The sequence below is a fragment of the Lepisosteus oculatus genome, chromosome 22, assembly GCF_040954835.1.
Source record: "Lepisosteus oculatus isolate fLepOcu1 chromosome 22, fLepOcu1.hap2, whole genome shotgun sequence".
Lineage (NCBI taxonomy): Eukaryota > Metazoa > Chordata > Actinopteri > Semionotiformes > Lepisosteidae > Lepisosteus > Lepisosteus oculatus.
Window position 1 is genome coordinate 2,319,671 of NC_090717.1, and position 60,948 is coordinate 2,380,618.

The 60,948-nt window shown below is 42.5% G+C and overlaps 3 protein-coding genes across 3 annotated transcripts; 1 reads left to right on the forward strand and 2 right to left on the reverse strand.

Moving 5' to 3' along the window:
* Window positions 1–3,753: 3,753 nt before the first annotated feature.
* Window positions 3,754–4,623, reverse strand: LOC138224521 (G-protein coupled receptor 183-like). The gene has a single exon (XM_069182340.1). It carries the CDS (start codon window positions 4,621–4,623, stop codon window positions 3,754–3,756), a length of 870 nt encoding a protein of 289 aa, XP_069038441.1.
* A 4,762-nt stretch (window positions 4,624–9,385) lies between these two features.
* Window positions 9,386–12,290, reverse strand: LOC107079721 (G-protein coupled receptor 183-like). The gene is made up of 2 exons (XM_069182218.1): window positions 10,980–12,290; window positions 9,386–9,617 (listed from the first exon to the last, which is right to left on the reverse strand). The coding sequence occupies exons 1-2, from the start codon at window positions 11,843–11,845 to the stop codon at window positions 9,548–9,550; spliced, it is 936 nt and encodes a 311-aa protein (XP_069038319.1). The 5' UTR covers window positions 11,846–12,290; the 3' UTR covers window positions 9,386–9,547.
* Window positions 12,291–20,804: 8,514 nt separating this feature from the next.
* hic2 (hypermethylated in cancer 2) lies at window positions 20,805–52,831 on the forward strand. The gene is made up of 3 exons (XM_069182083.1): window positions 20,805–21,234; window positions 22,145–22,344; window positions 44,664–52,831. Exons 2-3 carry the CDS (start codon window positions 22,309–22,311, stop codon window positions 46,383–46,385), a joined length of 1,758 nt encoding a protein of 585 aa, XP_069038184.1. The 5' UTR covers window positions 20,805–21,234; window positions 22,145–22,308; the 3' UTR covers window positions 46,386–52,831.
* Window positions 52,832–60,948: the final 8,117 nt, after the last annotated feature.

Here is a 60,948-nt window from a genome sequence, read left to right on the forward strand (position 1 = left end):
GGCCGTTTCATTAATATTGCTGATATAACTTTCTCGTTTCCAATTTCAGAAGTTCCAAGGTCTTAGCCCCGATGCTCAGCGGATCCCTGTCCAGTTCCTCCTTATTCAGATCTTGGATTCCTTTTGAATCGCACTTTCCATCACTACCTCCTGCTGGCTCAAAGTACCGTTCTATTCAGATGCACCTCATGCACTTCAGTTCCTACCGGACTGTTTTGAAAAGTTGTAATCCTTCCAAATCTCCTCTAAATTAATTTACCTTTGGATCTCTTCATTCTTCCTCTGTTGGAAGGACAAAATTGGTCATAACCAGATATTAAGATTAAGGTTGCCTTCATCAGCCCTTAAGAACTGTTACTCTATTATCTTCAGGTTTGTATCTTTCACTGATTGTCTTTTTGCTGATGAAAAGTCCTGTACTATCTTTTGACTAGTTTCTCTATAATCTGCAAGAAGATCTCACAAAGTCTCGATTTACTGCTCTGCAATCCTGGCCATTCCTTCTGGATTGAGGCTGCCTCCTCAGCATCTCATCAAGGCACATCTATCTCAATAAGAAATTAGACCACTGGTCATCCGAAGCCAACCTATAAAGATACCCTTAAACGAGCACTCCTCCAGCTTTTGATCCAACTGCCACAATGACCCACAGTTCAAGCTATACATTACAAATACTTCTTCTCTCCTTCTCTATGCTTTCCATAAATCTGCATTAGTGGCTCAGGGTGCTGCTTGGTTCTTTTTTGGGGTCCTAGCCTTGTCCAATGGCCTGGAGATTAGCCCTCAGCCAGCTTTGAGTGGAGTGTCCAGAAAAGCTCTATATAAGTGTAAGCAATTATTATTATAATTATAAGCCAAATTTTGACAAAACCGCCCCATAATCCTTTCACCCAGTACACTTAATGGATGTTATTATTGCTATTTAATAAGAATCAGTGACATACCTTTAAATCTATTATTATAATTAATAATAATTCCTTATGCTTAAATAACGTTTTTCTGGACACTCCCCTCCACCAGCACCAGTGTGCAGCCCCACCTGGATGATGCGCCAGTCCTCTCCCCACACTCCAGCTCTCAGTGGGGAGGAGAGCAGAGTAGTGAAGTCAATTCGTACAGTAGATGCGGATTGTTAAGAAGCCATTATAGGTAAGGGCCAATGGGAAATGTGGCCAGGACGCCAGGGTTACACCCCTACTTTTTTCGAGAAAAGCCCTGGGATTTTCAATGACCACAGAGAGTCAGGACCTCGGTTTTATGTCTCATCCATAGGATGGCACCTTTTTATAGTATGGTGTCCCCGTCACAATATTGGAGCATTAGGACCTACACAGACCACAGGGTGAGCACCCCCTAAAGGTCCCACTAACACCTCTTCCAGCAGCAACCTTAGTTTTTCCCAGGTGGTCTCCCAACCAGGTACTGACCAGGCTCACACCTCCTTACTTCAGTGGGGCTGCCAGTTGTGAGTTGCAGGGTGATGTGGCTTCTGGCTATTACTGGTGTCCAGCTTTGTATGAACACAATGTTTAGATGTATTTCTTACATCAAAGGCTACTATGTTCTTTTTCTTTCAGTTTTTTTAACTAGATAATTTGAAAAATATCAAAGTAAAAGCACTTGATTACATATGTCAGGCTGTAGAAATCATTTTGCAACCCAGTTCTCATTTCTCCTTCTTTTCATTTGAGCTGTATGTACATTGCTGCTATGACTGCCTCAGAGAACAGGAAAAGTCTGGCATTCTGATATCATTTATTCAAGGACAGAACAAGATATTAGACAGAGAATATTCATTAGATTGCAAATTACAACAGTTGCAACACAGTTTTGTTAACACTGGCATATCTTTTTCATAATAACTGTATCACATTTTCCAAGCTTACACCATCTTTGTGAAAAGAAAAATAAAAAGAGGCTACATTTTTAAATTTGTTTCATTACCAAAATGAAGTATTTTTTTTTTAGACAAAATGAATAAAATAATTGAAAGTTGGCCTCTGTAACTTTTGACGGAGGGGTGAGTATCTTCTCTTGGGGTGTGTTAGACTATGACACTGGTGATGATCGTTCCCCCTTCTTTTTTCCATGTGTTTCTTTGAAATGTCTACAGCTCCTTCTGGAGTTTGGGCAGATCCTGTGAAACACACAGAAATAAGTGAACAGATTCATTATTAAACAAATCAGCCTTCACCCTATTCCCTGATTATTAGGTGTTGCAAATGAGCATTAAAACAGCAGCAATAAGCAACCTGGAATGACCTGCTTACTCTTCTGTGAGTATTTGGGTTGAGAATGACTGTCTTCTTTCTTTGTGCTCGGACACCAACTTTTGACACAAGCAATTTACTCTTCAGGACAAGGGAACAAGCCCTGCTTATCTACTGTACAGATGATATTTAAGTGGTTTGTAGGTTCCAGATCAGAGACTAGGCAGAGTTTGAATGTCAGCTCTAAACGAAAAGAGTTGGAAAAAATTAACATGAGGCCCTTTTTGAATTAGCTCATTCCTCTGCAGCTCATGTTTAAATTTTGCATTTGTCTTGTAAGGTGATACACCACCCTGATTCCTGGACCCTCTTGTCTGAGATCAACTGTTTAGAAAACACGTTTCCCACAGTGCCGGGCTTGTCCTTTGCTAACAGGTGGAGAGATCAGAAGACTGTGTTGCTCTCCTCTTTGAGAAGACAGACTAGAGAAACCGGAGGAAACTAAAGGAAATTAATTTCTGAAATGAACATTAGTCCTCTTCTAGATTGACGCTGTTTCGTTTGCTTTACCTAAACGAAATCAATACGAACAAGTAATAGGTTTATTCCATGCTGAAAAGTGAAGAAAGAAAACTCAACATTTCTGCCGTGGAGCCTTCTTTAGGCTATAAGGATAAACCACTGCAAGGAATCGGTCCACCTGTGCAGACATGATGGTCAGAATATTAACAGTAGCGAAGGCACTATATAATAGGTGCCGTTTCTGAACAGATAGCCTTCCTGCACATCAAACAATCTGATGTGGTAACCACCTACCCCAGACAGAGTCTCACTTACGCTGGTGTTCAGCATGAAAATAAATCTGTTTTGTGCTCGCAGTGACTTTTTACAAATAATACCCAACACAATATTTTTTATTTCGAATTTCATAAAAGGGAATGACGATAATGTGAGACGTATGGTCCGTCCTTTCTCTAGGTGTGCTGTACTAAAGACTCAGTGCTAATTAATATCATATCATATTAATATCATATATCATATGCTAATCATTATACACACACATTGTCAGTATGTAGTATTATATTCGTAATGTAATGAAATAAAAGTACATGTTTTCAACAAAATTAACATTCCTTTAACATATTTTGTCATTATTACCTGCAGGCTGTATCTGTTAAGGAATGAAAGTGTTTATTGTCTCCTATTTCTGTCAAAATCCGTCCAGATACAACAGCGACTTCAAACATCAAGTCTGCTCCACGTTAGAACAGGTTGAAAAATACCAGCACAATTCTGGTGTGGCTAATATTTCTTTTTAACACCGCAAAACCCCACAAAAACAAAATAACATTATTGGTTTAATTAATAGGTCAATTAATCAATAACCCCAAGGCTGTCTCGGGTACCCTCGGGAAAGCGCAATTATGTTTAATCCAACTGTGATATCGGTTCTTTTACTTTGTTGCAAGACTGACTGGAAAAGAGAAAAATACAAGTTCAAGATTGTAGAAGATCGGTAAATCATTTCTTCTTGATACAGTTCTTACCTTTTTCTCAGTGGGGGACAGACTCTTTTCCACACGGTCTTCAGCACAGCCTCCCTGAGAGCGGGGCTCCCCCAGATGTACAGCCCGGGGGTACAGGTTGCAGATAATCTTATCATCATGGCCAGAGGGTCACAGGCGCTGTTTTTGAAGATATATGTGGACTTGGTCAATTCAATAATCACAATGTAGTAAAAATAAGGAGTCCAGAGTGTGAGAAAACACATTACCACCACGATGATGAGTCTCAGGGACTCTTTTTTGCTGTCTCTCTCTGGACCCGGCGGGTCCCGAGCAATCTGGTATTTAGCGATGAGGTACAGTTTCACGTTCAGCATCACTTTCACGATTATTATTGCCTGGAGCATCAAAGTGCTATATGCACTTATTTTTGAAGCCACGTCGATAGAAACAATGTTCAGAATCATTAATATGAAGTAAGTGTAAAACCAAATGAAAACGCAAAGTTCAGAAACTACAGTCCTAGTTATATGACGGCTGTAAGCATAAGGATGTGCTACTGCAAAGAATCGATCCACCTGAGCAAACATAATGGTCAGAATATTGACACCCAGTAGCGACGGCACTATGTAATAGGTGCCATTTCTGGACGGATAGCCCTCCTGCACATCAAACAGTCCGATGTAGTAACCGCCTATTCCGGACAGGGTGTCACTTATGCTGGTGTTCAGCATGAAAATAAACCTGTTTTGTGCTCGCAGTGACTTTTTACAAATAATACCCAACACAACCGAGCCAGCTACGAGAACGGAGCTGGTAGCGAGTAGTAGATTGGTTATAAAAATGAAATAATCTGCAGCGTCATTAAAGTCCACCGCTAACGGCACAGTGAGGTTCAGAGAAATCATCGCTTGGTAAAATTAGTATCTCGAGCTGCCGACCTTGAATTTTAATGGGTGAACATAACACAGGGGATGTTACGTATTAATTCGGTAGCAGCACTTCTGGGGCTTCTGGCCTCCTGTGTATAATTACTTTGCGAATGCAGCATCCGTTTTCACAGAGTTTGCGTTTTGTCTGGATGAGACGAAGATAGCTTTCAGAAAGGACTTTTTATTTGATGAGTGAAAATGAGTTTTACAGTTACCTCACCCGATCTGAAGAAAGCACAATTACAAACCTGATTAATTAATTAATTGTATTTTCCCACAAAATGAAAATGAGACCTGTAGCTGGGCAGATCAAATACATGAAGTGAATATACAGTGTATACAGCCTCATCTTTACCTAGCGATTATTTTAAAGAATTATGATATTTTTAATCAGAATTTTACTAGAGGTTAACAGATTCACGTTTCAACTGTACACACGCCGTGTGGGTCGTCCGGCTAAAAATCGATCCCGGTGCCGAAGAGAATTCGGTATTCCGTGGAAATCTGAGGCACGATTTGTCTACCTGCTCCTTCACAGTGCCCCACTTGTCTGAGATAATACTCTGCTTCTCCGATTTACATACGTATTACAAAAATGTGCATATCCCGAACAAGACTTCCTATTGCGACCTTCCTGTTGAGCGATCAGTAAAGTAAAGTCATTACGTTGCATAAATTAGACAATATATTTGCTACTTCAAATTTGGGTTCGGAGAGCGCTTTTCGACCCCTGCAACAAACATTTAGAACAAATGGCTATTCTAAGCCAATCTATAAATTGGCTTCATTACTCTGCTCTCCTCCCCACTAATAGCTGATGTGTGGTGAGCGTTCTGGCGCACTATGGCTGCTGTCGCATCATTTTATTATTATTATTATTATTATTATTATTATTATTATTATTATTATTATTATTATTATTATTATTATTATTCATGCATACATACTGTACCTGGTGCCTGATCATGGGTTGCAGGTCGGCCTACTCTGCCGAGAGCACAACAGTTAACATGCGAATAAATCAATATAGTCATACGTCTGTGCATTCTAAATGACCACTTTTCTTTTGTATGTTTTCTCGTGTTAATGGGAAAATCGTAAGTGTATTTTAAGGAATGTGGAATATAATAATCAAAAATAGAAACACGACTGTGAAAAATGCGTAATCGTGAATTTAGCCGTTCTGTCTCAGAAACCGCCAACTGTTCCTGTGCAAGTCACTGTACGTATATCATTATAGCTTCAACGATGTGTTAATACGTCTTTAAAAACATCTTCTTATCGTGAAACCATTTAAAAAATGTTTTGAGAAACGGCTTCTTCTGAAATTATCTTTACTGATTACAATTTAAACAAGTGTATATACTATATAATACAGAAATACAATGCTTATAGACTATACAGTAGGCAACTTCAGTGTATGAAATAAAACATCGCAAATGCACATAGCAAAATAATAGTTTTAAGACCAACATAGCGTTCTTTGAACGGCTTGTGTAGAGAAATGTTCCCTTACGTAACCTAATTAAATTACTGAAGCACACTGTGTAATACCATTACCCAAAGGAATATTTTAAAAGCATCACTGAACTATTTAAGAATAAAAATAAAATTTAAATGCGCATAGTAGAAAGTCATTTCAGTAATGAAAATATCCAGTAGTCAAATGAAACATGAGTCATAAATATCATTATATTTGCTTAGAGACATACAGCAAATTCTAATTTGTGTCCATCTTTATTTAAAAAAATGAAATCTTTAGATTCTGTAGTCAGAACTTAACTTTTAAATGTACTATAAAAAATAAGATGTATTATTAATCTGTCTGTGGGGCCCTGGATTCAATTCCTGGGTTACTGTCTATGTGGAGTTTGTATGTTTGCATGGGTTTCTCCTGGGAGCTCCTGTTTCTTCCCACAGTCCACAGATATGTTGGTATGTTAATTGGCTTCTGGGAGAATTGTGACTGTGTGTCTGTGTGTGTGCCCTGTGATGGGCTGGCATCTGGCCTGGGTACCCTGGTTACCCTGCCTTGTGCCGTGACCGTGCAGTGGATAAAACGGTTTGAAAATGAATGGATGGGTTGATTATTCTGTCCACACTTGTGGGAATAGCTTAGAATGAGATAGTGATCTCAAAGTAATCCCTCTTGTTTCCTATGGTGGAGCAGTGGCTTTGTGGCTAAGGATCTGCGCCTGTGGCTGGGAAGTTGCTGGTTCAAATCCCGTGGCTGGCAGAGGAGTCCTACTCTGTTGGGCCCCTGAGCAAGGCCCTTAACTCCAACTGCTCCAGGGGCACCGTATAAATGGCTGACCCTGTGCTCTGACCCCAAGCTTCTCTCCCCGTCTGTGTGTCTCATGGAGAGCAAGTTGGGGTTTGCAAAAAGACAAATTCCTAATGCAAGAAATTGTATAGGGCTAATAAAGTGATCTTATCTTATCCAGGACTGTAAAGCAGTAGCCCACCAGGCCTGTACCTCTAATGTTCCGTGCTGTGTGGAAGCAAGCTGATGAAATGGACTGACAGTGATGGGTCCTTCTGGTGCATCACGAAAGGCAGCAGTAGACCTTGCTAATGTTTTAGTAGAGACAGCAATGTCGTTCTTCTGTTCTGGAATGTCACTTCAGATGCGATGGGTAAGATAAGTGCCACTGGTTGTGTGAACCTGCATTACCATGGATATATTAGACCGTCTTGTGCCAAAGTGCAGCAGTCTGGTGCTTGTGGTCCATAATCTCACTATGTGCAGGCTGTCTCTTGTTTATCTGTGTATAAACAAACCTGTGCATGTGAGTCTCTCTCTTGGTAACCAAATCACTTTAGAGTTACTTTTAAAGTCCCTTTTTAACTTGTAAATGCTTTACACAGCTTTGCAGTTCTGTGTGTTTGGTAGTTCCTTATTCTCCCAGGAATGACTACTCATACACTGTAGGCAGCACAGGCAGTCCTGGTATCTTTTCATGGCTGGGAAAAGAAATCCCTGGAAAAAGACATCTTGAGATTCCAAAGCTGGTAAAGATTTTACTTGAGAGTGAAATTCATTATGCTGCTATTGGTGACAAAAGATCATCAAGAATTAAACCTATTCTTTAGGGACACACACTCTACCTTTCTCTTTTCTCTTTTAATCAGGTTGGTTTTCCAAATTCTGAATTTCATTTTAACACTGATTTCCAAACCCTGAGGACAGCCTAATAAGTCCACTTATTCTAAATTCTGAGTTCGTTCGACTTTAAATGTAAGAGTTTGTTTATGATTAGGACTGATGTAAGTCTTGTGCTTCATCTATTACATTATCCAGTAAGGTACATAACTTGTATTGTTTATAATTATATATTGTTTTTAATATAATATATTATTAATTCATATGTTGTTTTTAATTAAATATGTTTTAATACTTAAATAAATGTTTTTTCTTGGATATTTTTATTTGTAAGGGAACATGTAGAAAATGATTCAGCACTCAAAAGTAGAAAGAGGGGAAAAAAGCGTTATGTCAGCTGTGGAGCTTCTTAAGGTGTCACAGTCAAAATCTGTTTGTTTTTTTCTGAACTTACCTGAACTCAGAGCCCCAGCGTTAGATAGCAATCCTAACCACTGTGCAACCATGCTCTCCTCAACAACTATTCAAGAACAGCAATTATCATTTGGATTTTCAACACTAAAGCTGACAACATTGTCTAAGATGATACAAAATTTTCTAAAAATAATGAATATTAACAATTTAAACACACAGTGAAACAGGCAAAGCAGTGATTGTTCTTTAGAGATGCATACACTTTGTGACAGTAAATTACTGGTGATGTATATTTAGGCAGCCCAGACAGGTCTCTCTGGGGTCTGTCGTGTTTTGAGTTTTGTGGTCAGGCTCATGCAGAGTGCTGATCCCTTAGGTAACCTAATTAAATTACTGAAGTAAACTGAGAACAACCATTATCCCAAAATTATCCATTTTATAAGCATCAGCAATCTATTTAAGAATAGAAATAATAGATAAATGTGTACAGTAAAAAGCCATTTCAGTAATGAAAATATATAGTATTCAAATTAACTATAAGTCACAAATCTCATTATAGTCGCTTAGAGGCATACAGCAAATTCTAATTTGTTACCTTAAGCAATCGATAACACCGGCCGCTTTTTAAAATCTGTTTTGAGATTCTAAAGACAGATATTCGGTTACATAAATAAGACTTTTAAGTATTTATTTTCCCTCTAGAAAACTGTCCAGTTTGAGCTCTGCTGCTCTGAGTTTCGGAGAACGCGAGAGCTCTTTCAACCGCAACAAACGCGTTTAAAACAGATCGATATTACAATTTTATAATATACACTTAAAAACCGTTTTATGATTCATGGTTTGGAAACATGGTTTAACTCTAGCTGAGGGTAAAATGTTAGGCAATGACTAGTGTTGTAACCAAGAAATTGTTTAACACCGACCCATCCTGACACCGGGTGTAGTTTGTTCTGCAACACTAAGAAAAGAATTGGACTTCAGTGGAGAACGTGAGACTGGACAAAAGTAACTGAAAATGCAAGCGGAATGTCTGAATCAATTAATGTAGCGCATTCATTAGTACCACTAAGAACCGTTAGCTCCTGGTATGGGAATTTCTTCATTGAGATTCTGCTGTTCAGTAGACACTGCAAAAATAAAAAGAAATTAAAACTTTCTTCCAAAACCTATCTGGAAACATAAAATTCCTTATTTTCAAAACCAACAGAAAAGAGAATAAAAGAGGTTTATATCCTTTTAATATTCTGAACCAAAATGAAGTATTAAATGTATGTACTGTACATCTTGCGGAGAGAAAGTGAATAAAATAAAGGAAAGTATCTAAGTTACACCGGGGGCGTGCCTTCTACGGGGTGGTGTTCAATCACGATGCTGTTGAATTCTTCATTTCCCTTTGGTTACACTCGGTATTTCTTCAACATTTTTGCAGTTTCGTTTGAGGTCGGGAGTGATCCTGCAAGGAAAGAAAAGGGATTTGGACCTTCCGTATTATGCTTTGACCTTTATCTTATGTCCTGATTATTAGGTGACTGATATGAAAATGAGCCATTCATTTATGGGTGTTACGCCGGTGTCCTGGCCAAATTTCCCATTGGCATGTACGAATCATGGCCTCCTAATAACCCCCATCTCTGAACTGGCTCCATCACTCTGCTCTCCTCCCCCCTGAGAGCTGGTGTGTGGGGAGCAGACTGGCGCATCTTCCAGGTGGGGCTGCATACTGGTGGTGGCGGGATTCCCATTACCTGTAAACCGCTTTGAGTGGAGTGTCCAGAAAAGCGCTATACTGTATCAGTGTAAGCATGTATTAATTAATTAAATTAAACACAAGACTAAACCTGATTTAGTAGAGTATGTCGTTGAATAATATGCGTTTTACTCTCTTTATCGTGCGGTGCAAACTTCAGAAGCCCGCTATTTCGTCTTAACAGTTTAATTTAATTTGCGGACTATATTCGTTCTTTGTCTAATTTCGGAAAATGGAACGCCAAAAAAGATATACTTTCTAATGACAGGACAGGCTTTTGATGTCGGGTCCATGCCTGTGTGCAATGAGCATTAGTTCATTGATTAATCTGCTCGTTCCTTTCCAGTCCTCGGTTTTAATGTAGCGTTGTTTGTAATTAATCAAACAGCTTTGCTGAACACCCAACTGAAGCGCCACTCGGCTGTTCGCTATGAGTGGTCTCGGTCAGGTAAGGAGCGTATATTACTCCTGTCCGCGAGTATAAGGGTGATACTGAAAATTATATTTAAAAAAAATAATATATATATATTAAAAAAATGATTAATTCAGATACGCATTCTGAATTTCAAAAACTATTTTGATGTTGACAGGCTAAAATGAATAAGTGATTTTTAGTTTAAGTGCGATTCTACTAATAGACCTGTAGTTGCGGTGTCCCTTGATTCTGTAGCCATGGGCATTTATTTTCCCTTATGAAACCAAATAAAAAATCCAGAACGAAATATATCATTTATGAGAAGCCCCGATAAAGCATCAAATTCAGCGGCTGAGAACACAGTTTGAAAACTAACAGGGTGAGATCGGAAAGAGCGGAGTGGATCTGGAGAGGAGCCCTATGCTGTTCGGATGGGGAGCTGTAACCCTGCGCTGGCAGCACAGGAGTAAGTGAAGGTTGATTCCAAGCTGAAAACTAGAAAAGAGGAAAAAGGTTTCGACACCCGAACCGTCTTCAGGCGTGAAGCGTTTCCTGAAGGATCTTCTTTCTGTTTTTAGCGTGTTATTAACTATTACTCGTTTCTCATATTTACATATTTAAGACAACGAAGATTCTCATGATACAGTTCTTACCTTTTTCTCAGTACCGGACAGACTCTCCCCCACACCGTCTTCAGCACAACCTCCCTGAGAGCGGGGCTCCCCCAGATGTACAGTCCGGGGGTACTTGTCGCAGTGAAACGTATCATCATGCTCAGAGGGTCGCTGGCGTTGTTCTTGAATATGTATCGTGACCTGGTCATCTGAACCACTAAAATGTAATAAAAGCGAGGACTCCAGAGCGCCAGGAAGCAGACTACCACCACGATGATGAGTCTCAGGGACTCTTTCTTGCTGTCTCTCTCTGGACCCGGCGGCTCACGAGCAATCTGGTATTTAGCGATGAGGTACAGTTTCACGGTCATCACCACTTTTATGAGTATTAGAACCTGGAGCCACACAATAGAATAAGCGTTGACTTTCGCAGCCGTTTCGAGAGGAACGACGTTCTGAATCAATATTATAAGATACGTGTAAAACCAGCAGAAAGCGCAAGCTTCTATAATAACAGTCCGTGATACATAGCGGTTGTAAGCATACGGGTAGCTCACAGCAAAGAATCGGTCCACTTGAGCAAGCAGCATGGTCAAAATGTTAACACCTAGGAACGCGGGTAATATGTAATAAGTGCCGTTCCTGGACGGATAGCCCTCGTAGACGTCAAAAAGGCCGACGTAGTAACCACTCAACCCCGTCAGCGTGTCGCTGACGCTGGTGTTCAGCATGAAGAGGAACCGGTTCTGTGCTCGAAGTGCCCTTTTGCAAACGATGCCCAGCACGACCGAGCCAGCCACGATAACAGAGGTGGTGGCAATGATAAAATTGATTATGAAAATCAAGTAATCTACAGGTGTCTCGAAGTCAACTGCTAAGGGCACCGTCAGGTTGAATGAAACCATTGTGGCTTCATCTAGGACTGCGGCAATGCAGCTGAGGTTTTAAGTTAAAGTAGAAGGCAGACCCATGTTAAAAGCAGCATTGACATTCAGGGACTTTGGTCCTCTGGGGTGCAATTAAATTGCAAGCTCCAAATCTTTCGTCAGATTGAATTTTATCAGGAAATGATAATATATGGATAAGCAACTTTCAAAGTGCCACTAGTCAATCTGAGTTACTGAGAGCTTTGGAAAGCTGTGTAGCATGGGACAATTATTTATTGTTGTAATAAGTCACTTGAGAAGAATTCAGCTTGGCAGCTCATCCAGTACAAATGCCTTTTCTTAACACATGATGGCATCATAATCCCAAACTCAGATTGTGTTCAAAATCATCCTGATCAGACTCTCTGTTGTAGCTCTGCAGTTCAAATGTGTATCCTGCATACTTGCCGATTTGAAAAGACCCTTTAATGTTCAGATTAGTTGTCCTATAGGTTTGGAATCTCATAAATGATTTGAAAAGTCCTCACATTTAAATAGGTCTATCGATTCCCCTACTAATAAGTATATATACACTAATAATAAATAGAATATATATATATATGTATATATGCACTAATAAGTATATATACACAAGTACAGTATTTCTGAAAGAACATGAAGTCATAATAAATATTGAACATCTAATGACACCTATTGCTTATAAATGAGAACCACTCACAAAGGTGTTATGGTAACAGTGACCTAACAGATGCATTGTTTTTTACTGACTCATAAACCAGACAACAGGTTTAGTCAGCAGCGGAAAGGCACAGGCTGGTATTATGTGTGACCACCACTGGAAGCAGCACAAGATGTTACTTCTGCTATGCACACTTTGCACCAGGTTGAAGAGTTTGTCTTTCCTCTGGGTGATCTACACAAAACCTTCATTCATCATTTAAAGGGCTCCACTGCTGTGATTGTGGCAGCATGCTTTAAGCTAAAAAAGCTGCCAAAGTCAAAACAAGGAACAATCTGATCTCCACATTTGCTGGTGCAACATGGAGGAGCTGCCAATACCACTCTCCAGACCTCAGCCCTGGGACTTTCTCAGCAGCAGAATGCCGTGCTCCTGTCTGGTCAAGTTCATCACATGTTCTCAGAGTAGACACCCAGCTGAATGCCACCATGTGCATCATTGCTGGAACTCTCTGCCCAGTGATGGCAGGCAGGAGACAAGGCACTATGGTATTGTATTGGAGACAATGTGGCTTTTGTAGTGAATTTATAGATTGGTACACAGGCTTGTGTGTCATGAAGGAATAGCCTTAGATCTAATGGACCAGTCTCAGAGTATTTTACCTTGACTAGAGGAATCGCTTGATTTTCTTTAAGATTAAAAACTCCTGTTATTTTTGTTATGCCCACATGGTTGGGAATTGCCAACTGTATGCTTTTCACAACTTGGCTCACAGCTACAACCCCTGCAACTGTACACAGGAGAGAATGAGGAAGTGTGGGCGGAATCCTCTGACCAGTCCATCATTCTAGCCACTGGTCCTTTAACACATCACAGGGCAACACAGCCTCCTGGTGTTACAGTACTGGCTTCCAGCCACCAGAGGGCGCCTACACGGTCTCGGCTTACTTCATCCACTCTGGGGAGGCGTGGGTTAACCAGGCCTTGTTAATCCATCACCACGCCTCACCTCCTGTATATTTAAACCCTGCCGTCTGCCTCTACCTTGGCTCAGTGTTGGGTTGTGCTTTGTGGATTTCATATCAGAGCCTTCTTGTTATTGGACCGCTCCCTTGTTTATGGATTTTAGGATTACTTTTTTGGACCTCAATTTTTGGAACTTGCACTGGATATTGAAGACTTGTTGCTTACTTTCTGGCTTTTGGGCTTTTTTGCTTTCCCTTTTGACCACAAATGTGGGTCACCCCTTTAACGGTTTCCTTGCCATTTCGACACCTGCCTAGGGTCCATCAATTTATCTTGACTTGCTGGTACCCAGTGTCACACCTGGCTGAAGGTTAGTGCTGATTGGAGGAGAGGTCTGTCTGCCATTTAACAGCACTGAACACTGGAGCCAGTTTTTTAAAGTAAAAAGCAAAAAACAAATGGCAGACCTCCTAAGGGCAGGAGAGTAGAGGGCCTGAAGGGATTTATATGTGAACTGTTGGCCTGGTTTCAGGTGTAACATCACATCCAATACTCTGTACTCCTACTCTTGAACTCCCTGCCCCACATCTTCTCACTCATCTGCCCATGCATGGTCTTCTGTCACGAAGCGTTCTTCCAGGACCCTATGCAGACAACACAATCCGGGGGGAGAGAAGAAAACACGGGGGAAAAAGGCATGCAAGGGGCGTGTCCACTGTGCGCTGGTGTTCAGGGGAGGTGTGGCCGAGGCAAATCCAGGAGTGTAGCAGATGTCCAAGACCGGGTAATCCATCGTGACAGACAAATAGAGTTAAAAGCCGGAGCGGGATCCGGTGGAGGATCGGGGGTATAAAAGGGGGTAACGGGACCAGACGCTCCCTAATCCCGGACTCAGTAAGTCAGGATGCCGTGATGCAGCCGATGCCGTCGAATCGCTCCTGGACTCCTGATAGGCGGGCTTCAGGTTTCCACCTTCCAAAGCTGAGCCCAGATTGGCAGAAACACCTGGCTTTTATAGGACAGGGGGCAGGAACCGGAGGCAGGTGCGGGAGATGAGTGTAAAACAAGGAAGGGCTGGAGCGTCCTTAAGAGGAGGGGTTTACGATCGTGACACTTTCAAATGCTCTCCAAATGTGAGAATAATTAGGTAGTGATGATTACATGGCTGTAATTAGGGCCATTACACTGTGTGAAGTGCACTTTCTGCACTATTTGCCCCAACTCATTTTGATGGAATGTGCACACTGCTGCAATAGCTCTGGGAGAGTACATCTGCCGCTTACTTTAATTAGATGAATTGTGTAAAGCTCATGAGTAGATCAATCCAAAGAATGGAAGATTCAATAAGAAACTGGAAGTTACCATTGTTGAGCATGTAGGAGAATAGAGACTATGTAGTTCAAAGAACATTGTGATACAACATGCTATCTGCTTTCTCATTAGAATGAACTCAATTGAGTGGTTTTTCATGGCTGAAGGTGCCTTTTTGTTCCACAGGATGGCAGGACTCAAATGCAACAAAAAAGGAGACTGAGAAATGTTTACAGTTTTTAAAGGTTTTTAATTTAGGTGAAGGAAACCTCTTCAAATGTAGGGGTAGATGTTCTACTCTCATGTGGAAGATATTAGATTTAAAGGCAGACCATTTTACATTTTGGAAGAAGTTTACATATCAGTGCTGTACATCCTCATTTTCCCCAACATTGTAATGTCTTTGGCTGTGTTACTGCCTATACATATATATACAGTATACATATATGTATATACATACACTCGTTTCATTAGCTATGTTGGTTAGTTCCACACATAAACAGAAACATTAAGCCATCTTGAGTTACCTACATCATTTTAAACTGTGTTTTTTTTAATAAATGTTATGGACTGAATTCAAAACAGATAAACTAATCCTGACCAACACTAATAGCCATGTGCCTGTTTTCATTAAATATTTCATGCCATATAACCTAGAACAAGATAACAGTGAGTCCCAACTGGAACAGGTGGTTGACTCTACTTAGTCCTCATTAATTTCAAGACAGACTTTTATGACCTTCAGAAAAGATTCTGCCAACATTTTAGATGTGCAAAAGGCTCTGTGAACATAGGTCTTGATTGATCTTGAATAACCTTTGTTAGGAAGGACAGTGCTATAATTGAGAAGATCAATGAATCCCCCACTATTAGTGTAGACTGTAAACAAAAAAGGTGACTTCATATTTACGTTTTTAGTTTTGACTATCCCCTGACGAAAACGAGCAATAGAGGAAGGATATTAATTACTACGTAGGGTTAAGAATTAGAGTATCACACATTCTGGCAGAAATTGAGACACTGGGGCGTTTCTACACAAATATGGGTACTGTATCTATGAGGGGAAAAACACGTTATTGCGATGATTTAGCAAACAAAGCAATCAGTTGTCGTCGTGTCGGTAATGTACTGTAAAAATTGCGGAAGAGTTCAGTACCTCAGACAGCTCATCACAGAAATGGCACTACGTCTTCGAAGTTTCCACTGTCAGACAGCTTCACTGAGAACGGTTTACGCAAATATAGTATTTTCTCTTTCCGAGTTTGTTTTTATTCCACGGATTCCAGCCCTCTTAATTCACGATGTGTCTCCAGTGGTGTGTAAAATGGTGGTGTATTCGTCCTGCGTTTGTGAATTGCGGCGACACTTCAAAACGTTAAAACAAATTAGTGTAGACCCAGGCAGCATAAATCGTCTTAAAAAAGAACAAAACGACGGAATTACAGAGGTACAGTAGTTAATAGCTGTAAGTGTAAGGCGTTTGGATTAAAATGACGAGATTGCAAGTTTCTCTCTTTTAAGAATCTAAAAATGCAAATGTATTTGTATGGTTTATAATAAAATAGGCCAAAATAAATCTCCAGGGACTTAGTGTTTTCCAGTGAATGATCTAATAACCAACAAGCATACCTCTTATGGCACCTCTGACGTTTTAATTTAGTATTTTTTCGTTTTGCAGAATGAATCCCGAGACTAACGAAAAGGTGTTGGTAAGGAAACAATGAACAACGACAATAATTATCGCTGTGGTATCCATGTAAAGACCCCGTTATATCGGCGTATCTAATTCTGTTTAGGAACATCAAACAGGCAAAATTAGCCTTAGACATTTTGGGCGTTGTACACTTGTGTAATGACATTACATTTTAATTAGTATTAATACAAACTTGTATTTTTTAAATTAAGACATACTTTAATTTGAACCCTCATTTATTTTTAAATAGTTTATAATTCCTCGGAATTAACTCGTCCAGTTATTGAGCTCGCAAAAACCGATTTCTAGGCTAAAGACTTTTACCTGTTATTACAAAAAAAAAACGTTTACACCACTGCGACAAATCTTAAAATACAAGCATTTGAATTCCAAACCAGGTTTAATAGACGGGTGTCTCCAAAGACGTTCAGCTTCCCTGGGTCCTGTATGTATTAACAACGGAGAAAACGTAGGTTAATAATAATTTGCAGTATAATATACTATAATTTTATTTTGGTTAGTGCCATGCATACATTTGATCATATCATTTCAGAGAGTGAAAGTCAATAGGCTTTGTATAATCCTATGAGATTCTTTGGCGCCGACACTATGAGTTTCTATCTCTTCATGTTTTCTTCAGCATGTAAATTGCAAGACCAGTTAGATTTAAATGTGGAGCTTGACTTCATCTAAGATCTTCCACTTTTTTCACCTGCTGATCTCCTCGGTTGCCTTGGTTGTATTTTTTACTTATTGTCGTGCTGCAAAGCGAAGCGCATCCAATTAAATATGGGAGCATGTTCTTCTACATAAGGCAACACACTTCAGATTCCATTCTGCGGCTGCCAGCATCTATTACATGATCAATAACATAACTTAGCATCAATTTATTACCCCTGTACAATTTCTTGCATTAGGAATTTGTCTTTTCGCATACCCCAGCTTGCTCTCCATGAGACACACAGACACACAGACAGGGAGAGAAGCCTGAAGTCAGAGCGCAGGGTCAGCCACTGTACAGCGCCCCTGCAGCAGTTGGGGTGAAGGGCCTTGCTAAGGGGCCCAACGGAGTAGGAATCCTCTGCCGGCTGCGGGATTTGAACCGGCAACCTTCCAGTCATAGACGGTAGTTAAGACTACTACTGTCGAGTGTTTTACTGAAAGCTAATAAGTAAAGTGCTCGATTAAGGAGGGATGAATGTATAGTAAAATAATAATAATAATATAGTAAAAAATAATAACATACAGATGAGTGATCCAGCCATGCTGTATTATTGAAGAGGTAACTAATGCTGGCTCATTGGCATATGAGTTACTTCATCAATGGCCAAGAAACATGACAATAAATCAAAATTTTTTCCAACACTTTTGGAGGGAACTAAATGATACAGAGTTTTATTTGTGAAGGTGAAAGCACCAAATTATGTATTATTTTACTATACATTCATCCCTCCTTAATCGAGCACTTAACTTATTAACTTTCAGTAAAACACTCGACAGTAGTCGTCTTAACTACCGTATTGGAAAATGTAGGTGTATTATACTAGTTGTGGTATAGAATAATACTTAGAATGCATAGTTTGTAAAAACATAATATTGATTTACGTATTTTAACATTATATACAATGAAATGTTTTATTCTGGCTATGCGCACTATGAATGCACAACAGACATACCACCGAACAGCTTGATACTCCGTCTTTTACAGTAACGGGCTTTATTCTGTCTTTGACTGTACATGATTTATTAACATAAACTATTTTTGTTTAGAAAGAAATTGCGATTGGTACATGCAATATTTATTGTTCACATTTACTATAGAGACCATGCGAAGAGAAGTGTTGGAAATTCCAGTTGTTGTAATTTATGATTACGATGGTCATTTATGGCGCCAAACTGTTCAAATACATCGGAAAAGTACCCAACTCAACTGGCTTATATCCAGTTACGAAAACGTGGAACACATCGGAGACATTGAGGTTTATTTTAATGGTAACCAACTGTGTATAGCGAGGGATGAATGTATTTTAAACGGTTTGCGCGATTAGTCAAAATGCAAATGGTTCAAATGAATAATACAAAAATTACCGTAATTGCCTTTTTGTCGTAGTGCTGGCATTTTACCTGTTTGAAATGTTACCTACTGTCATTTCGGGCGAATTTGGAGAAGTCTGAGGTCATCCTCTTTAAAATAACGACCGTACTTATTTGAACTAATAACTGCCGGGTGTTAATTACATGTTTAATAAAATGAAAAGTGAATAAAACATCAGCTAATAAATATCTCGCTTTATGGGAAAATGAGCCACGTTTCATTGTAAATTGCCTGTTTCACAACCAAATTACTTTTGGTTTTTACCGAGAAAACATTCCATAGAATGTTAATACTGACAAACGTGTTTTGGGCGACTATTCCTACAACAAGATCATATTAAAAATTGTAGCAATCAAAATCCAGTTTCATAGAATACTCATTTTACAGTATTTCAGGCTTTACTTTTGAGAGCTCCTTCGATCAGCTCACTTTAACTTGGGAACGTGAGACAAAGTGGGTGTGACGATGGTGGCGAAATTTCTCTTGGGTGGTAATCCCGAAATCATTTAAACAGAAAAAGGAATATAATATGCAGTGTCCTATTATTGCCGCTTCTAATTTTCTGTAAGTAAGGTCTATTTTCTAATAACTGCAGAGTTAAAGATATTTATCACATACAAACGCCTGAATAAAAACATTCTTCGTTCTAAAAAACAACCGATTCTTGTTCCTATCAGTTAGTTTTTAATTATACTTTGAAAACAGTGGCAATATAGGACGCATCAGTACAGATACGAAGACGAATTGATACATAAAAGACTCACAAAAATGCACTCGAACTTTAAAAATCATAAACATAACGAAATATAAAGTATTCAGTCTGTTACAGTGTTCCAGATGGTCCATGACTGCTTTGGCGATGTTTTTCACGACACAATTTCGGTATGAAATTAAGATAAGATTCAACCAGAACGGCCATATGTTTCTGGTTTCCTGTGCCAGTGTCCGATGTCATTATTCTGCCAGATGTTGTATTAAGAAACTTAAAATTGCAAAATCGAAAAGAAAAGCATAATTCAGTACTTCTAAAATACCGCTTAAGCAACACGCACAATTTTCCCGAATTAAGCGCAGATCGATAGACTTTCGCATCCTGTTCATTGAGAATGTGTTCCTGCTGAGAATATACACGCGAGAAATATAACCCTGCAGTTCAATCACAATTAAACCGTGCGGATTAGCAAACAGGTTTGTCCGTCCATCGCCAAAGAGCTGCTTATTCCTGAAAAGGGCCTGGAAACCAGGAGATACAAGTAGGTCGAGACCAGGCGTGTGTTTTTTTGTTGGGAAACCCGAGCACACGGAAAAAGTGTCAACTCAACACAGAAGTGGCAGTCGGCACAGGTCGGAGTTGTGCGCGAAGCAACAGTCTACCCGCCAGGCCACCGTATGGATCTCCTCTGTGGTGAGAGACTCCTCGTTGCGTGTGACTGTAACTAAGTCGACAGGCAGATGGTGCAGCTCGATCACCTCGTTCTTAAACTGAACCTCTCGCCGGCAGGCAAGCAAGGTTTCCTTTTCACCAGGGACAGGCGGCGGTGTCGCCTCTCGCTCAACACACTCCTGAGACAAAGTTCTATTGAGGAAAAAGATGGGGGTTTAGCCCACTGCAATTTACTTCATGGGATTTCAGCTCCCAAGTGGCCCCCTTTGCAAATTAAGAGCCCAAACTCGGGGTGAGTAGCTGGCTTTTCAAAAATCTTCTGTTTAATATACGATGTTGTTATTGGCATCCGAGTTTCTACAACAACGTCAACAGCAACAACATTACTACTACAAATACTGCTGCTGCTACTACTAATTCTGATAATAATGTCACTTTCGCCGGTGTTGCCGTTGGATACCTTTGGTAACGTGCTGCTGTTTCTCTTTAACATACTTCTGGCTACTGCCATAGTTTCTCTGAACCTCTCTGTCTTTCTTTCCATCGCGATCAACAGGGCACTCAGGAACGAGAACCGTTTCATGTACATGTTAAGCACCTGCTTCAGCGACGTCTGCTCGGGTTTGTCGTATTACTACGTCGGCGTCCTGGACGTTCAGGACCACTACGACTCCCCGAGCAGAACGTATTACGTCGCGCCCACGTTCCTCGGCCTGTCGTACATGGTCATCCTGGCGGCGCAGGCGGACAGGTACCACGCGGTGGCGGCGCCCTTCGCGTACGGCCGGAGAATGACCCGCGGCCGGACTGCGGTGGTGATCGCATGTATCTGGGTTTATGCGTTCTTCATTGTCGGGGTGAATAATCTAGTGACGGTCAGCGCGGCCAAAAAGGTCACCAGTATCGGGACGTTTGTTTGCAACGTCTTCACGGTGGTCATTATGATCGGACTCAACATCAGACTATACGTCATCGCCAAGTACCACCTGGAACGGGAGCTGCCTTCGCCTGAGCGAGAGAGCAAGAGATCATCCGTCTACCTCATCGTTGTGGTGGCTGTGTTTTTCCTAGCCACCTGGTTACCCATCTTCCTGCACATTATCGTCTGTAACTTCCTGGGCTCCAGCTGTTACTCGTTTAGAAACGAAGGGAGCGACCCCCTCAGAGTTCTGCCCCGGGTGAACGCTGTCATCACGCCTCTGCTCTACGTTCGGGGCTGCGCTCCGCTGAGGGAAACTTTGTACACCAAAGTCTGGAAAGCTTTCTGCCCAACAAGAAGGTAAAATCCAGGTTTTAAACTTTGTGTCCGTTCTCAGCTTCGCCGGAGAAAAGCTATGCTTCCGTCTTCTTACCGGGACTATGGTTTAGCAGTTGTAGTACACCCCACCGCTCAACTTTAACACACTGAGCTCTGTCACCGAGTTTTCCATTCATTTTAAAAGAGCTGTGGAGATATCCACCGTTTCTCACTTCGCACAACTTCTGGACAGCTGGCCTAGCACTGGCGAGTGATCTTACATTCGAGTGTAGGGGATGAGACGATTTATCGATTTGTGGTCTCTCAAATTTAGACGGGACGAGAGTCAACTTTGGTATCACTGTAGCTCGTGAGTTATAGCTATGAAATATTCACAAATATGTGATTAAGTCTAATGAATTAGCAAAAGGGCTGATTTCCACTGAAAATCTACCCTTATCTAGTTCTAAATATTGTAACACAACGGGGTTCAGGTAGGCGCCCTTGCTGCATCAGGTCGGCCCCGCACCGTCGGGGGCTCGAACCCAGGACTCCGGCGTCACTCAACAGGGACCCAGCTTGGTGAAAAGAGTGATCTCTCCCCAGTTTAGCGACTATGGTCCTGCTATTACAGGGAAGGGCGGTGACGTCACCGCTCTGGTAAGCCGGCTCTTACACAGTGCCTGTCGGCCGTATGCGTTACAATATTTTTTACTTATTTTGACTGACGCTTTTATCTAAAGCGTCTTTCACGTGCACAGCTGAGTTCTTTCCAGGACTCATTTGGGTGAAGTACCAACCTAAACGCATGTGTCTTAGCTGAGGTTTGAACCCACAACCTTGTGGTTACGAATCCAGAATCCCATCCGCGGTTCCCCATCATTTAACGCTAATGTCTGTTGTTCGATTCCTAACTGGTGTGTTAATAGCATCAACGTCTTTGTTTTTTCAGAGTGAACCCAGAACCGAGAGAGGCGGCCAGTGGATCACCTGTCAATGTGGTTAATGTCACCAGAGCACAGTCCTGATCTGGGGTTAATTTCTCTCTAGAATCTATGCGTGTTTCACCTCCTTTTAAGAAAGACGCGGGGGCGCTTTAGTTATTACGTTAATGTGATGATGGAGTCCTTCACCGGGCGTTACAGAAAACAGGTTTGTTTTTTGCTTATATATGCTTAGACTACTTCGTTTTGTTTCACCTACTCCGACCTTTCTAAAGATAGCTCGACTATTTCGAAGCCAGAAGAAATGTTGAAGAAGTATAAAAACTAAAAAGAGATGGACGTGCAACCCATTCACAAACCACCGTCTGTTCTAACGCGCCGGGTCTCTGTCGGAGGATGTACTTTATCATCGCTGTCACTCTTCACTTTTAAAATGTCATCGTGTGTGTGTTAAATGTGGAAATAATAAAACGCCGTGTTAAAAACTGGACAACTAAGCTGGTTGCTAATGTTCTCCATAAACATTCATAGCTAATATGGGATTTGTGTGCCCTTCTGTCCTTAGGGACGTATCAGAGAGTAAAGAAGGGGTCTCTTCTATGTAGTCTGGATCAGCTACACCAGGGATCCTGAACTTTTCCTGTTGTTATTGATGGAAAGACGCCTGCAGTTGCCTCTGGCTCAGCCTCTGGTGATTTTCCAACTTTCCCCAAAGAACATGCACAACAATGCGTGTTCATACCTGTGGCCATATCGTCCCTTAACACTTGACCTTCTATGTTAATATGTATCTTGTTGTTTCTGTCGTTTTTTTCCTTCCGTCCGTCTGTACACTATAACACTGCTGCTTGTAAAACAACTTGCCCCTCCTGGGGAGGAGAAAGTCTTTCTCTCAATAGTACAAGCAGCAATTTGGTTAGTAGTTAATTGATCCCATGATCTGGTCTTGAAAGACGCCCTGATACCAACCAGGGCTGGAGCTCACTGTTCCACTCGCACAGCGCACCCGAACACTGTTTCTTCACAGCGGGGAGAAGGTTTCGGTACAATACCGAGTCCCAGCTTGGTCGAACATCTGTCTTTGTTTCACAACAGTGGTGTGAAAGCGTGAGTGTGCACAGAGGGTGGGGTACGGTTTTTTTTCCCATTGCCTCGGGCATAGAAGACACAGCTTCTCCGGCAAAGTCTCTGAGCCACTTGTAGCCATTTTGTAGCAACGTGAAAGCACCTCTGCAACACGTGTAGGTGTTCTGAAGCACGTAAAGCCGTCTCGGCATTTTCTAAAATATCAAAGGAACAAGTAATAGGTTTATTCCATGCTGAAAAAAAGAAGAAAGAGAACACAACGTTTCGGCCGTGGAGCCTTCTTCAGGTGTCAATTTTCTAAAATATGTCTGAACCCAATTTGAACTAGATATTTTACTTGTTGAGCAGACAGCTCTCACATTAATACAGTTAGCGTATGTTTGTAACCACGGCCGCCGGCGGCTGTTCCAATATAGTCACCAAGTTAAGGAGAATTAGTGGATGAGCCGTGTGGTCATGTTTACCATTGGCCGAATGGTGTCTACGAAGATGCATTTTACATAGAAACCACAAGGTGTCGGAAGAGGCCATCTTTGTAATAGACTTTCACTATCTTCACGTTTTCTGCGAGAGACGTTCCTTGAAACTTTTTTTATTTTTTTTACGTTCCTTGAAACTTTCACCACACCAACATCGTCAGTCGCGTATATTTTCCAAAGTGAAAATGTGGTTCAAATGGCAATCCTTTTAGTTTGCATTTAAAATGCTGGAAACGAGTTTTGTGTATCAGAGATTTTAAGTGGGGGGTAAATTTAATAGTCTTCACAGTGTTTGAAAACAAAAGCAAGGGTTCGAAGAAAAAGTGAAGCATCATAATAACGCTGCTCTCTGGTTCCTGCTCTCGACAAGTTCTTAATCGCCAGCAGACAGCTTTCGATTTTCCGTACAGGCGCGTTTTTACATTTTCTCTCAGCTCTGAAAAACCTGGAGGAGGATTGTAATCGGTATCATCGGAGTGCCCAGAGCTGCACTCATTATCAAGTGAACCTACATAGAAGGAAATAAAAAACACACACATTGAAGGCGAGTTCTACATGGTCAGTCCCGTCTGTAAATTCGTTATAAAATTATCTCCTCTTAAGAACGTTTTAGTCCGAGTTAGTTCTTAATGACCAACTCGAAGGGCGATTGCATACATTTCAGTATTTTGGCGTTGTCGGAAATAACGTGTTTTATTAGGTCAGTTATAAAAGGACTGAGTGCATAAAAAAGTCTAATCAAGCAAGAAGCTCGTTTATAAACACCAATTAGCACTGGTGATTAAGGGTCCCAGTGGAAATTAAAAACAGAACATCTAGGAGTCACTCAAGAGCTGGAGAAAGAGCCATTGAGCTGAAGTACGTGAAGATAAAATAAAATGTCAACACACTGATAGCTGCACGTTTATTAAGAAAGCGAAATTAATTAAATCTCTTCTGTGCTATTACAGTATGCTCCGTGTCCTAGATATTTATTTCGCGCATTTGCAAATACAAGTCGCACAGGTACGATAAAAAAACTGTCACGATTCACTAGGGGTCGCTATGGGGCGACATTATTCTACTGTACTCAGGTGAAAGGCGATATGAAGGTAAAGACCATATAAGATCTGTATGTAAACCCAGATGGGTTTATATATTTTCATACGTACACCATTTTAGGTGCTTTTCGCAAGGAATACAAATCTTATTTGGACGGCTCTATAAACTGACATACTTTTGTGTTATTTTACATTAATGAGTGGTCGACATGTTCCAGGTGAGACCCTTGCAGATCCATATTTACTCCGAAACTCCGTTTGCAATATGTGATTTTCAGGTCATGTAGGAATTATAAAACTAGTGGATGTCTGTACAGACCAGTCTGCATAGACTTTTCTCCCTAAACCGTATCCCTGCAAATACTATTTTTTTTATTCGAAGGTTGATATGGATAGCTACTGGAATTCGCATGCACCACAAAACGCACACCACTCCGTAGCCATTGGTCAAAATAAAATCAAAAATCGGAGGGAGAGACTGGACAATAGTGGAAAAACGTGTAGATTTTACTGGGCCAAGCTTTTATAGTGGAGGGGGGAGGGGGGTGTTCTGGGTGGTGACCTCACTTCCTTTAGAAACATCTGCTTGGGGGATCTGCGGGTGAGCTCACGTTAATGAAGCCCTTTGATAGCTGCGTGTCCGAGTCCAGTACAGGCAATTCCCCTCTGCCGAGGTGTCTACAACACACCGCAAAACCGACCTTACGTGGGTTTCAAGCGCTCCTGGGCCTCAAGTGAAACAGGAACTAAAACGTAGCTGTTGAACTACATTGCCGGCCCTGCGTCTCGCTATATATATATTTGTGGAGAAGTGGCGTTTGTAGCTCGTAGCTGGGCAGGCGGCACGTATTTCTAATTCTCACGCTAATAATACACACGTACACGTCACGGACATGTGCAGCGAATTGAAATTCACCGGAGACGCCGATGTGATAATTACACTTGTCAAAACATCGAAGAAACAGAAAAAAAGATACATTTTCCTGCAGCTCATAGACTGCTTTCAATTTAGACCCTCTGAGGAAATGATTCAAAAGCATGGGACGTAAAATGACGTTTAGTAGACCTCACCCGGTGTTACACGGGGTCTTCTGGTTTCTTGAATTATTTTAAGAACTACGTGTTTAAAGGACAATATTTCTATGCACAGTATTTAACATTGTCCAGAGGTCAATTCTTCGGCCCTTGCAGTGAGCTATTGCAACACTGAAACAAAGTATTTTTTAATAACGTAAGCGTCAGCCCCAAAACCAACTCCGCCGGAGTCACAGGCTATCTGATGGAAAGGGTATTTAATGATCTGTCTCTGCATTGGATTCATTTTGTTTGTAATGAGCCCTACCCATGTGAGATAAAAACTGCATGTATCAATAAAAGATTCTAACAGCTTCTTTGCTAGTGACCGGGGTGTATAAATGCATCTAGGGCGAAAACCTTCCTCCTCGAAATATGTAACAATTCTTTGCGTTTTTCTTAACACTCGGGGCAAATCTTGCAAATGTTCGGTACATCTTACAATGTTGATGTTTACATGTGAATCAATAAATACTTTACTGAATCTGTGGGCATATTTCTAATGAAATCGGTTTCACTGCATACGCACTGGAAGGGTATGGGGCGGCTCGGTATATTTGTATTATACATGTAATTATATTTGCAACATCTACACACCTCTGAACGCGTTACTGGAGCTCGATACATTGAAATACAGATTACAGGACAGGGTGGTAAACGCGGAAAACAAATCGGGTACAAAGTATCTGCCAAGGACTGGGTGAGACGCTTCTTGCTGGCAAAGAGGCTAGTGGCTTTTTCCCCCTTTTCGGTTGGCTTCTATTCAAATTTGGGTCAGGGGTGAGTTCCCAACGTCACAAGCTTGCAAGATGGCGCTCGGAAGGCTGTGAGATGAGACACAGGCTGGTAAATTGAGAACGCTCCTACAGATGTATTAAGGTACCAAAATGTTGCTCCGGCTCTGTTTTTCAACGTCTCTAAGCTTGCCGTAACTCGCCGCGCGCGGCCGTGGGTCGGACTCCGCGTGGGCTGCCCGAATCGTCGCTCGGTTCTTGCACAATTTGTGGCAAGCGAATGCCAACAAAAAGGGTCTCGCCTGTAGTGCCTACTCCTGGAGAGCCAGCAATACCAGCTTGGCAGGATGTGATCTGCTCGTTTTGTCTTTGCTAAACCTGCAGTGCAAATGCTAACGCAACGAGGTCTTTCTCTTCCCCCTGTTCGACCAGCATAGTGCTCCAACCTTGTTTTTTTTTCCCCCTTTGCAAGCGTGGTATTTTTTTTTATTTAAATGCATTTTGAATATGTTTTCTGCGGTATGAAGTTTCCCCTCGAGGAAAACAATAATCTTTATAGGTGTACTGGCAGATTGAATTCCAAGCCTGCTGTCCTGTTAAGGCACGATCTGGGTTTTTTTTTTCGTTGTTTGCGATCCAGTAAAGGGTGATTTTTTTTCTTGGTTTTTTTTTGTACACGAATTGTTTGTTAGACCATCGAAATGAATCTTTTTTTAACGCTTTAACTTGAAGTGGTCATCGAAATGCTTCCAAATTGCCAGACCTGACGAAAACGGTAATCGATTAATACAATCGACGCTGCCTTTTTTTTAATTGGATAATTTAATTACAATACGCTATTATGGGCGCCATTCACTGAATCAGGTAAAGTATGGATTTAAAAAATATTTCGGGAAACACGACTGTGGCAATATTTTCATTTGATAGTTTTACTTTTCTCCGCCAAACGCTAAGACCAATTGTTAGTTTGAAACGGGGGCAGCAGTATTGTCTGTATTAGAAATCGTACCCTGTTATCATGTGTATTTTGGGAAAAAATACTGGTGTATTTATTGCATGGGGGAATTTACCCGAAGGAATTAGCAATTTCTTGTCTTTTAAGTACGATTGGCACACCAATCATATTTATTAATCATGAAGAGTATTGTTTACAAAGACCGTATGAACTAGCAATTATGTGGCAAAACTTCGCTGAGTATATTTTTATACGCTGTAAATACAGTGCGGATGTTTTTTTTCCACCAAAGAAAATACGTCTATATGTTTCATATCGTACAGTGAAATATAATGACTGAACCTCGATGTTTACGCGTACCCGAGCCTTTAAAAGTAAAAAGGGGTTTTAAAAGTTTTTCCAGTCGCAGAAGAATGTTGGAATTGAAACTGGTAGTAAAGAGGCCTCCTATAACAACCAAACAAACTGACGAATGCTCTTCAGGAACTTACATTTAAGTGCTCTGTGGGATAGGATTGTCTGACTGAACCCCTCCGCTGGAGACACTCCTATATACAATGGGTTGGTATAGTGTTTGTTGTTGGTATCGTCTTATTTTTGCAGTATATCGAAGTCCAGCACTATCTGTCGTTAATATATTTGGTGGAATTCTGAAAGGCACAGTGATAGTTGGATTTAGAGTCTTTGGAGACAACGATTGGCAGTCGCATATATGTTAGTGTAATGGAGGTTTGCCTAATCAGACCCTTTTTGTTCAATTTCTTTTGTACAGCTCCTTGGGATGAGCTTATGAAAGGTGCTATATGCAGTCAAAACCCTGTGTGCGTTAAGATGTTACTTTTGCATTTTGAAATATGACAAATGGAAGTGTTACTGATATTGCATCAAGAAGGAAGTGTTACAAAAACGTGTTTTGTGCTTAAACTATGTTTGCCACTGTGGTCTGTTTGATATTAGCTAGCAGCAGAGGCACACGGGTTAACCCAGCGGTGTTTGAACCTAACGCCCAGTGTCTAATTCATTAATTGAAGTAATACGTTATCTCTAATTGATGAGATGAAGGTCTCTTTCGCCTTATAGACTTTTGCCTCGAACATAATTCAGGCTTTTATTTAGTGCTTGAAATAATTGAAAAGGCTTTATGAATTGATGCGCTTAAGTCTAAAAGTAACGCTATTTTATAACACTTTGATATGGCTTCAGAACTGAATTGTCTGCATTCCACTCCATAATCCACTACAAGCCAATCCACCAAACGAGTTGAATATTTCAAGTTTCATAGATATTGATTTGATTGGGGTTCGGATTTAAATGTATAACTTTGGCACTGAGCATGTCAAAAGACTGTGCTTGGTACTAGCCTGCCTCAGGCCCAGTGGAAACTGGTGCTCAGTGGGTTTTATATTCCTGATATGTACGTTATCCACCACTCAGAAGGTGCACAACTGCTGTTCTCCTTTACTAGCAAAGGAGGACAGAGAGGGAAAATTGTCACTAGAGTCACTGGTATCGAGACACAGATAACGTATCTCGTCAGAAAAGAAGTAGGAGTTGAAAAGGAACCAGAAATCCCCCCCCATCACATGCACTAGCAGGTGTTAGGTTCTAAAAATGTGGGTGTGTGACTCTACAGAGAGTATATCGCTTCTGATCGCTTAGATAGGGCTACAGCTGACATTCAGACATGACTACGCGATTCAGACAAAGTAGATAAAATACCAGGACCATGCAGATTCCAGCAGAAGGAGTACTGTAGTATAACATATAAAAACAGTAGGTGTGATGATGCGTGAGCTGTGTTCATGGGCAGTATTTTAACAGTTTTGTAGGGAGACTCCCAGTTACCAGTATATTATTAGCTATCCTGAATGATAAGGTATAAAAGTATCTTTGCTTCTGCAATCTCCAAGGATATTTCTGCTCGCATTGTCCAACGCTGTTACATGGGATTTGGTGGGTTTTTTTGAAAGACAGATCAGCTGGTTCAGTTTTAGGTGTCATTCTGAAATGGGGCTCAAAAACGGTGGCGAGGTCTTATAGAGTCGGTGAAGTGCTATGAGTATAGAGTCATCTTGATTCAGTGTTTTCTGTCACCAGGGAGTTTTCTTATTTGGCGGAGGAGGGTGCAGAGCTCTGTTCATCCTAGATATCTCAGAGGACTCAGTCAGGCCGTGTGAGAGGATATGAACTGTGTGGCTCCCCCACCTGCCCACTGCCCGCAGAACTCGCCTTTGTTTCTGGAAGACTGGGATGCTTCCTAAATTTTAACAGGGGGCATCCGGTTCTCCAGCTCTCAGTTAGAGGTGTCTTGCCTGTTTGGAATCGCTTCACCTGTTTGCGAGGTTGTGATGGGGGAGATGATATACAGAGCTCTTTGGTGTCGGTGTATGCTTATGTGCAGTGCATGGATCTCTGGACACTTTGCATGTGACAGCAGTCTGTGTGTAGCTGCAGGATGGGTTGGGCTGAATAGGAAAATCATGGAGGATTTAAATGGCAAGGCCTATATAGGGTCAGTATTCTTTTGACTAGCAAATCATCAGCCTCATACAGTACATGAGCTCTTCTTAGTCCTCATCAACTGCCCTAGGTCTTGTTCCCTTTGATTCCCAAGAAGATGCTTTGAGGGTTGCATTAAACTAGTTTGCAGGTTTAGCTTATGCGTGTCCAAGATAACCTCACTATTTAGCATGATTGGACAACTTTGGATCCTTTATTTGACAGGGCGGATAACAGATGAAAAAACGGGATTTCTGACCAGCTGTTTCCTTCTGCATGTGATGTCACTACAGAGGAAATTCCAGAGCCCTCCTGAAATTCTATTTCCATCATTTCTGTATGAACTGGAGGAACTGCAAGGGATCATTAATAATACAGGCACTTGAATTAGGAAATGGAAGAACCTACACTGCTGATATTGATCGCGAGACATTGTAATTATGGTAGCATTGGGATGTAAATGGATTTAACAGTCCTCAAAATTGATTAACAGAGCTTCACATCTTTCAGATCTGTAGCATTTCTCTCTGCCCCCTTAAATACGTTTCACCCCACTTTGTAGTGATAGCTGGTGAAATATGCAGTGTATTTCAGAAATGTTTTCAATCAGGAAATCTTCAACAAAACTTGGCAGTTTTCTGTCGGTTTAATGCCAAGGTGCTTGGTAGGGGTGTAAAATCAATATTCAGTCTCAGTGCTTGTAAGAAGTCTAATTACTGAATATAGCATTGCAGTTTGCTGTAATCTGAAAATTCTTGTTTGAAGGTACAGTCCCTGGTTGTGTTGCCTTTTCTTTTCTAAACTTTTTTTTTAAAAAGCAAACTTTTCTTGAGAATTTTGAGAGATTCGGAAACGGTCTCGGAGTTTAGCTGCAGTGGGATGTAAATGAATGGTTTTAAAAATGTACAAAGCCGTTGGCCAGAAATGCAGCTGTACTGCAGTTCCGTACAACAGCTGTGTCCAGTTTATAAAAACGAACATGAATGAACAGGCACTGAACTGGTCTCGGGCTGTGAACTGGTTTTGCTTCTTCCATTGTCCATGTCTTTCAAGGGTATTGTCCGTGGAGAAAGTGGACTCCAAACGGGCAAAGTTCCTCACATCATTTGCAACGAGAAATGTGCTGAAGCCAGATGTTTTAGAGGTTATTTGCGGGTTCTAAAAGCGTGCGTTTGAATTGTAGGAGCCCCGTGCGTTCGTATCGCGAGAGCACACCTTCTTATAGTAAACAGAAACGGCTTGTGATCACACAGCTTGTAACGCATTCTGGAGTAGCGGGGAGGAAAACGCCTCATTCGGTCAGTCTGTGGATGTTTCAGTATGAGATGCTTCTCTGAGCTTGGCAATGGGGATTTTGAGAGAGTCTGCATAGGGTAAGCTAAGAAAGTAACAGAGTACGCCGAGAGGATGAAATACCAGCTTTAACAGCTCCTGGCTTGTGTGTGGTACTACTGTAGTGTTTCACTCTGCAGCAGGTTTTTTCTCTCGTGCTGTGCAGGGCCGAACTGCTGCCTACTCTGGGTGTGTGCGCCAGTGCGCTGATGTGGTTCAGTAGCCATGCTGCTCCGCAGCTGATGTGCGCCTTGTTCCAGTCCGTGGGGCTTTGCGAGCGCCGGTAGAGGTCACCTCTGCAGCTCTGCTTGGGTGCCTCCCTTCCTCTTCCTCTCCACCTGGGCTTGGCGTTGCCACGGCTCCATGGCTGAGTTCATTCCGAGCTGCTGTATCAACCCCCCACCCTCCCCTCCCCCCTCCCGTGATGTCAGCATAGATCAGGGCTCAGGCAGGAGGAACGTGGTGAAGGGGCCACTCGTTCGGCTGCTGACCTCGGCGAATGATGCTCCGCACCCTCGTGGCACGTGCCAGTTCTGGAGGGCAGCTGTGCCCACCTCATTGCATTGCTCGTGCCCGCAGTGTCCTGGTGAATGCCGTTTGTATCCACCCATCAGAGTGTGCGCTCAAGGGAGGGGAAGACTGTGCCTCGTGTGGTACCAGATGTGCCCACATGTTTTTATTTCATGGAGACGCTATTCTCAGTTTTTGTGGGCTTCCGTTTTTAAGTTTTCCTTATTTCTACCCGAGTGTTAAGAGCAGTATTAAAATAAGCTTCTGGCATTTATCACATGTCTTTGTTTAAAAGTAAAAGACTAACTGGACGGATGGGATAGTTTGATGTTTAGTTCGAGTGCTGCTATAAGATTAGGAGTTTTCTTAGGAATAGCAGAGTCCAGACGGGAGGTTTGGGAGCTGGTGGTCAGCGAGTTTGGTTTCGATTGTAGGTGCAGGTCCAGAGCTTGTGTCAGCTGGAGCTCTAAGTCATGAAATCGGGACAATAAGTATTCCTGGAGACGCAGTTCAGGGAAGAGCTGAGGGTGTCGGAGACCATTGTGGGTGTTTATGCTGTGATTGCATTAGATGGTGGCCTTAAACTAGCTTGGAGGTGTAGCCTGTGTGTTCTCCAAGCTTATCTCTCCGTTTAACATGATTGGAAGACTTTGAATAATCTTTATTTGGTGGATTCTTTCCTATAACATAAGAAAAATGGGGATGCAGGTTCTTTGTTATACTGTAGGTATAGAAATGGGACAATGCAGTGTTGTCCTGTTTCTACAAAAAAAAAAGTCACTTCATACTCCTGACCATACTTTTCACTGAAGTAACCTCAGCCCTCACCTTTTGATTTACACAGCTGTAGAATATAAGATGCTGGGCAGCTGTAGTTCATTTGCTACAGAAAGTGTAATTACACATTCGTGAGGCCAAAATGTATTCAGTAAACGCCAAAGATGAATCTCTGACAGTTTACCAAGCACATATAAATCATTGCACAGCCTTTTTTAGAGAGTAGCTATAAAGACTGATCATTGAAGATCAGCTGAAGAGAGATCATTGGTAAAATGAATATTTCTCTGGAAAGCCGATTTCGGATCCAGGTGGCAGTAAATAGTGCTTCTGCTGTGCAGATGCAAGTCTTTTTAATGATACGGGAGTCTGTGATGATACTCGCAAGCCTGTCATTAGTGATGCACAGCCCAAACAGGCTTCTTTTTCACCACAACCTGACATCCTCCCTCGCTGTGTTCGCCAATAGGCAGCACATTAATATGCGGTCTGGAATGGTTACAACTCTTTAAGTCTCACCACAGCAATCTTCCCAGCTGGCTGTACAATTTAAGTTGGTTTGGCGGTTGTGCCAGTTTCACGCTTGAATTTTTTTTTTTAAGCGTGCTGTGATTCATTTCGAAGCGCAAAAAAACACGAGCAGTAGAGCAGAAAAGGTTTTTAAAAAAATCATGGTTTGTTTTTTTTACATTTGGTGTTTTGTTCTGGCCTGATCAAACCCCCCCAAGCAACACCTTTTCTGAAGTGAAAGTTTGAATTGGAGAGGAAATCTTTGATCTTTGAAAGTCAGGTCTATCGTTTTTATGGCTTGAAGGTTTCCATCTCGAAGTGTGTGTGCATTTGACTTTTTCTAATATTGTTGAAAGTCTTGGCCAGTGTGCATGTTCGTGAGGATTTAAGTTAATACTGTTATGCCAGGGACTGGCAACTAACAGACAAGACCTGTTACAACACCTAATGGGTGTTTCTGACTGCAGATTTCTATAGTTCTTACCGAAGTGTTGGCAGCACAAGTTTTGCGAGGAGAACTGAACTGGTTCAATTAGGCAGCTTAATTTAGTTATGTAGCTAAAAACTGAATGCAATGAGAGAACTGGATGGGACTTCTTGAACTGAGCCTCTGTATCAGTCTTGTGACTGTTGAATAATTATGAATCAATCTTGGATTTGCCATTTAGGAATGTTGAACAAATTCATGGTATTTAGCTGTGGAGTTTTAAAAAGCAGTGGCAAACATGAAGGGAATTGCTTATGTGTTGTCGTCCATTTAAAACAGGCAGGAATGTTAAGGGCTTTTTAAAACTTTTTATCTCCTGACGAGACATGCGATGTTTTAAAACCAGGAATAAGCTCTGGCTCATCCGTAGCGCACCATGAATGTTTTGTGCTCTGTTACAAAGAGTAGACAACAGTGTTGCGAGGCGGAGTCTGCTACACAACAGTCGTGGTGTTAAAGCTCGCTGGCGCTGGCCGTGGGAGTAATTAACTCTAATCCTGCAGTCTGATTCACATTTCATCACTTCATGTTTACTTAACAGGTTACTTTTAGCATTTCCAGTCTCTCTGCTCTTTCAGCTAAAGTGCTGCGCATTTACCAGGTGAGAGAGTAGAAAGTTTAACATTTGCTGGAGGAAATTAGAATGCGGAGGGGATCTAGATTAGTAGTGTTCCACGTTACGGTTTTGTAATGACACATTTTCATAGTTTCCTTTGTTCTTTTGTGATTTTGGACAGTTTAGAAGCATTACCTGGGTTCTGTAAACGGCGCCGAATGCACGCTGTCTTCTGTACCCTGCTTGTGCCTTAAAAACCTGCACACCCATGGGGGTCTGACACTTGTGTATGCACTCCATGTAGTGTGCGCGCCCACGTGTCTTCAGCTGAATGGAAATGAACCCTAATCTATCACGGGCTCACGTGACCCAGCGGAGTCTCCGGGGAGGGGCAGGGTGGATGCATCTGCACACCGGGCACAGCTCAGTCAGCTGGGATCTCCACCACTGGGCGGGAGGCGGTTGGATTTCTCACAGCTAGGGCAGATGAGTCTACCAGTGGAGATGAGGGCTGCACGTCTGGCACTTCGCAGTCAGATCACACCTGTGGGAGCTTTGGCCGGGTTTGTGCTGCATGTTCTTGTGAATTAGTGTTGTGCTGAAGTGTAACGGTGTGTTGTGTGCCCCACTATAGGTTTTGCACGACTCGTTGTGGTACCTTAAGGATGGAACTTGGAAGATAATTCTGAAGATGTTCTGCAATTGTTACTTTGAGTGTTTTACTGACCTATGTGCTATAAGTGACCTGAAGTAGACACTGTAGTTGTCCAGGAGCGTATTTCATGTTTTGTGCCTCCGAGCCCTCCGTTTTCCTTTTCCTGGACGAGAGCTGGACGAGAGGAATTTCCTCTTCATTAACACTGCGCGTGCTCAACTCTCTACAGCGCTTCGTCTCCTTCACTGGAGTCCTCATTTTGTTTTCTGATTTTGAAGTCTTTTATGCTTTCTGATCAAGCCATGCTGAACGCCAAGACTTGTTGAAATCTCTGCACCCAGGGAAAACCCCGGAACTCGTCTGAACGAGCCTGAGCACGACCAAAAAGAACCTCATTGAAATTGAAAAGACCTACAAGAGGGCCCCGTCCTACAGACTGATTTCGAAACAGTTTTTCTTCTCTTCGAAACAGCCTGTTCTTCTCCGCTTAAACCTCGAGTCGGTCAGAGAATTGGTGGGCTAAATTGTTGCAGCATGACAGATTTTTTTTAATTACAGCAATTTTATAATGCTGTTAGAAGTGCAGATCCCCTTTACGTCATTTAAAGCATAATAATAACTTACAGTAAATTTTGGAAATGGCTAATTAAAAAATGACTGGAAACATTTAAAAGCTCTAATCCCAGAGCTGCTGGCAGTTATATATAGCCTGTGCACACCAGTGTGCCGCGCTCTGCGCGAGATTCTTTAAGCAAACTTGAGGGTTTAAGATGCATCCCAAACTGACATCAGTGAATTTAGGGGCGACTCCTGGGTGGCTGAGCTAGTACAGTTGTTTGTTCCGAGCTCAGGTTGAATTCTGGGATGCAGCTGGTCGAACCCGGGACATGTCACTAGCCGACTGTGACTGTGGTTAGTCGGCCGGCGCTCTCTGAGCTCTCGGTGGTCCGATGAACCCCCCCGGGCAGGTGGGCGTGGCAGCGACATCTATAAGGGAGGAACCTCTCCTGCTACTAGACCTGCCCCCCCCATGTTTTCCTGCTGGCAGTGGCTCAAAAGCGAATGGAGGAGCCCCTCAACACTTCCTTGTGCCCTTCCAAGGCGCTGCAGGGGTCGCCAGGATGCAAAGACGCGACTGGAGCTTCCAAATCAAACGAGCACTTAAATTCCAGAAGAAATGAATTAGAAAGCTGGTCCTGTTAAACTTCTACTATCGCCTGTTCATGTAGCTGAGCCAGAGCCTACTGTACAGCTACCGTAATGAGCTGATGTTCTCCTGTTGGCCCCAGTATAGCAGATCCATTGGCTGCTCCTGCATGTACAGGTGATCACTGAGTAGCCCAGGGGATACATCCAGAAAAACGCAGTATTATCTGAGGTGTGATTTAAGTCTATTTGACAATATGGTCATATGCTCCAACAACCAAGATTTGATCATCAATAAGGTATAATGAAAAACAAGGAATTCTTGTCAGGAATGACTAATTCTCCAAGTTGTTTTCATCCTGTCCTTTTCATTTCTACTCCCTTTAGTAATGGTACTCATGGTCTCTTCATTTCAGTGGTATTGCCGAGCATTTTTTTAGCCTCATGGTTTTCTTGCTCCTAGCATGTCCAGTCTACCTTTCCTGTATGTTTTCATTCAGGATCTAAAAGCCTTTCAAATTGTTATAAGGTCAATGCTTTAACCCATTAGGAATTTTGTTTTCCTACTTAACAGACAGGGGCCTTATGAATGAACGACTGAATAAAAATGGTCAGTTGGCTTAAAAGAAAAACTAATCTTAATTCCATTGTCATAAATCTGAGTGGGCACATTTATCCCTTATCATTGTATCCAAATCTCAACTGCCTCTAATTGCTCATATAATTGTCTTTAGGAGCAGGAATGTGCTTCAGCACTCAGGCAGCTCCTCAGTGTTCTGTCTGAGCAGAGACAATGTTGTTTAGCACTGTCCATCCCTGCAGTAAAACCTCCTTTCTGTTTTCCCTGAGCTAGTCAATTCCCAATTAACAGCCAGTATCGTCTGTTCTTTAACTTGCCTGCCTGCTGCCTATAGCTTAGCCTTTTTCTCTTGTGATTTCGTACTTCTGCTCTTTGCCTCACCATCAAAACACCGGTGATATTGTTTTGGTATAATCGTGCAAAGACTTTGTCATCCTGCTCGTGCAGGGAATTAAGATCGCCAAGATGTTCTATTGACCTGTCACACTTCCTTTCAAATATAACAGGCTTTGTCATCATCTGGAGTGGTCAGTCGTTCTCCAGCGACAAGCACGATATCTCTCAACGGTTTTTCGGTCGTGCCCAGCTAGGCTCAATCTAAACTTATGCTGGTGCTTTAAATAAAAGCACTGCTCCCCGCCTTTGCGGTTTTGAGCACCAGTACACCGCTATATAGTGAGAAATCAACAGTGAGTTTTGCTTTTGGGTTTAACTGTTCTTCACACCCCTGTGGACATTTACTGTGGTGATTTGCACTCCTCTATATTGCCAGCAGGAACGTCCCTCTTGAGAGCCTGTCAGATTCTTACTTTAAAATAGATAACAGAGATGAGGATTTTTTTTTCAAAAGGCTTTTTAGTTCCAAACAGCCAGAATTACTTGCATCTGTAGATCAAGATTCAGCAAGTTCTTCATGGAGCCTCTTCAAGCTTCGCTCCGACCTCAATTGCTGAATAGAGTTACTGGTGAGAAGGGAGATATTTAGTCATTGTTTGCATAGCCTGTTCCACTCAGAGCTAAACATTGTCCTGAGTCTAGGTGCATTTCATTCTTTTTAAGTGAAACTGAGCACTATGATCCAGGTGTCGCAGGTTCGAGCCTGTCACGTCACTGGCCGACTGTGTCGAGGATTCTCCTAGGGGCTGTGGTGGGAATAGTCTGTTTGACCCAGGGTGCTCTCGGCTCCTGCAGGCTCACGGCCCTTTCAGCGTGGGGACACGCACCCTCCTCAGATCAGCTCTGACCCTCCAGCACGGGGCAGCGCTGTCTGCGAGGGCTCAGAGGAGCCTGTCTGTGCTTCCTCACTCTCCCCGTGTGCCGAGGTGGGGTTTACAACTGTGAGCCGACTGCCTGTAAAGAAACTCACGCACTTGACTATTCCAAATTGAATGGGGTGGAGAAAAGGTTATTGAAAAGGGCAACTCTGGGAGCCTTTCTCATTTCTGCATTGAGAGCCTGCTAAGAGATGCAGTATTAATAATTTCCTGTTTCAGGCAGAAAACCACACTGGAGTTTGGTAGCAGCTCAGAACCGCAAGCAGGGTTTATTGCGAGTGTAGCCTGATTACTACACATTGGCAAAAAGCTTTTGGTCTCTTCCTGTCCTTGCTGTCTTGTTTAGAATTGCACTGCCTCAGTAACAGCATGTCATTGGGTCTGCGCTCCTTGAAGGATTATTTAACCCTTTCCCATCTGAAATGCGTCAAGGACAAAGGACTGTGTTCCTGAAAGAGAGGCCAATCTGAGCCCCCCTAACTCCGCCTGTACTTCAAGCAGATGTCGGGCGAAGGATCCAATTGACACTTAACTCAAAAATATTGGACATGACTAGCTGACTAATGGTGGTGCACACTTTCTTCACGTGTCATAACAATTTGCAACTGCCCAAACTGTTAGCAACCCTCTTTATCAAATCACATGCAGCGCATTCATTTCAGCTTTTACTGTCCTTTCACTTTAATCACCAAGTAAGTCCACAGTTCTGCTCCTGACTAAGGACTTGTATGCATCAAGTGTGAAACTCCCCTTGCTTGTTTAGGAAAATGGGTGACGGGTTAGATTCATAGTGTGTAGCGTGTCCTGTGATGGCTTTGGAAGAAACAGATGGCTCCAGTCTTCCCTTCCACTCCTCAGAGTTTTAATCTCCAGCTCGCGTTTGCTGGCGTTCTGGTCTCTTGAAAAAGCCCTAATGCGTCGTCGCTGCCCTGCATTAAACTCACAGGGAGAGGTCACACGGTTCTTGCTGCTGACTTGCTTGTATACAAAGTGTGTTTTGTGAGTGTAAAAGCCTCGCCTTGTGCTCTGTGCTTTCTTGTGACTGAAAGAGGGCACTTCAGGCTGTTTACGCTGCCACTTATATTCAGTATTCCTGCTCACAGGGACACTAGGAGGTCTCAGTCCAATAGTTCAGTCCTAGGCAGTCACAGCTGTGTTTAGCCTGGGTAGGAGTGATGGCAACGTTCAGGATGTGAATGATTCATATCTCACTTTCACCATTTGCATTTAAAATGCACACAAAGAGTGAAAGAAGGAAAGAGATCAAGCAATAGAGATTAAGTAGACTGTATAAAGAGACTCTGGAACTTTTCCAGAGACCGTCCAGATTTGTATTCCTTCATGTACTCCAGGAAGTTAAACGGTCATATTCAGTTTTGGCCTCTGCTGTACAGTACAAAGCCCATAGATTGGACGTTTCGCAAGATTTGTGCTCAGCGCACAAAGCCCAGATTAGGTGTTGCTCTTCTGTAATGTAAATCGGTGGTTTTCAACTTTTTTTTTTGTAATGTTGCGTCCCGGTCTGTCTCAAGGTGTCATCTTGAGTATAACCAACTGTAGCTGCTGGAGTTTAAAATTGATAGAACAGTCCAAGTACTTATTTAAAATATATGTTTTACTTGCCGTTTGTTCTTATCTAGGTCTGGGGGTATAAAACATTTCCATATGGCGGAGATACTCATCAAAATGGTGCTTAATGTAATGATTTCTCTCTATGTATGTCTTCTTAATTCAGTGTGCCTTTTAAAATAGCCTGCATTTCAATAAATTTAATCTCTTTAATTTATAGATACCAGGGGTACAAAACTCCTTCCCTGGAGGGCCCAAGACTTTTTGGTTATCATTTCATGTGAGCCCTTAAATGCCTAATTAAAATTTTTGCTTTATTGGAGAAACTGAAGTCTCACATTATTCTTGAGACATTGGAGGTTCAAAGAAAACTATAAAACATATTCAGTGGCTCTTGAGGCCTGGAGTTGGGTTTTCCTGCCCCAAACTTTCACAAACAGTGGTTTACTTTTTCTAAATGTAGGAGAAATCCAAACAGCCGAGAGCTGTTTAGCTCATCTGTGGATTCGTTGTCCTGGGGTGAAACTGACGTTAGGCGCAGCAGAAAGTTTCCATATTGTTCCTCTTTTTTTGGGGATATTTTTCCACAAGCTTTGGATTGTGAAATTGAAATCTTTCCAACTCTAACTGCTATCAGAAGTTGAGTTGCACATGTTGGGTGCAGGAGGAAGAAAGATTTGACCTTCTTTTGCCCTTTCTTGGATTTTGCAATTTAGAGTGATAATCACATGTACGACTTTATAGACCACTTGTAGTCATCTGGGAAGCGTTCTACATTTCAGTGTTGCTCAGATACGTCTCTTTATAATAACAATGGTTCCCTATCGTAATTAGAAGGTTTGTTCAATTAGAAACACATTTGCATAAACGTTCATCTTCCTGACCCACCTCTTTGAATCCAGAATGCGAGTAGACTCCACTGTACCTCACTAACTCTGTCACTTTGAATTTTCTTTTCTTAGTCCTTTTTTGTTTGTCACGAGTTTATCCAGTTTCGCTTAAAAAAAAAAAAAACACCTGCTTTCTCTATTCAAGTGACTTAAATATGTCAGTTTGCCTGGGTGGAAAATTCAGCTGTGCACACCCCCGGAATACTGATTTTAAAAGTACACAGCGAGAATGAAACTATGAGCTGCTGAATATACAGTAAATTAAATTACTGTTTAATTTAAATATAAATGTGCAGTGATGTAGAGATAATAGACTATACAATACAATTAAAAAGTAATTTCACAGAAATTGGATTATTTTTGCATTACTGATTGGTTCTGCGTACCCCGTGTGACAGTTAGGAGCGCCTTTGGGACAAACGCACACCCCTGCTCGAAAGCCTTTGCTGTAAGTGCTTAATTCTGTTTTTTTTTCCTCCTTCCAAACGAACGAGTAACGACGAATACAGAAATGAGTGCCCACAAACCTACTGCGCAACAGCAGTGTCTCCGAGATGCAGCAATGTTTTGGGTTTTTTTTATCCGCTCTCCGACCCGTGTTCAGCCCTCTGACCCGGTGGCACGGTGCCAGAGTGATTAATTCCACAAGCTCGCAGCTACCGAGTCCCCTTGTGGGTGTGCGGACTCGCTCACTTGCTGTTCCTGTAAATTGAATCAGGTGTGAAGAGGCCCCAGGTAAAGGCAGGAGCTATCACAACGATGTTAACCCTTCACCTGCTCGCCTCTCTGGGGGGGGAAGGGGGGTATTTCGGCGGCGAGCGTATCACGATGTCGTCCAGGGGATTTTGATTTCCAGCTGGACTCGGCGGAGTGCTTGTTCCTAACCGTGAGGGAGCGTGGCAGCTGACAGGCCAAGCCCGACGTTCGGAGGGTGTGTGTGTCGGTTTTAAACAGGCCCGTTTCCTTAAAAAAACAAAACCGGGGACTGCTCCCTGAATTCTCCTTTTTCACAACTGTTGGCCATCTCCCAAGACCTGTTCCTCTTGTTTCAACGGCGGTGATAAGGCTAACTGGAGTCGAAAGAAGACACTGTTTGCAGAGTAGCAGGTCTGTTTGAAGCCTGCTGCTCAGACAATGCACCGATTGCTATCAGTCTTCCTGCAGAGCCGCACTCCGGCTCGGTGTCGTGTGGGATGGCAGGAGCAGGCAGATACTGAGACGCGCCGTTTCCTTTGAAAGGCTGCCAGAGGCCAGGCATGTGAAGGGATGCGATCCGTGTTGCCTGACGGGACCGCTCGGCTTTCCAGACCTTTCACGTTTCATAACCGCGGCTGTGATTGCTGGTCACCGTCTCCGTGGGACAATGGATCGGGATTCGATTTGTTCATTTCCCCTTTTTTTTCCTTTATGGAGTCCTTCCCTGTGTTAATGGAGACGGCTGTATAAAGAACAGTTCACGGATTGCACAATGAAGGTTCAGTGTGTCACTGAAATGATGTGGAGATGCACTGCCGGTTTCCCAGAATGAAACATGTAGCCTGGCAGCTTAAAATTTGCTGTGATGTTTTGTGATTGTATTCAGAGAGATAAGGAGAGCTTGTTTTACAGTTTCCCCCCTACACACACATACAAGCACATACACATACCCCTGTTTTCTCTATTTGATAAGAATCTTTTGAAAACGAGCCATAACTTTCTAATACTGTCCTCAAAAACAAAATCTGAGATAAAGACGTATCTGTGCCCATCCAAGGCACGCCACACGTCCCCTGCTTTGCTGCTGATTAACTGCCTGTTCCCCTGGCTGACTGTGCTGTGCATTGGGTAGGGTCCCAGCTGGTAGCTGGGCTGTGATGCACTTGCCCTGATTGTCACACAAGGATGGGCTTGAGCTCAGGGGATGCTGGGGTCATGCCTGTACTAAGCGAATGATCGTGGGGGCCAATTCACTGAGAGAAGGCAGACAATAAAAAAAATGATGTAGGGAAGGGAGGCAGCTCTGCTTCTCCTGACTCGGTCCTCCGAAAATGTTTTTTGTTTTTATTTTGTAGGTTTGTCTGCAGAAGTGACTTTGCTCGTCGCGTGCTAGGCTCCCCTTGTTGAATGTTCGAATATATTTTTTTTTGGGGGGAAGGTGGCTGTGTTACTGCAGCTTAAGCTGACCACGTCCGGCGTCTGTTGCTGCTGTGGTCAGGTTGTGATCCCAGGTGCTGTCCTCACTGCTGTAGCTTTGCTCTTTTGCAAGCTAAAGGGGTGTGTTTATCTGCTTCCTTTAATATGGCTTCGAGGGGAACTTAAACCCACCCGAATAGCCAAAGTTTGAAGTATTTGAAGTTTTGAAGTTTGAAGTTATAGACCTCTATAGAATATAGAGGTGGGCCTGTTGCTTCTGTAGTTTGAAGTCAAACCACTGTTAATAGACTGATCACAACTACATAGATTTACAGATGTTAAATGAGATTGATTCATTTTCAGAAGCTTTTTTCTGTTACGTGAACATTTTGGTAAAAGGTCAGTAAATCTGGGAGATGTTTTAATGGGTCTGTAATCTGTTTCGCTGTCTGCATACTATAGCACATGTAGATATTGTAAAGCAGTGTAGGATTGCTCACTGGGCAGGACATCGGTGAAAATAAGGCACGTGTACATACTGGGGCTATTAAAAGACACCAGTCAACCCAGCCCGCATGTCTTGAGGAGGTGGGAAGAAACCAGAGCACCTGGAGATACCCCACATGGACAGGAGGGAAGTACATGCAAACTCCACACACAAGGTGCGCCAGGCCAGAATTTAACCCGGGACAGAAGTCAGCTCTGTGCTGACTGGAGAAAGTAGAAAAGAGAAGATGGTGCTGCCCTTGTCGAGTCACTTTTCACAAGAATTCGGTTTTCCCAAGAATTCCTAAAGGCCCCTCAGTTCTCAGGATCTCTGTACGGCTGTATGGCAGTGGGGAAGCAAGCAACAAGCTGAGGCCTGCTGGGGCACTTGTCACAGGATCAGTGCTCTCTGCCACACCCAGCTGTGTCTTTTGTAACGGGTTTACCTGATCAGGTTACACCTAATCCTGAACACCGCCTGTGAGCTGTGCCCACCCCCATACGCAAACAATGGGCAAGTTCTCGGGCTGCTGTTTCTTCCGGCTAATGGATAGCACAAGCAGCATTCCGAACGCATGTTGTAGAAAAGAACAATACTAGCAGCCTGGAAAACATGAGTGAAGTCAAACACGAGTAAAGTCTTTTCTTCAACATCAAGAGGGTATAGTGGCTAAACTTGGAAAGCGATCCCGATATCATTCACACGTTTGAAATGAACCCACAGAAAGTGGAATTTGTCTCACTTTAAGCATAGAAAGTAGTAACTAAGCTGTGGGACTATGAAGCTGTGTAATTTGTAAGAATGTACAATAGATGCCTCAGCTATAAACATAATTATTCTTCAGGATTTATCCAGATTTTTCTGACTCTTTTTATCTTTTCCCAACCAGTCCATCTCTGTTGTTTTTTGTCTCTACCCATTTATTGTGAAGTTTCAGGTTTTTTAAATTCTGTTCCATCTGTTCCTTTCTTGAAACTCTATACTATACTACGGTGCCCTCCCTCTCAGCCTGGCACACTAGTGAATAGCTTTAATTCCTTCAGTACTGTAATATCCTAATTAATCTTGAGTGCCATGTTCTGTGGAGCACAGAGATCAAGTAGCTAATTTGATTCCAGCGTCCTCTCTGGCCTTATTGATTGAGCACTCAGATGTTTCAATATTTCTGTAAATGTTTAACTTCTGATGTCTGCTGCCACCATACATTTATGAATCAAGGAAGAGAGGCTACTGTGTAGAGGTGCTTAACAGTGATTCTTGAGTTTTTCCCCGTTAGTTTTCAGTTGTGCAGGGGCACGTTTATTAATACACTTTGTTTGGCAGCAGGTCTCGTATTGTGGAGAGGAGATGCCTTTGTTATTTAGAGGAGGCTGTCTCGATTGGGTCAGCGTGACAACATGGCCCTTGAGATGGAGGGGTGGGGTGGTGGAGTGGTTGTAAATCTGGGCGCTTTCATTGTGGAACTCCAGCCCTCGTGTCTTCCCTCACTGAACGATTCATTTAAACTTTTTTTTTTGGCACAGCTAGGAATTAAACCGGATTCTGTCTACCTCCTATTGTTAGCCAGCAGGGAGGTTAAGACAAAGTCATGACAAGAGGAGAGAGGCATGCTTTCCGTATGTTGTTATGTCAGTCCACTTTGTGAAGGTAGAGGTGCACAATACTGGTTGTACATCAAGAGCTCTTTCCAGTCTGGCAGGGTCATTTATATCGTCACTGCTGCTCATGAAAGGTTATATCGCGATCTGATTTTCTTCTGTTTTTCTGTCCTCCAGGTAGCACAGGGGTGTGAAGAGAGGGTGGAAATGGAACTGCCAAATCATGCCAAACAATTGCTGCTGCAGCTGAACCAACAAAGAGCCAAAGGTTTTCTCTGTGACGTTATCATAGTGGTAGAAAATGCCCTCTTTCGGGCACACAAAAACATTTTGGCGGCCAGCAGCATATACTTTAAATCCCTGGTCCTTCACGACAACTTAATCAACCTGGACACAGACATGGTCAACCCGTCCGTGTTTCGACAGATTTTGGACTTCATTTACACCGGCAAGCTTTTATCTACGGATCAGACCAGCGACCAGAACTTCAACGCCCTCCTGACGGCAGCAAGCTACCTCCAACTCCACGACCTGGCCGCCCTCTGTAGGAAAAAACTGAAGCGCAACGGCAAACCTCTTCCCAGCAAGCCCGTGACCCCCAGCGCGGGGAGACCGCTCCGCAACCAGCGGCTGTCCTCCACGCCGGTCATTCAGAACCGCTACTCGGGGTCGAGGGACGGTGGGAAGAAGCAGCACGGTGACCTGATGAAGGACAAGCTGTCGGATGACGAGGTCTACGTCGGCAGTTCCAACCGCGAGAGCGCCAAGGCCTTGAAGAGGGCGGTGGGTAACAGCGGGAGCAACGGCAACATCAGCAGCGTCGGCGATCAGGAGCTGGGGCTGGACCTCTCCAAAAAGAGCCCTTCGGTGTGTCCTGCCCCGGATGAGGTCAGCCCAAACAACCACCAACAGGAATCCCCCCAATCTGCCTCAGTGTCCACAGCCAACAGTGCCTCTTTTGAAGACTCCACCACGAACCCCCAAAGCCTGGACAGCGGGGAGCCCATGGACCTGGGGGGAGGGGCCGGCGAGGAGACGAAGCCCCTCCCGGACACGGGACAGCCGCGCAAGAGCTCGCGCCACGTGGCCCGCAAGAAAGAGTGGCCCAAGAAGGAGGCCGCCTTCGACGGCAAGGGCGCGGCCGACGAGGAGCGGCCCGTGCCCAACGGGGTCATCGTGGGGCCCAAGTCGAGCAGCGGGGGCAGCGGGGGCAGCAGCAGCAGCGCGGGCTACAGCTCGGAGCACTCCTTCCAGTGCAAGGAGGAGGACGCGGAGAACGGCAAGGAGAACAGCGACGAGAGCGGGCACAGCGAGAACGAGAGCGGCCACACGAGCGCCAACTACGTGTACCGGCAGGAGGGCTTCGAGCCGGTGGCCTATGGGGACAACCTGTACGTGTGCATCCCCTGCGGGAAGGGCTTCCCCAGCTCGGAGCAGCTGAACGCCCACGTGGAGACGCACACGGAGGAGGAGCTCTACATAAAGGAGGAGGATTCCTACGTGAAGGAGGAGGCGGAGGACCTGTCCACCCAAAATTCGGCGTTCGGCACCGAGTCCCGGCCCTTCAAGTGCTCCGTGTGCGAGAAGAGCTACAAGGATCCCGCCACCTTGCGGCAGCACGAGAAAACCCACTGGCTGACCCGCCCCTTCCCCTGCAACATCTGCGGCAAGATGTTCACCCAGCGGGGCACCATGACGCGTCACATGCGCAGCCACCTGGGCCTGAAGCCCTTCGCCTGCGAGGAGTGCGGGATGCGCTTCACGCGGCAGTACAGACTGACTGAGCACATGCGAGTCCACTCAGGCGAAAAACCGTACGAATGTCAGCTTTGCGGCGGCAAGTTCACCCAGCAGCGCAACCTGATCAGCCACCTGCGAATGCATACCTCCCCAACATAAGCCAAAGACTTTCGTTTGCTAATAACAAAAAGTTAAGTTAATAAACGCGTCCATACGCCCATTTAGGGTGTATGCAGGTGTCCAGAGAATGTGCTTTCTCTGCTTTCTGCAGCAGGAAGATGAAACAAACCAACAGAACAAGACGAGAAGCTTTTGAAAGAGTTCTTAAAGGGGTTGTCTTGCTTCAGAAATAACCATGGGTGCAATGGAGCATCTCTTCTAATTTAATACTTGCTGTGAAAGTGACTGGGTTACTGAAATTGCATCATGACCACTGTGGGCAGACGTCTGTCGGATCCCCAACATCTGAAAGAAAGCTAGCTTGTTCTTCATTCTGCTGCTTTCTTTTTTCGGCAGCAAAATGGAGATCAAGCAAGGTTTATCTCATTTGCCCAGATTTTTGGTAGATGTGACATACTGCAGTTTTGAAGATAATTCTTCAGATTCCACTTAATTCCGGTACCTTGATTCGTTTGTGCATGCATATCGCCCTTCCTCACTGCCGTAGAGTCTTGGACAGGGCTTGAAATTGGCCATTCTCGTGGCCTTTCAGGAGGGGTGGTAGAGAGAGGACAGCACGGCGAGAAGGGACAGCTGCATGCATGTCGATTCCATGATAGAAATTTCCGATTGATTTAAGCTAAAACCCCATGATGTTTTTTCAGAGATTCCCACCTGGCAGTTCGAACAGACAGGTGAGCGAATCTGTTGGCTGTCCGAGAAGAAAGGTTCGTATTGGTCCGCTGTGGCCTGGTCTGCCTTCTCTTTCCCTCAGGGGCGTTGAAGAGAAGTACTGTCCCGACTCCCTGCTCTGGCCTGATGGTTATTTCTGTGTCCCAGGAACGATACCATTCACCTTGCCCATGGTTAGAAGCTGCTGACTTCTCCTTCTACAGGAGTTCTGAGAGTGAGAGGGGTCCTTAGTTTCTTTTCGTAGTTGCCAGGGGGTATTTCCTTAAAGTAAAGAAAAAAGAGAGCCTAGAGGTACTTGTTTTAGTAAAAGAAAACTTGTTGTAATGTTTATGTGAATGTTTAAACTGGAAGGTCTTGGGATATTACTTGTGGGGGGAGGGGGGGTTAGGGTGGGGGGGTGCTTTATTTGGTGTAGGTTGGACTTGCTGCAAGTTCTGTAGGTACAGTTTTTTTTTTGTTCTGCATTTTTCGTGTATGTATCGCTTTCCTCCCCTCACTAAAAAAACAAAAACAGACAAGTCCTTTGAAACAGGCTTGTAACCTTGCTACCTCTTTATTATACTTATGAACAATACTTTGGTTAGTGGAAGACTAGGGGTTCCTTAATGTAATTAAATGTACAAAGTTTGTAGAGTACAGTGAACTTAACATAATGCTTTATCCCGCCCATCTTTCACCACAGGTTTTCATTGTTAGATAGGCTTTTTTTTCAAGGAAAATATAGCTTTTGGGTCAGGGCGCCCTTCTCAAAAAGTACTGTAATTACCTTGTCTGAAACAAATAGGTAACACTGGACTAGGTGTGTGGAAGTATTTTCCAAAGAACCAATTTCCAAGGAGAAGAGGACTGACTAACAACAAACTTACTAGAGAAGTTCATAACCAAAGTTAAACTGTGCATAAATGCTCGATGTAGCGGAGTTATTTAGCTGTTTTGTTTTCCTGTATGGACTCGATACTACTTCTAATCAAAGAACTCTACAGTGAGGCCTGGTGGGAGTCTAGCTAACCACTGTATTTATGACCAATGAAAGTCTTTTGTTTTGATTTGTAAGTAAAACCTTCTGTTGTTAGGTGGGCTGGTGAAAACTGTAAACTTTCAAATACTCAAGAGTTTACAATCTTCCCTCGAACCGTTGTTGCTTTGTTAACAGGGGTCCTTGTCATGAATTTATTGACATGTCTTTATCAGAATTTTATTTGATTTTTTCAGTTCAGACCAAAAAAAATGTAATTGAATTTAAAGATGTGAAGTTTTACATTTGCTTGTTAGTTTGGGTTAGACTTGTGAAGCCCTGAAAGAGATAGGTGTAGGATAACTGGACATCAGTTTTGGGGGGAAAAAAAGACAAGTGTTCTCTCGTTTCTGGGTTTATACCTTTTGAACTGGATCTGCAACCTCTGCCAGTGGCTGTACCACTGAGTTCACTTGCCTCATTACAACACTGGAGCTAGTCTCTCTCAGTTTATATGAACATATTAGCAATGATGATAGTAAACACTTGTCCATCTTGTAGGCAAATTACTTCAATTTACTGGGCAAGGGTGGCTGTTAGCAAAGAATAATAAAACCTTGTGCCCAGTCATTGACCAGACATTTTTGTTGTTGGATGGAAGGTAAAGACATCGTCCAGTTTGTCTTAAATCACGTGAGGTGAAGGGACCTTCAGTGCAAGTCTTGGTGTAGGCATTCCTTCCTTATTTTTGTCTTTCTCCAGAAGTCCTCGTCCTTTTTTCTGCGTGTGTAAAGTCAGTGTTGGGATGCAGCTATGGTCAGATTCTGAACTAACAAGTGCAGTTTGAGGCATCTGCATCTTGGATTCCTTATGTACCAAACCGTCTTTTCAAAAGTTCAAAGCATGTTGAAGTCTTTTTTTTTGTCAGAAGATACTATTTTAGTTTGTTTTTCAATAAGATATATATGTATTTGACATTGCTGCTTTTAGTACAAGATTTAGTTGCATTCAAAGACCACACTGGATTTGGTGCAATTCAGACCTCTTTATTTCTTTGAATTTCCTTACTCTTGTAGTTTTGGGCCAGATGTGTCCTTACACAGGAGAAGGTTAATGAAAAACTCATGTGGCACCTCATAGTCTTGGGGCCTAAAAAACACCAGCTATATCTGCTTCAAACTTCGCTGTGTGAACAGCCATTTTAAGACTACATTTTTCCCTATCCTTCTCGGTTTCTGCTGAATCTAGCTTTAAATGGAAGACATCGTTTGTGTTTTTTTTCCCAATATTTAAGGACACAAGATGGGTGCTGTCTTTGTTGTGTTTTGTGTTTTATGTTAAGAGTTTTTTACTTAGCAGGATTTTTTTTTTCACTAGAGTCATTGAGGAATCCATGATGTATAGCTGTTAACCATTGTACTTGTCAGCACTTAATCAGTACAGCATAATGTCTGTGTTAAGCAAGGGGTTTATTGTGCGGCATGATCTCTCTTTTTCTGAGTAAACAAGTAGACGTGTGCAGTAGGGTGAACTTTTGAAAGAAAAAAAAAACTCCAAACTGTGACAGTAATAGTACTACTCAAAACTTCAGGGAAGGTTCCATTCTTCTGTGCATGGAGCCATCAGCTACATTTGTAAGACATAGTATTGTATCAATTTCTGTATTTTAATGATGAAAAAGCAAAACACTAGTTTCATATTTAAGATTTTAAGAGGGGGGTACTTTTTTTCAATTAACACAAAAAAAAACCTCAACAAGAGGTGGGGCAGCTCAAAAATAAGAAAAAAAGTTATACTTTAGTCGTTAGTTCCAGAATGTTTTCAGAAAATAGTAGCAAAGTTGTATAAAGAATTAAAAAAAGCTCATACCCAAATCCACAAACTATTTTTTAAACCAAAGCACATTTGAATAATTATGGAACCTCGTGTGGCTCTAAAAAAAAGATACTTATGTATTTATCTCATTGTTTACATAAACTTCTACAGTTTCAGACCTCAGCAGGAGTGAGACCAGCCAGAGTTGTTGCTTTTCTGCGGCTTTGCTGCCAAAGTGAAGACATTATTATCATGCTTTTGTGACCCTGAGAAAGGTTGGATCCTATTTGAAATGGGAGTGGGATCTCTCTAAGGACCCCTTTCCAGCTGGCTGTGGCGTCTTTGTAGATGCCTGCTCTATTGTCGTTCAGCATTTCCTGGCTCAAGTGATCTAATTGAAGGCCGAGGATCTGGCAGAGAGCTGCGTCTTTTTTTAAAGAAAGGGTCACGTCTTTTTCTATGGCCACCCAAACGCCTGTTTGACTTTCATATGTAGTACATACGTATGGGTGTCTAAATGTTTACAGTTGTATCCAGATGCTTTATTTAAAGGGTAAAATGATACCTAAAATTAATCTATTTAGGAATAGTTTTTGGGGTGGGGGGGAGGGGTAATTCAGTGGTAGTTGATCTTTTGTAACATCTTATGTGAATATGTATCAGATGGGAATTCGTATTGATAGCTTTTGGTTTTAAACTAGAAGTGATTTTCTCCTCTTGTCTGGTAGGTTGCGCTCACTGTGTTCTGTGATGTTCTGGGGGGGTTATTCCTAGGAAAAGCAGCAGTGTCCTGGCTGGCCTCACTTCAAACCAAGATGGTGCAAACACTTTGTTGACAGTGTTTTTTTTATCAAATGTCTATTATTGTCAGTAATGAATGTATTTATTTCTCAGATCCTGTATTCACTTTTGCTAGCGATTCACTCAGTGTGTGAAATAAGGTGTTCGCAGGGTCAGTTTCTTTTTATTTTGTAACTTTTTTTTTTTACAGGATTTCAAGCTAAAATAAACTGTTACTCAAAACATAGCCATAAACCATAACCTGTGAAGTTAGTACAAGGAATGCACCTTTTTGTATCTTTTTTTTTTTCTCAAAGAAGATAAATGACGTTCTTTGTACGGTATTGATGTATTTTACTATAGCCTAAAACTACACAACCTACGTTTGGCGTCTCTCTGTTGTCGATTTCTGTAAAACAAATTGTGCTCTTACAATCGGCACCAAGACAAATCCTGTGATTAAGTTGTCACTGCCAGAGTTCCGTCATCTGAGTCGGAACTGTGAGGCAACGAGATGCTGACTCCGAACATAGGTTGCTGTATGCGATTTCTAAACCAGAAGCAGGGGTGTTGCCACAGCAGAGCTGCCCAAGACGCGTTGTGATGAAAACAAAAGACAAACAAAAATGAAGGCGATCTCGACAAGCCTTTCCCTCAGAAAGCCAAAGCCTCTTTAAAAGTAACACCATCTTTAGTTCTTAAATTTGTGTGCTTTCCAAATGAAAACCTTTTTTTTTGTTGTTGTTTCCCTGTACTGATGTGGATTGAAATAGCTTTATAAATTGCACTTTTTATGTTTGGAACGAGTCCCCAAGTCACATCTACCTGTTTTCATGAATTAATGTTTCATTACCTCATTTTAGTGTTATAGGTGTGTGTCTGTGTGTTATGTTCTCATCGTTCAGTGTTACAAAGCTTTAAATGACCTGGAAGATAGCAGGGACTCTGTTGTAGCTTTCACTTACTGACGAAAGCGAATCCACATCAAGTTCATTTGCTTTTGCGTTTTGGACTTCATAGGACGTTTTGGTTCATGTCGCCTGTGCGCTTAGCAGTGTTTTTTTTGTTGTTGTTGTTTTCCTTTTGAGCCATTTGCATCTCATTTCTTTAACCCCGGGAATTTTCGGAACTGGAGTCTTCCTGCCTCCTTGCATTCATGAAAATCCTGAATCCCAAGTGGATGGGTGGCCCTGTTTCCCTGTTTACCCTGTCAAATTAAACCAAAGCCAGCTTCACCATGCAGCGCAAACAGTGCGGGTTTCTGTTTTGCTTCGGAGTCGCCACAAAAAAAAAGACTAGGACACGTCAGGTGCCTTCTGACCTCGCCCTTCCCTGTTCTGTTGCTTTGCTCAAGACTGTCTCCTCCCCTCCCCCCACCATGAACACACTACCTATCCTTGGTCAGCCATTCTGAGTGTTCAGACTTCCCAGATAGCACCAGGGTTCTCTTCAGTGCACCGCGCATCTTGCACAAGCCTTGTGCCAACCCCGTATTCAGAACCTGTTGCCACATCCACAAATTCTGAACGTGAACTAATGATAGACCTGTGTGTCAGCTTTGGAATTTCCCAAATATCAGCTGGTTATGAGTTTCCATGCTCGTTTTTTTTTTTAGCCTGTCGTTTTGGTCTTCTTCACAAGAAAAGCATGTTGAAACCTTTAGCTACGTCCCTCCGCACGTTATTTCGTGGTCATGAAAAGGGGGATCTGCGAAACGCACACTGGTTCAAACCGAGCTGCTAGCTGTGTACTTGAAGAATTGCGAATCGCAAGGCAGATCCAAAAGACGGACTCATCTGGAGGGAAGAGAGATGTATTGGCTCGAAGTGTGTTTCTGAAGTGAAAGATCAGAATGTTAATAATGCATGAAGATTTTGTAGTTCGGAAGCACAGAACTGGATGAGTTGGGTATTTTGACCATAAATAATTTTAATAGGAAAAAAGACGACTCTTAAACCTTGAAGTAGACTTGCTGTTGGCAACACCCAAGGTGCTCAAGTTCAGTTCCAACTCCTCAGAGAGCTTATATTCAGGTCAGAGCTGCATACTGCGTGTGGCTTACAACTCAACGTGTCATAAAAATAGAGTACAGTATAAGAATTGTGCTGATCTCAGCATTCAAAGTCTTGCAGTCTTAATGTACAGCAATGAGAAAAAAAACTGTTATTTTATGATCTTTTCATTAAAAGCTTGATTGAAAACAGAACGTGTAGAATCCTCTCCTTGGTATGCGTGCATTGTTATTGCTTTTGTTCACAGAAATACATGTGGGTAGGAATAACCAGCCTTTTATTTTAAAAAAAAATTGGACGTATCCTGTGAGCGCGTTTGTTGAAAGATGTGAATGTGTATATGACGTGTCTGGTCACAATTTTTTTACACATGAGAATGTGCTTTAATTCAGTTGCGGTGAGTCTTTGCTGCTCAAAAATGTCTTTTAACATGGCTGTCCCCCTGGGTGAACTGACTGTCTCTTGGCCTTTGTAAATGTTTCTTGGGTATTTAAGTGTTCTAAATTGTGGTTTAAAGTCTGTTTAGAGATTACCTCAGTTAGTGATTGAAACCCCTGAGGTCTGTCAATGCTTGTTTTCTATATAGATAAAGAACACCAGTCTAATCTTGCTATTCAAGGATGGGATAGGCCTGTGAGTTACAAGGTAGGTACAATTTTTCGGTTCCGTCCTGAAGTGATTAACTCTGCTGTTCGATTCGGGAAGGGTTAGCTACACATTGCTTACTTTTCATCACATGATGCCGACTTGTGAGCTTGCGGCTCACCCTTGACGAAATATATCGGAGGGGTGAACGAGTTTAATCTCATGCTTGAAATGAATCAAGAGCAAAAACCTGTAGACACCATGAGCCCCCGTGCTTCTCAGACCACGAAGTCTGAGAGCCTCATGAGTCCCTTCAAACAGTGGAATGTCTGCTGCACTGCCCAGAGTCATTTCACCCCCACACACACACACTCTGCAGTGTACCAGCTGGGCGGGGTGAGAAGAGACAATGTATCTGCTCTTCAGCCAAAGAGAAGGTCTTCCACACATGTAGCCTAACACCCCAATACACTGCAAGACATTAGAGCTAACTCTATTGGTTCCAGCACTCATCTGTTGCTTTTTTGTAATGCCCGTCACATATGTCTGTACCTGTGAGAGTGTGGCTGTGCAGTTAACATTCCTGCTGCTTTTGTTAAACCGTGGGTGGGTTTGTAGGTCTTCATTCGTTGCTTTTGAAAAGTTGTTGGTTTTGCCGACGTATCATGAGGGAGAAAAATGTGAGGCTTCTACGCAGAATGCGTTTGAACAGAGTTGAAAACGGACCACAAACAAGAAGAGGACACCACCCTCATACCTGCTGGGGGCTCAGGCTGGTAACTGAGTTCTGGGTTCTGGGTAGAGCCAACACAAGGGAGAGCTGGAGTGCAGCAACTGTCAAACAGCATTTTATTTTGGCGGGGGGGGAGTTTTCGACTTGCAATGTTATATTCAAAACCTACTTTATACAAGGTATTCCCCCTTTACAGCTGAATGTGAGCTGGTGCTCTTAACTTTAAAATGTAGAAATTCTAAATCAAGTGTTCACATCATCACTGTTCCTTATCTGAATACTGTTGCTTCTGAGCGAAATGCTATGGACTTCTGCTTCACTTCTGTTTGAAAGCCAGTATTAATATGTGCTGTTTCAAATCAGTAATTATATACATGGCCAGGAGTATATATCCTTACACTATGCTGGATGTGCAAGCACTTCTCTGCAAACCAGCTGTGGTCAAAAGCTGTGGCCCTACTAAACTATGCGTTTCCTTCCAATCTCACGGAGTTCCTTGCTTCGCCTCGGTGTACAAATTGGGAAGAGATTCTGCAGCCTTATCCACTGGGGCACTTGTGTCTGGCCTGCCTGTGATTGATGAGATGGAGATAGGCTGTGGGGCCCCTTCCCAGCCGGGGGTGTGGGCTGTGGGCTGTGCCACAGGGGCTTGTCTCTCCCAGAGCCTTTGCTCTGTACCAACGGGGGCACATCGGGGAGAGCTGGAGCAGAGCTCCCCGCGAGATAGCGTGCCGACAGCCCTGCTCCTGCCTGGAGGTGCTGAACCCAGAGAGCAGGATTTTCTTTGTTTTTACTTGCCTTGGCGTTGTGAAGGAGGTGTCTGTGTGTGTGGGGAGGGGGGTTATCTTTGGGAGAAGCGAGCTGGCATTTTTGTGGTTCGTTTTGCAGTGTGCAGTGCAGACCCCTTAGCCGTGCCCCAAGTGGTGTCACATGCCGAATGACCCTGAATAGGGTCACTTTTAAGAACAATGAGCAGGGTGTGGACGGTCTGTTCCTCGCACACACACCCCCACACCTCCCGGAAGCCAGCGGTCAGAAAGATGCTTTGTACTGGTACAGGACTGTCATGGATTGAAAGCTGAAATAAATTCCTAATGGAGGGTGGTTTAAGCATTTTTATTTTCTTGTAAAATTCTCCTAGGAAACCTACAGTAACATAAATATTACTGTCCACGATAGGATTCAGTAGTGTGTCAGAATTCTTCGCCTTTTTGTATAATTAGGAAATACTGGATTTTAACGCAGAATGGAACTTAAAGCAGTTCTTTCTGTACTGATTCTGTCGGGGAAAAAATATTACATTTATGTGTGAGGCACAGAAGAAATAAGCAAAATGAAAAGTTGAACCCCCACCCCCCAACTCGATATGCTGTGCTGCATGTCACTCACATGTGTTTCGACTGAAAATGCGAATATCAAGGCCAAAGACTCAAATCTCCCAGCAATGTATCCTTTGCCAGTAATTGTCGAGAGGAATATGAGCAGCCTGGGCTGAGAATGTATATTATACAGCAGTCTGCGGAAAGGAAGACATTCAGTGGGAATTTCCCACCAGCATCCAGTGACAAATAGACTAGCCTGTGCTTGCTTCACTGTGCCTCAAGCAGTCGAGCTTGGAAATGGATGAAAAGCAGTGGAGAACATTGGTAATAAAGTTTACAACCTTTTCCCACACTCTTTCTTCAGAAAAGTCGAACACTAATCCCCCCCGTTTCCAGTAGTCTAAACGCCACAGAAATTGACCAGGTGTTTTTTGTGTTGGGAGTGATGCTTCTGCTTGTTCTGCTCTGTGTGGGCATTGTTATTCTAACCCTGGTGGTTTTTTTTTCTGCTTGCCTGATTTAAATCTGCTTTTAATAATTCCAGCCATGGGACATGGCTGTGTTCATATGCTAAGTCAACTGGATCACTGTTGCGTCTTCTGGCACTATTTTAGTGCTTTGAGTTTTGTTGGCTTTTGGTGTTTCTGAGAAACCCTTTTCAACATGAGTTATAAGCCAAAAAAATCAACTGCTAAAATCCTGATGAAAGGCAGGCACCATGTAAAACACTGGAAGAATTGTGGTCATTGCGGAGATACGTTATTTTTTTCTGTACAGCTCATCGTCGTAGTTCAACTGCGCCTGTTTTAGCAAGCTGTTTCAGGGCCTGTTCTACTCTCTTAAAACAAGTTTTAAGGTTTGGTCAAATACGTAGTTTAGAAATCCTTGGAAATGAAAATCTCACTCTGTAACTCAAGAACCACAGTAAGCTTTTCTTCACCTGATTGGAAGCTTACCTGATTGGACCAATTAACTTACTAAAATGATCCCAACCCACACGTTCCAAGTTCTTCTAAATTGGTGATTTAAGGCTGACGACCAGCTGGATTGTGGCTCTCCAGCACCAAGGTTGGCCACCCAGTTATCTGAAAGATTTCGAGCTTTCTGAAAAGGCCATTGCAGATGATGGGAACAAAGTAGCTTTTATCTTTTACTTCAGCATGTCTTTGGTTTTAGAGTGCCCAGAATTCAACTGGTTTTAGAGTGCCCAGAATTCCTTTCAAATTTGAAACGTATGCTTAATTAGGAGTTGTTTTACACTGACTTGAAGTATTCCTTTGTACATAATACTAAACAATTTCAGCACCCTCCCATGAGTTGGTGCATGATATTGCACTAGGAAAATAATCAGAAACTTGGTAAATTATAGTTTGAAGCTGGTTAAAATTAAAATTTCACAACAGCTGACGAACCAACTGGCTGGTTAGCTGATTGGGATCGTAAGGTATCTCGTTAGGGTGTGTATCTGAAAATACAATCGACTACAACCCAGGTGAGCATGGTAGGTCTACAGAGTCTCTGTAGGGTCCTCTCCTTCTAGTGCAAGGGAAGAGCTGCTTTCATGTATGTGTTCCTTCAATTTACAATGCATTTGAATTGGGGTTTTTTCCCCACTTGCAACACACTCAACCAAGGACTGAATTTCAAAGCAGATCAAAGCTTTTCATTTTTTTTTCTGTAGGAAGGGTTTAATAATAAATAAAACATCGGTGTCGACAGGCAGTCAATGAAGCTGCATTTGTCCCTGTGAGTGCACAATCAGAATTCTTCTGAAAGTTCCTGTTGGATAAGACATTTTCATTGGTCAAGGTGTTTTACAGTGTTGCAGTAAACAGACCTCACTTAAAAATTTGAATTGTTCAATTGAAAAATGTGACCCGCAAAGATTCCCAGTAGCTGTCCTTATTTGCTCAGGTTATTCTCAGGCACAGGCTTGGCGGATCAGAGAAAGTGATTACAAAAAGTTTCACTGTATTTCTGAAACCTGTAAGAAATGTTTCTCATCAGATCAGTGCTCTGCAATTTTTTTTACCGGGAACCCATCTCGACAACTTCAGAGTGGCCTTGATATTAAGACTGTTGGAAGATCCACCACTAAAATCCTTCCCATGTGGACCACCAGAATGCATCGTTCAAAGAAGCCCAAAATTCTGAAGCTGAATTTGCCAGACTTCAAACCCACGTTGCCCAAGAGTTCTGGAGGCTTTGCTCAGTTGGAGTGTAATTATGTTTTTTTTTCAAAGTTACCAGTTCTTCAGTTCTGCTGAAGCAGGGACATCCTGCAGTGTACTTTCCCCATATATTGCTGGGCTGTACATTTATTAAATCTTGGAAACAAGGGTATGTTTTATTCTCTGGAGATCAGAGCAGTGCATCTCTGCGCATGCAAATTTTTCTAAAATGTTTTTTTAATGCCTGTAGCTATTCCTGCCAGAATTCTGCTCTCCAGACAGAGATGGTCCTAGTGTTTGAAGTCTCCATTGAATCGGAGAAACAAGAGACAATAATAAGCGAGTCAGACCAATATTCTTCTTTAATTGCCTCAGCTTAGAGCAGTGGTTCCTAGCCCTACTCCTGGGAGAACACTGGCTTCTGGTTTTTGCTCCAGCTGAATTTTTAATAATGCACTAATTGATTTCAGTTTTCTAGCAGGGGCATATTTTTAAATTAGCTTTCCTCTCTTAACAGACCAAATGGGATTTGGAATTGGTATCATCCCTGTACCTGATTTCGGAGTATTGCTGCCTCCCTCCCTCAAGAGTGTATAGTCTGGAAGTTAATCAATCGGGCCTATAGGAGAAACAAACATTCACAGTGGAAGTGTCTCATCCCCACCTGTGTCTGTTGATCAGATATTAATCTGTGAAGAGCTGTTCAGTCCGAAATAGGAATAAACAAGTCCAGGAGAGGCTGTGTCACATCCTGTATACTGAAGCTGGTGGAAACTGTTAATAAAGTGAAAGTATTTTTGAAGCTCGGGTCTGAGTACAGAGTTACCAAAGTCAAAACAAGCAAGCAGACTATTTAAAAACAGCAATAAGCCAAACCTAGATTTAGAGCCAAACTATTACAAAAGCTAGGGGCAGATGATCCCTGCTGGGATTGGGATCAAGTATCGCTGTTCTGAAATGCATTACGTAACCTGTATGTCTCCAGTTACGAACACTTGTAACTAGTTACCTTTTCCAACAGGTTCATTTTCACTGTCATTTTTAATTGGTGCCCCTTTAAAGCAAAAGTGTAGTCAGGACATTTCCGGGTACCAACTATATTGCTCATTTGAATATTTAAAGTGCATTTTTTCAACAAAAGGCACATTTTCTTTGCAATATTTAGTTCTAAAGTGCATCTATTAGGGAAAAAGCAAAAATGTCCTCATTTGCCTCTTACCAATAATAGTCCTGATTTAGGGACGATTTCACAACTCCCTATGTTAATTCCAGGATAGAGTTGGAATAAAACTAGCACAGCATTCCAGCAGAAGGAACCCATACAGCTTTGGTAGTTAACTTTTGTGTCGTCAAATCTGAACGTGTTCAGTGCTACCATAGTTGTGGATTTTAGCACCTCCTCTGGGATGTGGGATATGATGGAGGAGACATCTGGGAAATGTTTGATTTCCTCTCAGAGAAATGTTTCTTATATTTATAGCTATTGTATAGTCGTATTTTAATTTCTATTTTATCCTTGGCAATAAAATCAATATTTCTTTCTTATTTCAGATTAGCATATGCTGACCAGCAGGATATACTACTTAACAACAGGACACTCCTGACAGACATCGAGGTTGATTGGTGAGGAAGTCTGTCATCTTTTCAAAATGACTGAAGTTGTCTCACTTCGGTCAAATCCATGAGCACTTTATTGGGACATTTCAGACAGCCATAAAATGTCCTGTAGCTATTATACTTTTTGTTTTCATCACTATAGAGTATAATTCAAACTGGATTATATAGACGCACGGTCTGATTCAATAGCTCTTATTGATGTACTCTTGCATCCTGTTCTGTAAAGCACTGCCACTTGGTCAAAGCAAGTGCTGCAAATGTTATGATTCGTTGAATATCTTTCGCAAGATCAGTTTGTGACACAGAGGGGCTGGAATTATGACAAATGTGCTTTATTACAAGTAGGCAGCTGTTGCAAAACCTTTTCTTTAAGTTCAGCAAATGGTGAATTCAAAATGACCTCTTTTGCACCCTTTCCAGTGTCAGAATAATTCCTAAATTCTTACTATGCAGGCATGTCAAACTAAGGCCCATTCAGAAATGTCTTTAATAAGAGCTGTATTGTCTTTTCCAGGCACATTGCTGAATCCCGGATCACAGTCATGGCAGGGTTGGAGCTAACGTTTTTTTTCCCATTTGGTTCTTATTTTAAAGTGATCTGATGGGCGTTAGTGAGTGATGTAGCTCATTTCTGTGCTGGGCGGTCAGAACTGCAGCCGATTCCCAAGAGAAAGCTGCTGAATTTCACTACAGTGAGTTCAGCCTCGTCAGCAATGCAAGAGGAAACTTTTTTTTTTACTTTCCTTCATGTCTGGAGTTTGTTTCTCCTGTTTGCCCTTGGCCTCTGGTGTAAACCGTCCAGGGTATATAAAAAAAAAGTGGCACTGATTATTCATTAGCGGATCGAGCCCCAGAGAATGCCAGCGAGTGCCCACTTCTTGAGGGATTGAATCAGCCATTTGTCACCCAGAAAGAAAGAAAAAAAAGACTGACCTCCTGTTGCTCTGCTAGACAATGCAAGTCCAGGTGCTAGCTGTATTTTACAGCAGTAGGCTTTCAGACAGTGGATTAATGGCAGGCAGAATACCTGCGTTTTTCTTTCAAGATCTGAATCTTTTTTTTAATCTAATGTATCTGTCGGGTCAGCTATGCAGAAAGCAAAGAGCAGAGAAAGGACCCAGCAGGTGGTGAGCACTGGAAAAGGGCTTAGCATATGGGCCCTTTTGGTTGGCACACATTGTAACAGCCTTCAGAAAGAGGGGCCTGCTTACCATCAGAATATTTAGTCTTTTATTGAGGTTGTACCATGGTATAGCTCAAGCAAGCTTTGGGTGGATAATAGGATCTTTTGGGGGAAAAAGCCACAGAAGGCTGGAAAAAAATCACAAGTGACCTTTTGTCACCTGTTTCTCTTGTTTTCTGTCCTAATACATGTGCCTCAGCCCCAAGATGCTGGCAATTTTAAAGTAGACATTTTAGGAAGGTCCTCATTTTCAGCAATAATAGTCTTTATGCATTAACAATACAAGATGATCTGCATAATAAATGGTTTTGGGAATTTTGCACTTTTTGTGGAAGCTCTTCTGAATTTTCAAAGCCTTTGTTTTCCCCAAAACAAATTGCCTCTCCCATCTTAACTTCCAAAATAAATCCGAACTTTTCTGAGGGATATTTGAGGTTCTGCGTTAACTGAGAAAGCTGTTCCATCCACAAATTGGTAAATTAGTGTCATTAAAAACATGCCATCTTTTTCACTATAATTTACAGTGGGATAAACCAGATCTTTCTTCTAAGATTTTGCTCCTAGTGCTGGATTTAAATACATTTACCACATAATTTAACTGTGAATGAGACATAACCTGAGGTGTCTGTGTAAAAAATGATTTCTTAATGCTGTTACTAAAGCAGATGTAGGTGACAGAGAGCATTATTGTTCATGA

Excerpts from the sequence above, each read along its gene's own strand:
- hic2 (XM_069182083.1), top strand. The coding sequence starts at position 22,309 with ATGATGGAGTCCTTCACCGGGCGTTACAGAAAACAG. Across the intron at positions 22,345-44,663 it reads CCGGGCGTTACAGAAAACAG|GTAGCACAGGGGTGTGAAGA; the intron begins GTTTGTTTTTTG and ends TCTGTCCTCCAG.
- LOC138224521 (XM_069182340.1), bottom strand. The coding sequence starts at position 4,623 with ATGATTTCTCTGAACCTCACTGTGCCGTTAGCGGTGGACTTTAATGAC.
- LOC107079721 (XM_069182218.1), bottom strand. The coding sequence starts at position 11,845 with ATGGTTTCATTCAACCTGACGGTGCCCTTAGCAGTTGACTTCGAGACA. Across the intron at positions 9,618-10,979 it reads TGTCCGGTACTGAGAAAAAG|GATCACTCCCGACCTCAAAC; the intron begins GTAAGAACTGTA and ends CTTTCCTTGCAG.